Source organism: Megalops cyprinoides, chromosome 20 (assembly GCF_013368585.1).
Source record: "Megalops cyprinoides isolate fMegCyp1 chromosome 20, fMegCyp1.pri, whole genome shotgun sequence".
Lineage (NCBI taxonomy): Eukaryota > Metazoa > Chordata > Actinopteri > Elopiformes > Megalopidae > Megalops > Megalops cyprinoides.
The window spans coordinates 10733037-10805125 of record NC_050602.1 but is presented as its reverse complement, the minus strand read 5'-3'; the positions used below and the strand labels follow the sequence as shown (position 1 = coordinate 10805125).

Genomic DNA, 72089 nt, shown 5'->3' with positions numbered 1-72089 from the left:
TCATTCCTGCCTTGGCAGAAACCGCACCTCCAAATGTTCTCCCACCTATCTGTAATTCAGCCGTGCTTATTTCGCTGTCTGGCTAATTCAACCCTTCTCGATCTGACCCGCGTTCCAAACGTTAAAAGTCAGATCCCGGGTACATTTTTTGCTTCCAGGCGCTCTTCCTTGTCCTCCATCAGGCTCAGGCCCTGTGCCAGAGGTACGCCGTACATTTTGTTTGGAATGAAAAACTTCCTTCTGAACACAGCAGAGAATGTCAGGAAATCCAAGGAACAAGATAGTCTTTCCTCAGTTTAAAAGCGAGAGGGGGCCAGGGCATATTATAATTATCCTTTTTTCCATTTGACGGAGATCCAAGGCCCCCAAGTTCACCGTACAGAGGAAGAAGGAGACGCCCTTCACGAAAAAAAGTTTTTTAATATATCATAAATTTATGATATCGTAAGTATTATAAACACATCCAAATGTATAGCACATATTACAAACTAAACTCTACTACTGGCACACCTTATTTTCATGTGTAGTGCCATGAATATAGTTTTACAGTATATTCTTAACTTATATAATTGAGAGACTAAAATCCCAGGCCAGCATCAGAGACCCCCAGGAGAGCATGTAAAGATAAACACAGTGCTTAAGCTTTATCCGATAGCCTCTCCCACTCTCCGCATGCCAGGGGATCTATTTTCTCGACGGCCGGCCCAGCGGCGGAGCTCATCTTCCCTTTCTCCTCTCCGGCTGTTTGGTTATGAGGGTCGATACGCCCCTGGGTCACACGCAGGTATGAAGCTCCTGTGTCAACAGGATATCATAAACACAGACGAATTGATCTCGGAGCCAGACTCCATCTCGGGAACATCCCTCCCGCCTTGAGGCTGGGGGGGGAGACTCAGAAATACGCATCGACAGGACGACCCCCGGCTGCGGCCGAAATCGATGGCGGAGAAAGAGACGGCCATTGATTTTGGCCACCGTGACCTTTGGTCTGAAAGGTCACAGTGGGAACATGGGGGTAATCGCTTCAGTGACTTTTATCTCCTGGCTGAAAAGAACAACAGAAGTACATACACACACACACACGCGCGTGCACACACACACAAACTCACACACACTCACTCACGCATTTTTTGCAGTTTAATTGTGAAAGGCACTATATGGAACGCAGTTAGAAGGCTGCTCTGAGTTTTCTGAGGTAAAGTGTACGTCTGAACACGAGGCACAGCCATTTACAGAGAGCTTAAGACTGTCATTACATGCTGCAATTTCAAAGCGGTGCCATCAGCAGAAGCAGGCCTTTGGAATGGCACCTCGCGCGCATTCAAGAAAACGAGGCGAGGGAAGTGTGTTTTGCTTTTGAATTCCACCCAAGCCTCGATATGCCGGCAGGGAAATTTCAGCGATTTGCAATTAATTCTCACCGGGAGTTTTCACTCAATCAGCCCTCGCCGAGACGTACCGCGGCTCGGCATCGATTTGCAACATTTGGAAATCACGGAAATGATTTGGGCAGAGGGAAAAAAAACAATGCTGAAAGGTACTTAACAGAGCATTACGCATTTGATTCTCAGGTAATCACACTATGAAACAATATTCCCACTTTGCCGAGTGGCATTTGAATAATTTCGGAACAGCTCTGCATAGAAAACACCTTCTTTGCACGGGAGGCGTGTCGTCTGCGAGCGGGCCGGGCCCTGATTGCGGAGACTCGCTCTGTGTCTGCGTAATTTGGGCTCAGGGCTGCCGGTGCGGGGCTGGCGCGGTGTGTTATTGCTCAGGCGGTCCTGTAGCACGCCTCTCCTTGGCGGGGTGGGTGGGGGGGAGGGAGGGGGGGCTCTCGGGGCGAGCCAGCTGGCTCGCGCGGACCGGAGCCGCACTCATGACAGATTTGTCAGCCTGCGGGGAGAGAGAGGGAGAGGGGTGCTGGGAGCAAGGTGTGCTGGGGGGGGGAGGGAGAGGGAGGAGAGGAGAAGCGGGGTTGTAAAACGGGAGAGAAGGAGAGTGAGAAGAGAGAGAAGTGTTTTGGAAAAAAATGGGTAAAAAGTAAAAATGAAAGAGGGAGAGAGAGGAGAAAAGTGAGGAGGCAAAAAATTCTGTGAAAAAAGAGAGAATGAAGGGTGGCAGAAATTCTGTGAAAAGAAGGTCGAGGGAGAGAGAGAGAGAGACAGTGGAGAGGGGTGAGGCATTTTGGAAGAGAAGGCATCGAGTGACAAGCAGAGAAGGAGTGAGGGAGAGACACAACGATACAACGATAGAGAATCCTTGAACCTTTGACAGGTTTGTGAGACAGGAGAGAAACAGTGAGAGAGGGAAAGAAAGGAGAGAAAGATGAGAGAGAAAGAAGAGAGGAGAAAGGAGTTGGGGGGGGGGGGGGGGGGGTCAGCTCTCATTTCAGAGTTTAGCTGACGTCTGCACAACTGTTAGATGTCATTACTGGCCCTGCTGCACTCGGCCGGGGCCGCTCGTTCATCACTGGGGAGATGGGAACGAGACACCGTCCCGTCCCTCACATCACCGGCAGCGTGTTCATCTCGCGCATGTCATCACAGACCTGCTCAACATGTAAGCCCACGCCAGGACGCCCTCCCTCACACCTGGGGAAGTGTCACACATCTCGAATCGCACGTATCGCTTTCATCTCATACACACACACACACACACGCGCACGCACACACACACGCACACACAACATTACAGACGGGAAAAAACAGGAGAAAATTTAATGCGACGTGTGGATGTTCTCCAGAAGAGTAAGGAGAAACATTGGAAAATGTAGCGCAGCCCTCTCGACCTTTGACCCCATATCCAAACAAACTCGAGCGGGGGAAACATGCGGACATGGGTTTGTACTGCAGTGCGGAGTGTGGGGGGAGTCTTCAGTGAGGAAGCTCCTTGCAGGATACTGGAGCCCCTCTGTACTTCTATCCTTATGCCTGTATCATGCCCAAGATCTAGCCCTTTTCCTGCCTCATCTAGCAAGATTTCTGTTACCTGAATTAAGAGTGCTAAATAGATTAATAATTAGCTCCATTTTAAACAAACATTATAACGCAAAAGCTGTTCTCAGTCTATTTCATGTTGTTTCCTGAAGGGCTGGTGTCTGTCCGCTGGCTTCCGCGCTGGAGTTGCCCCCATGCTGTTTTGGGTGAAACGGGAGATAGGTACTAATATTGACTCGAAAGAGCGGCAGGGGAAATGAAAAGGATTTCTGCAGAGGTTCGCGGCGGGCCGCAGTGCGCAAATAAACACACGCCGCGCGGAGATTCCTGCGCTCGTGTGCCCGAGGCGAAATGGTGCGCAGATGCTGCAAAAGGAAGTGCACTCTGGGTAAACTCGTTCAGCGAGTCAGAATCAAACCGTAGAAATGAACGTAGGTGCTTTTATATAAATATCGTCTCCTCTGATGTTTGCACGAGAGAGCCCGTTGTTTGTGTTTTTAGGATGAAATGGACTTTGAAACATGAAAGAACATTTTCCTTTTTCCTTTACAGATGACTTCAATGGAAAAAACATGAGCAAGGGGTGTTAAAGTGAAGGTGAGGTGTAACAGTGCATTTAACAGGTTCATCATGAGACTAGTGGGAAAAAAAAATGGGATAAAAAAGTTCGAATTCATCTGGGATTTGTTATACACAAAATTAAGCTCTACATTTTTCTAAGAAAAAAAAAGGTTACGTAAATGAAGTGAAAGGAAAAGGGTGTGAGCTGCCGGCCTTATTGTGTGCGGGAGATTAAAGTTTTATTGTGAGAGCAGGGGGAAATGAATGGCTTTATGCGAGCAGCCATTACACTAGCTGTGTACATGTTTATAAATACCCTGTAAACCCCGGCTTTACCTTCTGCAGGGTTAAATCTGAAATGGACTTGTTGCTTATAGACACAGTAGTCTGTAAGGCACTGGCATCTGCATTGAACTGCATTTGAACAATTGTAGCTTTGTTTTCGGATAAAGGAACAGGGAGCAGGTGCAAAGTATACAGTCACGTACACCCTCCGGAGAACACAAGCCTTCTCAAAATGTGTTAAAATATAAATAATATGATATGAATAAAGAAATATATATTTATTTGTTATTTATTTATTACATATATAAGATAATAAAAAAAACACATGGGCTGGAAAAAAGAAAAAAAAAATCCTAAATAAAAGACCACCGCTTTTAGAAGACAAATTGATCAACTTTCAAACACAGAAGTGAAGAAACACAAAAAGAGAAAATGAAGAAAATAGTAATAATGCAATAAGTGAAAATAATAAAAAATAAATCAATTGGAAAACAATACATTAAAATTACAGTTCCATAAGAATGAAAAAAGAGAAAAGAGAAATAAAAGAAAAAATGAATGGTGTAAGCAAATAAATAAGTAGTCTTACAACAAAGTATGGAAAATATACAGAAATGTGGCTGGTTGTTCATTAAAAAATCTTTAAAATTTTTTAAATAAAGAAGAAGAAGAAGAAGAGCAGTTTACAGTTCAGTGTTCCATACTGATCCATATAAGAACACTTTGATATTTGAATGAATCTTGTCCAAGAATGGTTTTAAAGAGAATAAGGCCTAAAGGACTGCAATTTCTTGTAAAATGAGAATGAAACTGGGACCTGAAACCAAAATAACCTTGAAATATCTTTAATATTTGTCACACTATACTGAATTTGTCTTAAAAACACAAATTCTCGCCCCATTTATAGCCACACTTTATGTTATCAAAAGTACAGAAAAAAGCTGTAAAAGATATCGTACGGTGCCTATACGTCCACAGAGTCATGCAATAAAATTGTCAGTAGTAGATATATTTCCGTACTGAAATGCATAACTCACACTTTGAATTGTACATTTAATCACAGAATTAAATTAGCATAGCTATGCCTCCTGTCAGGCAGGGCTGAGCTCAGTAGCAATAAGATTATGTTATGGCCTCATTAAAAGGTCCGGATGTTTTATCGATGGGGTCATTTTGCTGCACTCCAGCACAGGAGACCATGATTCCGCTAGCATTAGAGTCTCACTCCACCCCTGCCAATGTCCACAATACCAACACATTTATTTTTCATGTGGGTGTGTTCTCCTGGCAGCGTATGCCAGCCAACTCGCCCATTAGCTTTAGCAGCTCAGTGGTGTCGCCAGAAACTGTGAAGCCCTGGTAAAGTGTAGGATTGGGGTATCCTGTGGCGGGACCTCAAACGGCAGAGGGAATTTAGGGGGGAATTTTGACGGGGGGGGGGAATCACCCTAACTAGCGTGAGGACCTAAACCCAATCCAGGGTCTGGCGCCAGGACTGCGGGCGCCACTCAGACCTCAACAAAACGACCAATGAAAGGGGCTGTTTCATAACATTCGCACCTCTGAGCACGTGGGACCGCGAAACCCACCGCACTGGAGAATGCTGTCCCGACAACGGCATTGCCTGCGTGTGCATTTCAGTGTAAATGCCCGCTGTGCAGTGCAATTGTCTTGCAGAAGGAAGACATTATCCTCTCATTTGGTTGAATGTTTTTTAAAATGTTCCAGTCTGTTAATACCACCATCAGCGCTACTGCATTCGAGGGCGGGGGAGGGGGGCTACGTTGTAGTTCCTTTCCACTTGCATACGTGGCCGCTCTGAAACTGCCATTTCCTCTGAAATACAGCTGTAGGTGAGGCCGGAGTTGAAAGCCGGTCACTCCAGACGCAGCTGGCCACCTAGCGCTCGTTGTGGCCGGGTGAAGCTGACACGCCGTTTGGCAGAAATAGGCGTGTTTATGGAACATGCAAAGGAGGGCGCTGACTGGCGCGGTGCTAAGCAAATCAGGCGACCTCCTGCAAATAGAACTGAGCTCATGTTCAAGTAAACACTGACCGCGTCCAGCCAGATGGGGTTGCCGTCCGCTGTGTGGGTGAAGGAAGAAGAACGTTTCCTCCCATTTTTTTTCACACCGCAAATACAAATAGCAAGAATGGGAAAAGAGAACTTCTAATTACAGCCTGAATGATGCAGAAGGACGCTCAGTTGTGTCGAGATGCGTGTTAAGTTGTGTCAAGGTCTAGTGATTGATTTATGGTTGTATACTTGGCTTTGCTTGTCAAGTCAGGTTGCACAAGTTAACTCGGGGTAGGGCTTGAATAGCGCCATGCTTACACTCACCGGTCCCGTCTGACACTGTTGCTCATTCAGCTTGAATGGATACACTTCTGTTCTTTTGTGCGGGAAGAACCTTTGGATAAAAACATCTGTTAAATGAATGTAATGTGATGTAAGTTGGACCATTCCACCCGCACAGGCACCATGAGTGAAACTGCAGTGGTGATGACACATTTTCTGAATGCAGGTCTCAGACCGTGCTCTCCGGGAGAGCCCTGTACCCCGGCGTGACCGGATTGGCCGGGCTACGTGGGCACGTTTGTCCACAGGCTGTCTGTAATCTCTCTATCAGTGCTGATTTCTCCATAACAGTATCATTTTTCAAGCAATGATGTGCAACTTACATGCTGAAAGCCAGTATCTGAGCCAGAGATTCCAAGTTTTTTCATATTGTTTCAAATGCTGAGGCGTAATTAGAAGCAGGTCGAAATGTTTTTCACATTGTAAATTGAGTGTTGTCAGGTTTTAATGAAAATAAGGTGCAGCTTGAGGCATAAGTGACCTCTGTAAATTTACAGTTTTCCGTCTGTCACTGTTGCGGGTATGACAAGCTTTATTGCTCCCGACGACATCATTACTCTGCTCAGATGAGCCCATCTTGTGTGTTACACTGTGATTTTGAATCCTTGCTGGAGACTTGTGCCTCACCAGCTAATGACCTCAGCTCTTTGTGGAGGCTGGCCATTAACTGTCCTTGCGAGAGTGTGTGTGTGTTGTCAAGCACTGCCAAGAGGATCGCAGTGCGCCAATGATCGTCACGGTGACAAGACATGTAACAGGCACCGAGCGCTGCAGTCTCAAGCAAACCTTGAGAGCGAGTCCATCTCCCACAGCACAGATGGGCAAATGAGCACACAGAGTCCTCTATACTGGGGTGTGACGACCTCGGAGAGCAATGCTTTCATCTCCAGAGTCAGAGTGCTCTCTCTCTCTCTCTCTCTCTCTCTCTCTCTCTCGCTTTTTCTCTCTCTCTGCCTCCCTCTCAGCACAGGAGAATGGATAATTACCCCCCTTTTCAAGTTCAGAAACCTTGAGGAAATATCAGAATAAACATGGCGGTCCGCATGCTCTCTGTCTCTGGGTTTCTCAGCCTCTCTCTCTCTCTCTCTCTGTCCGTGAGGAGGATAATTATATCTGTTTAAACTCCAGAAACCTTGAGGAAACATCAGAATTAACACAGCGCTCCGTGGAGCTGGACCCTTTTCCTCCTGTAATTTTCCACCTTTTTCTCCTTTTCTGAGGCGGTGTGTTTTTTCAGGGCCTGTTGGAGGAGTGTTCCCGTGAACACGGCTCACCGCATGCAGAGCCGCCCCAGAGTGCGCGCACGCACGCTGCGGCCCGCGCACCTGGCAGGCAACCCCCCGCCGCCTCCGTACCTCACGTCTCACGCTCAGGCCTCCGCTCCCCTGATCCTCCCTCAGCCCCGGATCATCTGCGCTCGCTTCGCGCCTGGTCCCACAGGGCGCGGCCACTCTGGAGCATTGCTGGGATTTGTGGGGGATTTTTCGGGCTGTATCCAATCCCCCACCCCGTTCTCGCAGGAGGTTCCTGGGAATGTTCGAAGGGAGGTTCCAGCTGGTCTGAAGCAAAGCTGCAGTAGTGGATCCCTGACCACCTTCCTCTCATTATTTTACCTTTTACTGTGTGTGTGTGTGTGTGTGTGTGTGTGTGTGTGTGTGTGTGTGAGAGAGAGAGAGAGAGAGCGAGAGTGGATGTGACTGTGTGACTGAGTGCAAGTATGTATGACTGTATGTGCATGTGCATGAGAGAGAGAGAGAAAGTGATGCTCTGTATGTGTGTGTGTGTGTGTGTGTGTGTGTGTGTGTGTGTGTGCGTGTGCATGTGCGGGTGTGCGTGTGCTCTGGTGTTTGTACGAGAGAGAGGAAATGTGGCCGGGGGCATGTAACCAAAGGCGCCGGCCCTGAAAATGCTCAAGATTTGCCAAGTAAGAACAGGCCCTGGTTCTCAGACGATTGTATGAAAACATAGCAAATTAAAAAAGAAATGTATAATTTGGCTGCAGACAAAATACAGTCCTGAATTTGCCCTTCAGCCTGTCAGATCTTGAAAAAGATAAGTGACAATATGTAAAATATCAAGCCTCTGTGCTCTTGTGGTGCTCCCTGATAGTGTATGTCATAAATGTTTTTGATGAAGAGCTGAAAGAATGTCAGCCTTGTGTATGTCAGACAGATGTAACAGTAGGCCTGTTTTTCTATCCTACAATCTTTAGATAAAATCAGATAGGTAGGTATATCTAGATCCTTGTCTGTACATTCAGGGCTGTGTGCTTGTTTGTGTGTGTGCATGTGTGTGTGTGTGTGTGTGTGTGTGTGTGTGTGTGCCCAAGAGGGATTATAATGTTGTTGTTTCCCAGTCGGTTTATATCTTCTTCAGCCCTGTAATTATCTCCGTGAAACGAAGGAACAGGGACCCCCCCGGGCCTCTGACTCCTCACTCCGGCACCCCCACGCTTCCACTCCTTCCTCACCAATGCCGCAACGCCGCCTCTGACAGCCTGATTTTACACGGCCACATACGGAACTGGAGCATACCCACATGCCAAGTGACCGCGTGTCATAATACCAGATCCAACACGCAGGGAGCATAGCTGAGGAAATGTCAAAATATACAGAATACATGGCACACATCTGACAACATATTAATCATTAGCACTTAATCACTGCTACAGATTGGTGTCATTTCAACGCACTGTGAAAAGAAGCCCTGTAATGAATGTGCATACAGTCTTAAAATGACTAATTGATTCTTTTTATGTATTCATTTTATTTAACATGTACGTTGACATTATGTATAGCATTATATTTATGTAAATTATCTATAATATTTAATAATTTACCTTAAAATGATATTACTTCTCCATAAAAGTGACCTCCGCAATCAATAAGAAAAAGCAAAAAAAAAAAAAAAACACTCCATAGATACAGATTTACATTTTTACATTAATTCATTTAACAGAATGATCTGGAAAGCCTGCACATCAAAAGGTTAGACGAACAGTAGTTTACATGCAAAAAATTAATATAACACAGCTCTAGCAAGTTGTCATTGTACTTAAACAACAGGCTATCCTCCTCTTGTTCCTCACCTCTCACTGGTCCCCAGTCCTGGCCTCTATGAACAGGGAAACATGGCCTCTCTGGTCATTAACTCCCCCCCAACCTGCTCTCCCCAAAGCCCTAACAGCCTGTTCACATTAGGACGGTAACCGTACTCTGCTTGTCCCTCACACAGGAAGCGTCACCATTTCGGACCGACGTCCTCTCGATTCCCCCTCGGCCAGCCTCACTGGGCCTCATGGACAAGGGCAGCCGCTAAACGAGGCCAAAACCTCTCTCACAGCAGCCGTGACAGACATTGCTGCTCCATCTTTTCCCCTTTTGGTGGTTTTCCCTGAAGCTCCCAAGACTAAACACATTAAAGGGGGTGCCAGCCCCAGTTTTCCTACCATGACCCCCTGTCACCAACTTTCCAGAACAAAAGTAGCCAAATAGCTCTCCAAGAGTTGCTTTCTGAAGACAACAGTCTCTTGGGGTAGGAATGGAGCTTATCCAAAGGGAAATTTAATTGAAATACGACCTTCTGGTGACATGGCATGAAGAGCATAAAGAAAATAAGTATTTTTTAATATTTCCTGAATGTTTCCTTAGATATTCAGCACACACATATGACAAACACATTAAATATATGACAATTTTTTGATTACTCAGTGAAGGAAAAAATTGTGGTGACCTCCATGTGCAAAAACCAATAGAATGCTGTGGAAAGATGTGGTTACAAAATCTTTGCATTGGAAACACTTTGATGACCCTCTCTGGAGCTTCAGATGTCTACTGTCCATCACTGATATTGGTCCCTCCATCCCTCAGATGATTGGTGATTGGTCATTAATTTCCAAGTCACTCTGTCATATTCACAATATTTTTTCTGTGGAACATTAACAGAACAGAATTGTGTCAATTAACCCTTTAGTTCAAATCTGGGGCAGATTGGCAACTGAGGCATGCTGTGGTGGACTCAGTCGGGCTGTAGGGGAGACCTGCTGTCCGACAGTGACCAGGGCAGGGAGGTCGTGTGTATTACTGCTCAGTGACGGTTCAGGCATCCTGTCTATTTATGCAAGGTAAATGGTAATCAGCAGGGGACGGGGCTGCAGGGGCACTTGTTCAGATGGCAGGAGGAACAGAGAGAGAGAGAGAGAGAGAGATTATAACAGTAGAGGTTATAACAGGAAGAGCAGACAATGTGGTGCACTGTGAAATGGGACAGTATAGCCTCAGCAGGATGGACTGTGGCCCTGAAGGTGATCTGAAACTGTCCCGCCCCATTCAGAACAGGAACCTGCTAAAAACACAGGGTGAGTTCTACTAGAAATGAGGCAACAGCAACGACAGTTCCACATGACAGATGGAAAAAAAAATCGAACACCCGTTTAAATTTGGAGTGGGGAATGGGAGAGAGAGAGAGATTAAGACTGAGAGTGCTTTTACTGCCAGGATGGACAGGAGGCAGGGAATCGGGTCCATTTTTGGTTTTAAAGCACACACTTTGCAACAAGAATATGACAGGGAGGGTAATTATGTTCAAACAGAGGACAGAGGCCTTGGAGGGTAAGATACCAAGATTCCTTTCCACAAGTATGTTTCACTCCTCAGCTCCTTAGAGGAGATATTGCACATTTAAATATCACTAAAGCTTTCAATGTCTTGTTTATTTGGTGCCCCCTAAAAAGAGAGGAAAGGAAGAGTGATTTTTTTTCTTTTGAAAAGATACTGACTTTTGACTGACTGCATTTTTTTTCCCTTAAATCCCACAGCGCTGTGGATTAGGGTTCTTAATTCTGACGACAGATCCAATGAAAAGAGTCTCAGCAAACGCGGCGGAGGGTTTAATGTGAGTTTAAGGAGCCAGTTGGGATGCTTGGAGGACACGGTTTATTAACTGAACGCGCACTTTACAGAGTTCGCAGCAGTGCGGGGCCTCTGGCACCTCTCGGTTTCCCATTGGGCCGGAGTCTCTGTGCTGTGGGTTTTAAAGGCCCAGTAAAGTTAATAGTCCTGACACCGGAGAGCTTAGCACACCCCTGCACGCTCTGCCAGTGGAGCAGAACAGACATTGTAGCCATCCTATACAGACAAAGCAGAGAGAAGGAGAGGGGCAGAGAGAGAGAATGAGAGGTAAACTGAGATAAAGACATGATGAAAGACAGAGTGACAGAGAGTGAGAGAAAAAGAGAGAGAGGAAAAGAAGGGAAGGGGGCAGAAAGAAAGAGCGTGCTTTCCGTGGAATATCACACTCTGGAGATGAAACCATTTCTCTGCGAGGTCATCGCACGCCAGCGAAGAGGGCTCGGCGCGCCCATTTGTCCATCTGTGCCGTGGATAATGGAGTCGCTCTTGAGGCTGCGGAGTGAGAGATGGGACGGGTCCAGGTCTACCCGATTGGTTCTGGTATCGGCTCGTCAGGCCTGCCTCTGGCTGGGGCCGATCGGCACATGTGGCGTCGCGCTGGTATTCTTCCTGACAGCTGTGGACAGCTGTGGCTTCATTCGATTTTTTTTTTCATTTTGGTTTTCGGCGCCGCCAGTTTTGATTCCTGGCCTTCAGCTGTGGAGAATTAATATGTCAGTGAGAGCCAGTAACCCAGTCTTACCGGTCCCAAATCACTCTCATAGAGCTGATTTATGCTCTTGGAGCGGTGACAGAATCTAAATTCTTCCTCGGGTCCTCTCTTTTTTTTTTTTGGGCTGGGGCCTGTTTCTCATTATTTGCCAGTTTTCGTTCTGCATGCTGAAAACAAGTTAGCTTGTTGTATTGTGTGCTTCGCATACTGTTTAAGGAGAATAAATTACTTTTCTTGCAGTACTAAGCGAAAGGTTGATTAGACATGGGAATACAGGAGAATTCAGCTGGATGAGTTACAGCTTCGTCCTCGGGAACAGGTATCAATAAAAATATTACAAGAGATATAACCCTTTTCCTCCAACTCTTTCATCAAATGCCAATTTTAACATTTTCTTCTTCCAATTTTCTGAATACTGAACAGCACAATTTATTCGTAGATGCTAGCCATTTCATTCCAGACATCCATAATTAAATTCTAATCATCCACAGTTCATTTGCATATATCCACAATGGCAATTTTAGATTTTGGATGGCAATGGGCAATGATATCTTCAGTTGAATGGCATATATCAGTTCTGAAGTACAGACACTTACAACTAAAATTGCTGTGGGAAGCAATTTGAGTTTTGAACAAGTTTTCTTGGTGTCATTATTCTATATTCTGTTCAGATATCACTTTAAGTCACAATGTACATAAAGTAAATGCACAATGACAGTTTCAGAAATCTGCAATTCAGCTGCAGAGGCTTTAGGCACAAGAGACTTGCCACAGTCTTTCTTCACTGGGACTCTGGGCCTAGCTGAATCCCTTAGATTTCATTAAATGCATTGTACGCCGCGGACAGCTTGAGCCCCCTCCCGCACCCTGTATCACAGAGGCCTGAGCCCTGTGCATTTAGCTTATCAGTGTACACGGACAGCAAAGGCACAACAGGGCCTCTTTCAAGTGCTTTTAACGGATAGCTCCATTTTCTGGGACCACAGAGGAGGAGACGGCGCGGGATCTGATATCTACCGAAATCCAGAGGAGAGCAATAACCCGGCTCGTTTCCCCGTCTTTCACAACTCTAATAAAAAAGGGAAGAGGAAGAATCGGACACAAAGTGCAGTTGAAGAAACGTCTTGGTCGTCTCGAAACAGACGCCGAGGACGGAGGTCCCTTTGTAGTCAGAGAGCGCAGGTGCTGGAGGAAGGAGCTGCATCGAGTCTTCATTAGCGCGGTGCCGTATTTCTGCCAGGCCGTCTCCCGTGCCTCGATGAAGCCGTCATGTTCCCGTCTCTCAGTTTATTACCTGGCCCTCAGCGTCGGCTTGAAACAAACCGCGCCAGCAGATTCGAATTCTCGACGCACTTCAAACGGCTTCAAAGGAAAAAGCGTGCCAGTTGTCTCTCGGGTCTTTAGTTTAGTAGGGGGAAGTTTTTTTTTTCCCCTCGCAGAGTCCTGGACTCTCGTTGCTTGATGTCGGGCATGAATAGCAGATGGCTCTCCTTCTTGCCAGTGGAAAAACAAGAACAGCACAACACACAGACACAACATGGTCTCCATCCTTCCTTCAGTTCAGGAGTTGCAGCTTCAATGGGCTGTTTCATCCACCATGGACGAGACACATGAAAACAATGAGATGTGCTTTAGCGTGGCTCACTCTGTTGCATCAAGGTGACACTGGTAAGGATCAAGGCTTGTAATCCAAGAGGTTGATGGTTCAGATCCCCACTGGGGCACTGCCTTTGTACCCTTGGCCACGGTACTTAACCCAACATTGCCTCAGTAAAGTATTCAGCTGTATAAATGGACCATATGTACAATTGTAACCTATGTAAGTCACTCTGGCTAAGAGCATCAGCTGAATGACAGCAATGTCAATGTAAACCTATACTACCCCCTTTTCCCTCTGCATTCTCAGAGAAGCAAGTATGGATGGCCATGTCAAGGACACCTGGTCCCCTGAATCTGCAAACCAGAGTCCAGAGCAACCCTTACAGCCCTGGCCCAGAGGCCACTGCATATGCTGGGTTTCCTCCTGCTGGGTTCTTAATTAGCTCGGTGTGATTAAACTGCTCTCTCCTGCTCTGAGTTTGGCTGCACCACTGTTAGTCATTACAGTAAATGTATGGCTATAAGGGCCATTGTACACCAAGGTGCAAGCAAATGTATTTCTTTTCCTCTTGTTTGTGTTAATTTGTACTCCTTAATTAAGTCATAAAAGTTGTTATCTGAGGTAACTGAGTAAGATTAGGCGGTCAGGTTATTAGTAGGGGCCTTGATGCTGGAAGGGGTGAGGCAGGAGTGCAAATGGCTGCTCACATGTTTTTTAATTTAATTTTTTTTTTTTTTTTGCTGCTTTCTAGACTTTCTGTTGTTACTCACAACATGGGAGGCTTTAGGACCTGGGGCAGCATTGGCCCTCACAGACAGGAACCCGCCCAGCCAAGGCTGATTACTAATCACCCCAGGTGTTGCTTGCTGCCTTCCTTGGGTCTGCTGTAAAGACAGCCAGCAGTGCCTCTGTGAGGGAGAGAGAATGTGGGGTGTGGGCTCCGTGTTGGGCTGGTTTCATATGTAGTTAAAATGTTACTGAGTAGAGTGTGTTTTTAGTTTAATTTGTGAAGTGAGTTTGTTTGTTTTCTTTACTTTTCGTTGCCCCAGAGCGGACAAAGTAAACACACTGTTGGCCAAAAGCACTGTCTGGAGCCTGTGCTCTCGTCCAATCGCTGCCTGGCAAGACAGTCACCCTGCCACAGGGTCTAGAGCAATTAATTCAACAACTAACAACTAATTCAGTGTTGTTGAGACAGCTGAGTGTGTATTTGTTTGAGGGGTAGCCATTAACCAAAGTTTGCTGAATAAACCCCTTGACTGTATCTTTTTAATTGCACAGAAACCACTCTAATACATGGCCTTTTTACATGAACTTTCAATGTTAACAGATCAGTATCTACCTCACGTTCAATACATTCACATTATTTAAAAGCATAACCCGGTTTAAGGTACCAGACATCCTCACCCATCTGCAGCTTTTTGAAGGGTTGTGTCTTCATTCGGTTTACTGCTATGAGTTATCCGTTCTCCATATATATATATATATATATATATATATACACACACACACATACACACACACACACACACACACACACACACACACACACACACTGCCCGGCTGTGCTTACATAAACAGCCTCAATGATGTTGAGAAAAGTTGAGAAGAAACAGAGGTTGTATGTAGTACACAGCATTTGTGAAATATGGTGTGGGGCAATCTGAGGTACATGCGTGGGTTGTGGGAGGTGCCTTTGGGGTCATCAGTTCTGGATGCGAAGCTACCCGGGTCTACATTAGCTCCACCTTTTGAAGGGCAGACAGGGGTCAGGAGAAGAGAGGTATGAGGGAGTCTGCCAGAGAGTGGAGGGAGGAGGGGGGGAATAACAGGAAGGGGTCTGATTCTTTTCAACTGGGTATCAGAATGAAGAATTTGCAGCAAGTTCCAATGATACAGGAGGGCCTGTGGGGTCCTGTGGTTCTGGTTTCTGATCTCGATTCCAACTTCCTGGATCCCCCTCCTCATTGCCACTCCATTTCTTCTCTTTTTCCTCAAGGGGCTGTGAGTGATTTGAGGTCCCCGTGAAGGTGCAGTAATTTGGGGAAGGGAGGGGTGGTGCAGGAGAGTCTTGGCCCTAGATGCTATCTAACTTGCAATTTGCTTGATCCTTTACCCTGAGCAGCAAATTTGAGGAAATGTTTGGTTTCTTCATAAGCTCCAGGACATTTCTTTGTTCCTGGACAGCAATTTTATGATTTCCTGTATGGAGAAAAAACATATGCTTGCTGAAATTAGCCGCTTGAAGTTTGGGACACTGTATATCTCACAGGCACATTAGACTCAATGCGAGTCTTAGGCTGCATATGTGGTCATTACACTCAAGGCAGGTAAACCCTACAAAGTCAAAAATGGTAGCCTGTTTTGGTGAAAATACAGTAATTCAAGGATAAATCAAAGCAGTGACATTTCTCAAGGTAACAACAGTTCAGAGAGTGTATCTTCTGTAAATTGGTTTTCTTTCTTTTTTTCTTTTCTTTCAGAGGAATAAAACTTTTCTGAATGTCTGAGTGTATGAAAACTTGGCTCCTTTGTTGTAGGTGATTCATATTTTTTTGTGATCCAGCCAAGGAGGTGACAGTGAGTACCTCTGTGTGCCTCCCCAACCAAAACCCCCAACCCTCTATCCCCCAGTGTAACCACTGGGTATACAAGCCGTTAATTGCATCATAATTCCTCTCAGATGTCAACTGTCCAGTGGCACAACAAGAAGATAAATCAAAATGGTTTTAATAAATGACCTCCATTAGTGTAGGGAACCCGGGTGGCCTGCCCAGACAAGGGGCGGGGGGTGGGGTCAGGAGCGTGGGACTCACCCTTTTGCAAACGGCTGTACCCATTACCTCTGGTAACCTTCATCATCATCATCCTCATTGTGACCCTGAGGGAGGTGTTGATTGGTGGGCAGGGAGCAGACAGTGGTGTGAATGACTAATGGACACTTCATGGTCACAGAACTTTACATAAGAGCCCTTCACACACTGCCAAATTCTCACCTAGACAAATTACCCACTGTATATAGAGCTTCCACCAGTGGCCGTCCGTGAGTTGGAATCGGGGGAGGCAGGTAGCTTGCCTTAAGACTGGGAATTGCCCTGAATCTTTGTTTCTTTCATAATTAACACGCCTGCCAATTTAAGTAAGGAAAACACATAGCAGATGCTAACTCTAATCTGTCTTGATTGTGTCAGATGTTGCAAAATTACAATACCTCTGTGGAGTAATTTTTATCAAAACAGAGATGAGGTTATTTTCACTCATTTGGATTTTGACAGAGGAAATTGGAAATCGGTTCCCATTTAAAACCAGTTGTTTTCTTCCAATTATGATTAAAATGGTTTCATATGGATGTACATTGATGACACTGGCACATATGCAATCAGGTAGGAAAGAATCTGCTACCAAGGGCTGTTCCTTATTTAAACCACCATGCCTGTTGATCATGCGGAACAATCGAAAGCAGATTGGGGATGGTAATCAGATAGAGTTCCCTGGCTCCTATTCGGCGCTCACCAGCCGCCCCTGGCTTCCATGCCCTGTTTGAATGTTACGTCTTTAAGGAAGGTATCAGCATGTTCGCTGATGAATGTAGACAGACATGTAAACAGCCTTGCAGGTTCTGGTTAACCATCCCTCTGCGCTTATCGTGCCGTGCGTTGAGGGATGCGATAAGATGTCAAGAAAGCGTGACACATGTTTTCCCCCCCTGGAGGAGAACGAAATCCCCCTCTTCCCCTTCCCCCTGGCACAGACCGTGTTCCCTGCACAGAATTCGACGCCAGTAAAATTCACATCTTATTTACTGATAAATACCGATTTCTTTCACGGGCCCGCAGGCTGTTTGTGATTGGGGATTAAGGATTAGCAGTGACATTGTTGCATCTGTCTGGTTGAGGCTCGCCGGCGATGAGAACGGGAGGCAAAAGATCTCGTTCCTGAGCGGGTCGTGCGGTCGGCCCCCGACGCCGCTGATAAAGGCCCTGCGAACCGGCACGGGTCCAAAAGAGGGGGCGGCGGGACCCCCGACCGCTCCAAGCCTCTCTGATTTATCGCCCACCGGCTGGGGACCTGACCCATCTCAGCACCGTAATTGCCTTTGAGCACAATGAGCCGTGGAGAATCGGAGAGAATCCGGCCTGCGGAGGAGATTACTTTTCTCCTTCAGAGACAGTGGGGGATACGCACCGCAATATGTACCACCATCACATTTCTCCTTTTTCATTTTTTTTCTTCCAAATCCCGCTCTCGTTCCTGGAGCTGTGCTTTCATCTCTTACATTTCATCAGACAGGGATGATGATCATGGCTTCAGACACCGAATTTAGCGCCGTTATAAATAGGATATGTGAGGTCGCATAAAATGTGGGAACCTTTAAAGCAGCAAACACAGGTCTGATACACAGGATGGGGTGCACGTCGGCTGCGACAACAGGAAGCAGCCTTGTAAAGTGTTATGTGCCTGTGTTATATGCTGACCTAACTCATTCTCTCTCACTGTCTAGTTTAATTTTCAGATGAAGGACTGTACATCCCGTAATGTGTACTTTGAGAACATCGTAAGTCTTTCTGTGAGAGATAAAAGAAGACTGTTCAAACACAGTGCCGTACACTACAAGGATGGCATGGGCATTTCTCTCCAAATCACTGTCTCCCCCTGCTTGGACAGTGTTACGATGGATGATTTATTTCGTGAGTGCCTCTGAATTGATTTATGGTACGGGCCCGGTAGGAACTGATGTTGAGCTCCCATTAGAGCGAAACAGCAAAGTGTCAGCGCGTAGCACTTTCAGTTTGGGTGCTAACTTTTCGGGAGGTTTTATTCGTGCTGAGTCAGAACTACAGAGACAATGTTGCGCAGCAATTCTCTGAGAGCGGCCTCAGCGATTCGGGATCAAGTCTCACGTCAGAATGATGCATGCAGGACGGCGGGGTGGAGAGGCAGAGCGGAACAGATGCTTAATCTTTTATTCAGGATGATCAAGCGCGAGGTTGCGTTTTCCACCATCACCTGCTGTCTCCGTGTGGGTTGTGCAGGGCGCTAACAGGAGGGTCAGGGCGTGGGCTGGGGAGAGCTGGGAGGCTGGGGAGAGCGCTCCAGGTGAGGTGGAGATAGTGAAAGGAAGAAGAATGCAAGTTCAAAGAGGGCGGGGCTGAGGAGCAAGGGAGTGTGGTACAGCTTAAGGAACAGGGAGCGTAGATTCAGTGTTGGTTTATTTAGGGTTTGCGTATGTGTGTGTGTGCATACGCATGTGTGCACATGTGTGTGTGTGTGTGTGTGCATGTGAGTGTGTGTGTGTGTGTGTGTGTTTCTGCGTGTATGTGTGTGTGTCTGTGTGAATGGGAGACAATGTTTGGGGGGAAAAGCATACATCGGCATTTCCTTCTCCAATGCTCCAAACCCACGTGTGCCCACTTCCAGCTTTTCAGTTCCAGCTTCTCAGTTCCTCCCAAATACACAGGTGTGGTGCTGCTCAAATATCAGCCCGTTCTGTCACATCAAAACTGCCTCCCACATCCTACCGGTGTTGTTTCCTGGCCGAAGACTCTGTCGTCTCATCCTTCACATTTGCCAGAGTGACACTGGTTTGAACCAATCAGGGTCCAGCTTCTGAGTCTCCTCCCTGGTGCCTGGTGGCCACCTGACAGTAACGATACTAAACCCAACATTGAAAAACACGCCGATAATAAAATCATCCATTTCAGCTGACTTTTATAATACACTTCCCCCCACCTCTTGATTGTTTAAAATGAGCACGGTGTAATGGGGTTTTAATGCTTGGCTGGCTGATGAACAAATAAGCACTGTGTTCCTTCTCTCCCTGTAATTTCTTCCATCCACGCAGAACTGAATTAAAAGTGAAATCATCGGAGCTGCGAGACGCCATTTACTGTGTGAAATTCATTGACAAAACCCGTAAACAATGACCACGCATGCATAGCTGAATGTTAATCAACCTTGCATTTTAGATGTACTATGTTCATTTTCAGAGAGGGGCAGTAATATAGACTTGTCATTTCATTAGCCTGTCCTTTTTTCCTCTGTCTTAGGGCAATGCTGGGCCTAGGATACGTATGCATTTATACATTTCTGTGATACTTTAAAGGTCACCTGAGAACTCTATAGGTACATGAAGGAGGACTAGTTGGCAGTTAACCTCAGCATTATCCTTTAGTATTATCCTAATATTATTTTGAAATGTATTTGACTATTTCAAGTACATACAAGGATAAATGTTTAGGTGAATGTATCACAAGTGGTTTTTTTTTTTGCCTCTTAAGGGAAATTCATCCTCCCACTTGAAAAGAACCATAGTCTGTGCTACAGATTTTATTTTGTGTTAAAAACCCGTGAGGTAATGCCAGTTTTTACCTCACCATCGGGGGAGCAGTTTCGCTCACACGCTTAAAAAACGTAACACTGGGATGTTAAACAGATCTGTCTGATCCGCACAGATCTGTTTAACTCCTTAATTCTGTATGTGTCAGAGAAGTCTGGCTTTCATTAGCTGAAACAGCATGACTTCACAGGATCAATTCAGGAGAGTGTGCTTCAGCAGACAGTACCCATACCACCCTGTAGTCTTCTTGCACAAAACAGATAAAGTTAGCATTAGATTAGCAGGGGTTTTTGGGGTAGAGGGGCGTAGTCACCTGTGCATTGTTGCATAAGGGGCTTAAAGGGCATCTCCATTTGGGAGGGTGCTAATTATTTTGAGAGGGGTGGTTTTTGACATATCTTTGTGTTCAGTGAGAGGTCATTTCAGTGAGCAGCATCCTGAAGTGACCAGTGAATGCAGAACACACAGACCTGTGTGTGAACGCTCATCCTGATACACGTGTGAACATACGCTGACTCACACACTTAACCTCATGTGCTAATATCTAACATAGCTAGATCACAGTGAAAGTTCCTGTTGGTAATGCTTCCCCGCTTTCCCCACTTTATGCCTGTCCTGGAGCCCCAGACTCTGCAGTGTCAGTGTCGGAGACACTGACGGCGCTCTGGCGATGACGACCCAGGAGGAGATAATCCAATCAGCCTGAATCATGTCACTCCACACTTTTGTCAAAGGCGATATGGCTCTTTTATCTGACCCCCCCGAGATTTCGGGGCGACAAAAAAATCTGTAAATAAAAGACGGAGTTGTCAGTTGGTGACTTCAAGAGGTGCAACTTTCATGTGGAGAGAAGTCCACAGGCAAACGAGGATCAACTCCACCTCTTCCCCAAATTTTTCCAGAGAAAGATGGAATAAAAAAAAAAATAGGGGGAGAAAAAATGAACTCCTAAACTCCAAAATCTGGGAATAATTGCATGTGTCGAACCGCCCACCCCCCCACCGAGAGGATCAGCTTGTCAGCCTCGTCAACAGCAAAACAAAGGAGCGTGAACCATCCTGCCGTGAGGTCATTGAGCTGTCAAAAGCTCAAACGAACCCAGCTGGGCCAAGAGACTCTCACAGACTGTCCCCACTCTGCAAGGATGGGTCCCTCTTTATTGCTGGGATTTTTTTCTTTCTTTTTTTTTTTTTGTTCGCACCGTGTACCTCTTGGCCTGAGGTTGCCATGGGAACACCTGCCGGAAAGGCCCTGGCTGGAGTGAGATGTATTTAAATGGAAATACATCCCAGAGTGAAACATTTCTAAGACCCTCTCTCCCCCTCCAACTCCCTTTTTTTCTCGTCACGACGCATTTGGGCACGCCTGGTTGCACTGTAAAGACACCCCCTCTGTTAGACCACAGAGAACAGTCTTAAAAGATTAAAGAACCAATTGCAGAAAGTAATCACTAAACGCAAAGGCAACAATGAAGCCCTAAGGAGAAAGAGATCGTAGAAGGCAGGGGGGTTGATTTAATGTCAATTCCTGCATTTATTGCCTAGGCAAATTATTTGATTTCATCTGCCTTCAAAGGTGAAAAATCATACATTAATAAATAGTCCACTGAATGAATAATATAGCTTTTTCAATATTCCATTAAATGTTAAGTGCTCTCGTTCTCTCTTTTCGCTTATTTCTGGATGTTTCTTATATGATATCATTAGTGTGGTGTCACAGCGGCGTTCAGGCAAAACTAAGTCGGACTCGGAATGTTGAATCGGCGGCTGGTAGGACCCTCCTGAGAATGGCAGCGTGATAAAAGAGACATTGTCAGGGTGTCACCAAGAGGAGAGAGCCGTGACTGAGGACTATGTCCGACGCGGCTAAACCGATTAACTCTTCAAAGTCACCGTTTCATCCCGTCGCCCGGAGGGTAGGCTTTGAGGCCCGCTCGCCAGCGGCGCCGCCGGCCGCGGCGTCGCCCGTACAGCCGTGCCCGTGTGTCTGCCCACGGCCGAGGTCACAGACACTATGTGCTGCAGACAGCCTGCGGGAAGAAAGCTGACTTTGACCTGCATCTTTATCCTACCAAAAATGTCTTCCATGTGGATAATTCCTCAAGTTGTCTGTGGTTGACAAATCTATCTGTTAATCCTGCACACAGATACAATTTCAGTAATTCAACAGGTCTATGGGACATGAGGACAGTTAAAATATGGAATCACTGTGTTTGCTGTTGACTGTACTGATAGTGTTCTGGCCGATGACAGCATCCAGTTTCAGCTAATGAAGGGAACCACTGTCACACTGTCACACTGTCACAGCAACATCGTGAGAATGTCACGCGTTAGCTGGGAATGAAACCTTCTGTACTTAACCACTCTGACTCACTGCACATGGATCAGAGACGGGCGGTGAAGGGTCTGTAGTGCCAAGGAAAACTCAGAGGACGAGGAGCAGAAAGACAACTGCACCGGACCTCCCTCCGAACCTCTCTGTTTCTGCTTACCGAAGGCTGTCCGGGAGGGCAGGAATACCCCCACTGCCTCCCAGAGGGAGGTCTGTGATACCAACCGTGTCCTCCTCATCGGCTCACGGGATAGTATCAGCTTCCTCAGTGGGGGGTCAGGGTGGGGGGGGGGGCGTGCAACCACATCCAAATTGTGCTGAGTGATCTTTGGCTGCTGAATGATTCACTTCATCAATGGCTATGTCTGCCAAAGGTTTTTCTACCTTTCACTCCACTCCTGCTCTTGCCTTTCTCCCTCTTTATTTCTCCTTTCTCTCTCTCATTCTCAATCAGCCTGAGGCACCATCGAGGACATATCACACTGTGTGTATACGCATGTGTGTGTCTGGTTTGTATCCCAGCGTATTTCCCCAGAGAACTCAAGTCTTCGCAGAGCTGCGTGTGTCAGTTTGTATGTTTTTATGAATAATTATCTCACAGCGGAGCGTTCGGAGCAGGGTGGAGGGGGACAGCCGGAATGTACAGCATTTGGTTTGGATCCGCGCTGAGTGCGACTGGGGCACTTGCGCAATGTCATGGCGTTGTAGCGTGTCATACAGAAGGACACCAGACATCAAGACATTCTAGACCGCAGACATTCTGGAACCCTGTCTCTGGCCTGATAATCCCGACTTAATCAACCCGCCGGTTAGACACATGAATGGCAGCTGGGCTTCCTCATCTTCTTCATCTCTGATGTCCCCCTGCTTCTTTTCTTCTTCTGTATCTTCTTTGAGCTCTTCGTCTTTCTCTTCCTCTTATTCAGCATCTCGCTCTTCTTCACATTTTGCCATCCACCTCGCTTTGATGTCTTCATCTCTGCCTGCTTATTTTTGAGAGATCCGTCTGGCAGGATGTGGGCCTGCCTTGTTGTATGTAACTATGCACCCTCTTGCCAGAAGGACACGCTCTAGCAGTTATCAAAGACATAATATGCTTAAGGCTGTGGCAGAGTTTATGGACTGGAATCAGAAAGAAAAATAAATATATTCTCCCCTGGATTCAATCCTCACTGCCAAACTGTCTTAAAGAAAAGTGTTATTCAATAAAAAAGACTCTTCCCAGATTAATCTAGCAAAGCATTACACTATAATGATCCCTGGATTCAATCAAAACCACAGGCCATCTTAATTATGGCCACTTTGTTGTAATAGTTTGCAAGATTAATTCATCTGGGAAAGTTTTCCTTTTTATTGAACAACTGTTTCCCTTGAAATAACTGGGCAGTTTTCATCTTGATTGAATCCAGAGGTCAGTGGGATCATTGATCTGTAATGAAATGTTGCACCATCAATAAATGCTGCCCAGTTTGTGGCATCCAGATAAGAGAGACAAATGTGGGAAAAAATGTAGCTGCTGCCAATGTGTTTTTTTTTCTTTCGCAATTTTAAACAGGCGGTCTGGACATTCTCAACACTGTGTTTGCCTGGTGCTGTCAGCAGCACAATCAGTATGGTCACCTGTAGCAACCGTCACAGACCAAACCATTCACATTTAACACCTGGGCTTCTGTTGGAGCTTTAAACCTCGGGAAGAGAGAAGGACAAGAGGCCACTTCAGGGTCGGCGTGATTCTATTTTCCATTTAGTTTTGCTGGGGGGGAGGGCTAAACTGTAATCCAGGTTGAGGTATTAATAATGGAAAAAATGGTGAACAAGGACTGTGAAGTTTTGAGCACAAACCAAGGTGTCATGGCGGTGATGCTGAAACAATGTCAGGGCTGCGACCCATGATGTCTGTCGTCATCCAGGGGACAGTGATAGCAGTTAGGTTTCACTTCAAGCATTATATGTGCCAAACTGTGGTACTAGTTGTACTGATTGCTTTTTGTGTTGATCTGTTGTTAATCTCTTGTCTCTGTGTTTTCCTCATTACTTGTCTATCTTCCTTTTTCCCCCTCTTACTTTCACTGACTCCGAAGGGAGAGCCTGAAGCGTTTGAGATTTGCTATATAGTATCACTGTAGAATATCAATTTGCTGTGTGACAGCCCAGGTAGGGCTCTGGTGTATTTCTGCCCTCTCTCTCCTCTGGCGAAATGCATATAGATGCAGCAGGAATGCAGCATCCACACATGAGTATGAGTGGAGGCGGGGGTTTGGTATTTCAGTCACACGCTCAACAAGATACAGGAGACACTGCTGTGTCCCTCTGCCATCACAACAGACACACACATATACACACATGTACACGCACACGCACACACACACACACACACACACACACACACACACACACTGAAATTCACGCATATACATATACATTTCCTGTTACTGCCTTTTAAGACAAACACATGCGTATGCGTACACACACACATACATACATGCATACACAAACACGCACACACTCACATATGCACACACACACTTACATACATGCACATGCACATGCACACATACACAGGGGCATATACACACACAGGCACACGCACACACACACACACACACATACACACACACTTGGGCACCAGGGTCCAGACCCTCCACTGCTGACCCCATGATAGATGTTCTGCTTGAGTAGTCGATCGACTAAAGCCTGTGTACAGCCAAGGTCAAACACTCGCCTGGCACACAGCCCAGAGATACACAGCCATAACTGCTTTGTTATGAAGCCCGCCGCTGCTGTTACCAATAACCCCACTCTATCACTTCCTTTTCCCTTTTTTTTCCCTCCACCAAAGGCTCTCTCTCCCAAGGTCAGATAAGCCCGTGGACGGTGTTTCATTAAGCCTGGCAGTGCTTGACTTTTATTTCCACCGTTCTGTGAGGGCTGGAGATATACGCCCATGTAAAAGTCGGCGGAAGACCGAGATTAACAGGGGGTGTTCCATCAAGCGTCTCCGTAAAGAAGACTTTTTTTTTTTCTTTGTATTAATTATAGCGCCCACACACCTACACCCTTCCTTTGTGTTTCCTGGCAGCGCATACACAGTACCTGTTTAACAAAGGGAAGCAAATTCAATCAGAGTGGAAACACAATGAGAACTTTTTTATGCTTCAAACATGGAAGCTATATATACATATATGTGTGTGTGTGCGTCTGTGTGTGTATGTGTGTATGTATGCAACACCCATATAACATATATAACCCACCTTTACATCTCTTCCTGCCTCCACTCATTAAAAAGCCGGAGAAAATGAAAGGAGAGGACGTTGAACTGGCCCATAAAATTGCGCTGATGTCAGTAAGTGGAAGGAGAGAAGCTCCATGGGAAATCTTCCTCGAAGGAACAACACCAGCTTGAATTCTTCAGCTTCAAAGCCCAGGTCCATCTGTACAGCTTGGCATTAATTAATGCATTGCATTCCTTTGCATTATGTATATTATATATATGTATATATATATATAGATCCTCCATATTTAAGGATATACAGGATATATATATATATATATATATATATATATATATATATATATATATATATATATATATATATATATACAGCATCATATGAACAGTGTATACAAAGTCTGTTTCTTTTAACAGTAACCATGCATCCTGAACTGGTATGTTCTGTGATGCTGCGATCTATGTTTATGCTCTTTTTTATGGTAGTGATAAACCCTTTATGAGCATGGCATGCAGCATGAATACAAATCAATATAGATTTCCTTTACCTAATACAAGTGAATGCTCATAAACAATGTTCTTTGCTTGTTCATGTATTTTTATGGTCGTTTTTGCTGCCTCTGCCTGACCGGTCTTCTCACTGATCTGTTGTGGAATAATTAAGCTGTAGCTCGCCAGCAGCTGATGTAAAGAAAAAGGCCACGGGTGTCTTATTGTTCTTGGCCTTTGTGTGGAAGTGAACTGATTGCTGTTGCTCTCGCTTGGAAAACTGTAGAGAGAGTTTGCTTATAAATAAATGAGCGAGGCCAATCGTGAGGGAAGTTTGCTCTCTGACCGACACTGTAGGAGGAAGTTCTGATGCTGTTGCTCTGGTTTGCTCTGTGTTGGAGAGACCACAACAAAAAAAAAAGACCAGAGCGAAAGAGTGCAATTATGTGCGGATCTGGTGTAGAGGACAGGATGTAAGTAACACTGATCTTCCTGTGTGATCTAACGCCAGTATACGCAGAGGGCTGTAATACCAAGGGACAAGGAGGTAAAGTCTCTGTCACTGTACAGAGTGAGCATTATTAAAGGCTTTTTTTTTTTCCTGGCCGAGACGTTTGACAGGATAAACATGCCTATTTCCATGAAGCTTGCCCTGGTTCAGGGTGAGCCTACCTGTCTTGTCTGGGGCTGGCTGACACGCTGTCGACCCGGGTCATTTTTTGGTAGAAACATTTCGGGCTCACCTCAGGTGAAGCCGGACTGCAGCCGAGGGCAGGAGGTCAGTGGAAACACAGCTTGAGACAGGAGAGGGAGTGCGTCTCTCCCTCGTCACTCACCAGACAGAACCAGAGGACCGCTTGAACAGTCCCTCAGAGGGGTGGAACCTCGGACTCATTATCAACGGCGTCTGGCTTTCAAAGAGAGGAAGAAATGAAATATGGGGAGAGGGAAGGGATGAAGCCGTCAAAGAACAGGGGAGCGAAACCTCATGACACTTATCTGCAGCGTACCATTTTTTGAATTTCGAACAGTCAAACCGAGGAGAAGGCAACCACTTCAACAATGCAGCGTATGACAGCTGAAGTCGCTATGCTAAATTGGACTGACACAGTAGTAAATCGCTGTCATCCTGTGGTAAATTGCCCTGTCCTATAGGAGCTTGTTGAAGGAGAGAGGGACTGCGCGGGATTTCCAGAACTCTGCATAATGGTTTCCAGTAATACACATGCCGTTGGACTGCGGCTGTTGGGCGTTCTCGCCGAAAAGTCAATCAATCATTTCAATTGCGTATGATACATAACGCCCTCCGCTACAAATTTCGACACGGCTCTTAACAGGAGACTACGCGTTACTGACATTACAGCTGCCTGATTGCCGTGCTTTTTTTTTCTTTCTTTTTTCTTTTTGCGAATCCCTTGTTGTTCTTGGCAAATCTGCTGACCGATATTTTCCCCCCCTCCTCTGTCCTTGGTGTCCCCTCTGGCCTCTTTGCAGTGTGAATTACTGTCAGATGTGTTCCGGAACACTGGCGAGGTAAATTACGCCGCTGATGAGAGAGGGAAGTGGTGAGATCAGGAATTTGCACTTCAGTGAAAATAAGTCAGAGGACAGTTAACACCAAGAAACTGACTCCCTCTCCCCGCTCTCTCTCTGCAAAAAAAAGAGAACGTTATGGCCTTACTTGCCCACTTAAGACTAAAACCTATGTTGAATCTAGCCAAGCCGACACTTTGTCCTTAATTATCCCTTTAAGTAAGCGTTCCATTTTTTTACTTGCGGAATATTTGTCATGAATTGCAGTGAGCGCCATCCTTGTAATGTTGTGTAAATATTAAAATGCAAAGATAGGCCATATTCATAGCACATAGTCATTTTTCAAAGCTGAAAACAAGGCACTACAGTGTTTGCGCTAGTGTTGAATCCGGGCTTTTCACATGAAGTAACTCTTGGAATGACCCTTTCACATAAGAGAAATATATTCTCTGATATTAAGAGTTGGGGCCCAATAAGTATTCTATAATTACACATGCACTCTGGGAGTTGCTACTAAACCTCTTCCACACACAGATATTTGGAAAATCCAGGTTCTACAGCCAGACCTTCAGGCAGTAGCCCTTTTGCGGCACTGGTATTTTGCAACGGGGTCGTCAACAGGGCTAGTATCAATTATCTGAGGAGGTAGAGAAAAAGCCTGGGGTACGGGTGAATGATTAAGCCAAGGAAGGCCTGCAGCGGGGGCAGCCTCCGCACCCCAGCTTATCTAAACACACCCCACGTCGTGCGAGCGGGACCCGCCTCCCACCGCAAGAGGGGGTGATTGATGATCTTATCAAAGAGCGTCACTAGTACATAAACAAAGACATTCTTTGCCTGACGGATTGTTATATTTCCATCATTGTCAAAATAGACCGGCAAAAAGAAAATCCATGTGCTACACAGTCGATTTTGGTGTTTTTCTTTCCCTCAGAAATGAAACATCTATGGTCATGTGGCCAAGTCTGAGTGGGAGCACGCAGTGGGGTGGGGATGAAGGCTTGATTCGTCTGCTAAAGCTATTTTGTTCTCGGGCATTTTTAAGGCTACTTCAGCAATGGCTCACTAGCCCGCCTGACCCTGAGTGATAAAGGGATTTTGTGTCAAAAGGAAGTCTTTTTTCTCTGCTTTTCCTGTCTCTGAAACCAGAGGAATGAAGCGCTGCCTCACGTTAGGTGGTTGCGTGGTGCAGTGGTTAAAAAGATGATCTTCGGCATAATCCCAGGCTTGCAGGTTTGCCTCTCAGTGAGGGCACTGCCCTTGAACCTTGAACAAGGTGCTTCTCTTGAGCTGTTTCAGTAGATACACAGCTGTATAAATGTAGGATGTGTGAGATGTACACTTTGAAAGTTGCCCCAGATAAGACTTTCGGATAAGTAAATCACTAAGGCAAATAACATAGGGATTATCTTCTGATTCATCTCAAACTTGTTGTTCCTCGGGCCTCACTAATCATGCCCTTCTGACCTCAGGTCAACTTTATCAACCCATTTAAAGCTTTCAGCTATTTTACGACACCCCTCAACCAAAAAAGAGACCTGCCCTCAACTTTCACTTGTGAGCAGAAGGGGCAGGACAATGGTATAGGCAAAAATCAATGTATCTGTAGTTGTTTGGGGGGGGGGGGTGTGAAGTTGAGGGCAAGACAGGATGAGTTACCGAGGCCAGACATTGTCCCTCTATTGCTTTTGTGGGTTACACTCCCCACCTCCAATGTGGAACTCAGACGAATCTGGCCTACAGTTTAGAGCAAGCTGAGCTATAGCCTGTTGCTGGCTCTGTGTCTTTATGTTTTCTTTAACAGTGGAGTACCTCACTCACTGACTGTATGCATAGCTCCCCGGAAGCAAAAAGATTCTTAGCTTAAACACTAGAAAGCAAAAAGTAAAAATAAACTCTTCTGTGTGGAAGCTCTGAAATATTCAGACAAGAAACTGCATCAGCAAGCACTGGTGGTGTTGTTCCATTAGTGATAATTCATTACTGACATCCAATGAGATCATTCACTGAGAATTTTTTGGGGTGAGAAATATCTAAATGTGTGCTTAAATCAAAGGACCCGGCCCTGTCATGTCCTGACTATGTCCATTGATGTTCAGTTGATATGTGGTGAGTGCTCTGGTGTAAATTTGCTTGTGCAACATGTGGTGATAGTGGTTGAGGTGAGTCATTCCCATTACTGTAAAGTCCTTTGAGATCCATGAAAGGCATTATACATTGTGGCTATCTTCGTGTACCCTTTGACACTCTGGTGTTCTTGCAGTTTTGTGGCTTTACTGACAAATTTTGCGTGGCATGACACTACTTATCCAGTTATGTCTTCCTCTGAAACATACAGAACCAATTAAGCTTCCTTCTTCTGCGATCATACAGACACATTCCATAATTTAAATATTAATCACAGAGTTTCAAAACTTAAAGGCTTTTGGTGGATTGTAAATTAAAAGATTAGCTTTCATTATCCTACCCACCTAAAGAAACAGCTCTTTTGGAATCTGCTTCTCACTCAACATTAAGCTGCATGTTGTGCTGTTTAACAATTCATGCGTGCCAATCTTTTTATTCCTCTTCACAGCTGAGAGGCACTCGCATTTATACACAATTGAGTTTACCCATGCTTTCTAAGTATGCATTCCTCATTAACGTGATTGTTACAAGAAAGCTTTGTGTGCCTCTTGCAACATTCGCTGTGCTTCTAAAATTACCTTTGCCTCATTTTTTTATATCAAAGGCCTGGGCAATCGGTGTTTATCTTTGTTGGAATGACTGTTGGAAACAGATGTTTGCTGATTAAACATGCGCCCGATCTAAGAGCCAGAGCAGCCCCGTTCGGGCCCTAGAAGCGGCCGGTTTGCGCGGGACGGAAATCGAACAGAGCACGGGCGGGCCTCGGAGCCTCAGATTTGGCGGACCCCTGCCCCGGAGAGTGCGTAATTCCATTTGATCACGGGGCTGTCGTCTGAGGTATTGTTTTCACGTATCGGTTTTCCCTGCCGAGCCTGGTTTACTCACAATCAGCGCTGAGGTTTACACAAACGCTGGATCAAAGACCGGGGTGGGCGGTGGGGTGGTGGGGGGATTACTCGAAGGGAGGGAGTGTGTTTCTCACTTTGGGAACGATCCCTGCCCCAAAGGCACGTCCACCCTTCAAAACGCCACGTGTGTTTACACTCCTCACTGGAAGAACACATAAATGAGGGCCGGTTTCGGTCTGAAGCCAGCGCAGATGTAAACCAAGCGCCAACTTTCGGCTCTCATCTGCGCGGCGCAAGACATCACAGGATTCAGAGAACCCACGGCAAGAGTGATGGAGGGGTAGCGAGAGGGAGAGGGAGGGAGGAAGAGAAATGGAGTAAAGGAGAAAAGGTTGGAGACCTTCGCTGAAGCAAACTTACCTCTGCAAAACACATCTGCTACCAAGGGGTGCCTAAGCATGACATAGTAGCAATTTATTTTAACAAGTATTTTTCCACATTTGTGTCAAATAATATCTCAAATTCTCTAATTATATATTTATGATGAATAAGCATTGAAGTTAAATGTTTCACCATTGTTGAACATTTAGTAAATGTCAAACACAACACATTTAACCAGACATTTCATAAAATGTTTCATGGATTAAATGTTTTATAAATCAAACACTAAAAAGTGTTTGATTTACTTAGTGTCATATATTTATCAAAATGCTTGAAAAAATTGTATTAATATTTTACATATTTCATATATTCACATAAGTAAACCATTTTGTTTAAATATATTTTCTTAAATGTATAATCAACATCATATTACATATTTTGAGTTATTTAAATAGCTTTACCTTCATAAACGTGGAAAAATTGCCATATTTGTTGTTAAATGCATTAAAAATATATATTTGGTTAAAATATCCTCAATAAATGCTTTTGGCACTCTTGCTACCCCCTACACTAGTCCTCCATGAAGAAAAGGAAATCATTTTCAGAATTAAATCTTTTCATATAGGTAACTCTTCATATAGCTAAAATAAAAGGAATGGTGCTCAGGTCATATGTTGACAGGTGTCAGAGTATACCACTGCAGCTGTTTAAACATTCTGAGACATGCATTTATGAATGGGTAGTTTTTAATCACGGCAAAGTGTCAGGTTTTTTTTGTTCTTTTATGCGTCTTGAAACCGTAAGTGAACTGAAAAAGCACTTGAGAGAATTCATATTTTTACATGAAAAAGAATACACTTGAAAGTCCTTTATTTCTTCATTTTTGCTATTTTACAATTTACAAACTAGATATAAAAGACCATAAATAAATGACATAATTTACATGTACCTAAATTCATGGAAAAACAAGGACAGTAAAGTTAGAAATAAGAAAAACTGTTAATCTTTCTGACTGGATCATATGGCACCTGGATTCAAACAACAAAAATAAATCTTGTTTTGTTAAGCTTTTTTATATTTTTATAATAAACTGTACTGTACATTCTGCTTCACTGTCCTCTCTGACAGTCCATGCATATAGCAAACACGTTCATAAAGTCTAAAATAATTGTTTAAGAGCATATTGAATTGGCTTTGAAATGTGTGACCACCACAGAAATACAAAAAGAACAGACCTTAAAACCAAAACAGGCAACACACATGTGGCTGACAGTGTTCCCTTTATGAAAACACTCCTGCAATAAATTTAACTTTAAGTACATATGTGACACTGAATAAATCACCCTGGAAGTCCTACATCCAGGAACTCTGACGAACGGCCCCATGATTCTACATCTTACTGTCTGGACAGAGCACCTCAGAAGCTGTAAAGATCTCTGGTTCAGGTGGCAGCAATGGCCGCCCTCCTATTCCCCGGATGGGGGTAAGGGGACTTGGGCTTCCCTAAATCTAATCCCTGGAGAGAGACTAGGTACACAGAGAGTCAAACAGAATCCCCTGCTATCTCATTTATGTTGCCATGAAGGGGTGGAGGGGGGGGGGGATTAAATGTCACTTTGAGTTTCTATTCTTAACAGTTTCTTTTAGTCTCTGTTGCCACTGCTTGATGCATCAATAAATTCAGAGCAATGTACCTTATTGTTTTTAAAGAACCAACAATCCAGGTCCTTTTTTATATGTCATTTTTTTAACATCAGTCTACATTAGAAAAAGAGAGCATGACTGGGTTCTGCACTCTAGACATTCCATGACATCACGCACACACACGCACACACGCACACACGCACACACACACACTGTGCTCCTGTGTTATGTAAACATAATACACGTAAAACAAAAAACACCCCCGGAAAAAAATCTGCAGGAGCTGTGTCCTTCTATACATTTATAAGACTTATTAATATCAAGACATGTTCTGACAAACAAGCCGTGGAAATGACTCATTTCGTCTCTTCCCTTTTGCTTCGTTTTCTCTCTGCATGGACACTGTGGCATCATGGGAAATCCTCGGAATGGCTGTTAATTGGTCCGGAATTGATCTCGTGAGGCTGCGAGTGACGGCGGGATTTTCTCCTACTCCGCGGGAGACAGATGAGCAAACGTGGCCGCGGTGCTGACGGACTCCGGCCGCTGCTCCGGCCGCTGGGGAGGGAAGACAGGAAACAGATGAGAGGACGCCATTTACAGCGATGCCCCACCTGCAGAGGCTGAGAGGCTTCACAGAGGTTCCATTCTGAGGACAGGCACATTACCATTGCTTCCAGGGGCAACGGGCTCAGCCCAATGGCCTCAGCAACTAATGTCCATCTGTACATTGTGTTAGTAGATAATGTGTACAATGTAAGTGAAGCCTTGGTCACCAGCCTTATGTACCTCTGGTATGCCTACTTGACACAAGTACATTACAGACAGCTTGTGGCTGCAGAGGGCAGCATGGCCTCTTACCCACCTTCCCCTAATTTTCTCAACCAATCAGATAATCTTTGATTTTTAATGAGAAACAGCTCCTGCACTCTGATTGAGCATGTGAATCGCCCCTTTCTTTTGATCGCAGGGCCTTTGCGAACACACTACCTCAGTTTCAAGCATGGCTTTCTCTAAACATCTGGCCTGGCCTGCTAGCTACAGGACAAGCATCACCCCAGCCTTGCATTATGCTAATAATTTTATAGTCCTGCCTTTGCTGCCTAGTTTCACAGATGGGAAAAGGTACTTTGGCATGAAACACAAGCTGGATATTCACAATATCCTGCTCACAAAAGAAATCCATTAGCTGCTATACTGTTTACCAGTAGCTGTTACATCACATACACAGTCACACATATTTTTGTTCATATCATCATTAATACTGGTGCTTACAGGGTGAAAGAAGGTATAGCAACACTTCTCTGCATACCTGCCTGGTGTCTTTAAATATGTTTAAGGAGAATATCAATGCTGACATTATAATCTGTGGTCACACTGATAACCAGAGGAAATTCATAGCTAAAATATCAAGAGCAAAGGTCTGACAACAAAATAATATGCTTGCAAACACAAGGATAGAGAAAATAATACAGATACAGATATATCTACTATCAAATATCTGAAATTTCACACAGTGTTGGTCCTGTATTAAAAGCATTTGGTTATTTCCTTAGCTTTTCTCATTTTTGGAAGCACCTCAACTCTCAGGGCTTCAGAGGATTTCTCTGGATTGAAAGTTTTGTTGCTTCAGGTCCTGCTGGCTTTGTGCAAAGACTGCTGCCACACGCAAACCCACGCTGTCTCTGCACAAGCTTATTATTCTTATACAACTGCAAATGCCAATGATTTCCCACAGTCACACAAACAAAAATATGTATGTGTATGCACGCGAGCGGGCTTACTCACATACACGCACATGCGTACTCACTCAAAGATAAAAAGCTTCTTCAGAAATGCTTACCTTTAACCAATGATGAGCTTCACAACGATGGTGGTTGGTTTCCCAACAAACAAGCTCTGTTTAGTTTCAGTGATTATTCAGAGGTGATTCAGAGACCCAAGCTGTGCCGCCATTTTCTCAGAGTTCTGAAACAGCCCGCAAGGACATCCACCCAGGTGAATCGTCGAGACAAGTTCCAGGGTGAAGATGCACATTCCAGTTCGAAGGCTGGTGATGGCAGAAAGCTTCTGCTCAAAGACTTGTCCAGCTCTGAGGAAGAAATGTTGTCTCATAGCGCAATGCAACAGGGGGAAGCAACAAGCCACATGAGCCAAAAAAAGCAAAAAACAAAATGAGGCCTATTTGAATCTCGGACCACAGCTCCTTTCCTGTGACTGTAAGGTGACCTGGATCCGCTGAAGGTCACTCAGTGTAATATGGCACAATTTACAAAGTACAACATATGCTGATGTCCGAATCCAACTGAAAGCAATTGTCCGGGTATGTTGTCCAGGAAAAAGTCCAAGGGCAAATCTGTCAAGAGGCAAAAATCCTTCCCTATTTCCACTGAAATGCTGTGGGCAGACTGATTTGGCCTTCCAGATATTTTTTCATTCCATCAATATCTCAGATCTACCCCAGAGTCAAAGAATGAATGGATTAAGGTGTACAAAAGTGCTGTTTTTCGCTTACTTTCCCTTTTCTTTTCTCTTTTTTACATTTTCTTTTTTTTTATTTAAAGTGCATGGATGAGGTAAACTGTTCCCATTAATTCATGTCTTTTTTTTCCTTTAAAATAGTTTTGAGTTGTGGCTCAAACTGGAACCATTCTGTCTTGTATCTGTTGCATTTGGGACAGCATTCCCTGGATGCTGGTCAGGATTTGGTCCTGGTGCACCGCTGAAGAGATTCCTATTCTGGCCACGTCCCTGTTCACATGAGAAAATATATGGCATTGTTACAAAAATAATTTGTGCATTCATACACAATCAAATATTTCTATTAAAGAAACATACAGACAGGTTTTTGGTCATCAGCCTTTTCCTTTTAAAGCTAAACAATGAATGCAGTAACTAGTGTATAGTTATGTATTATAGATAGCAGTTATCTCTGTTGCACCTAGAGTGTTTGCAGTTTGAATTTTGTGTTAATTTTGGCTTTGTTTTTCACACTGCAAAGTGTTCAGCCCCCTTTTCGTTACCCACACCCACCACATCCCAACCCACACAAGTAAATTCTGTATCTCCATAGTGATGGAACATTCTAAAAAGCTTAAGTAAGGACTCTCTCCTGGAGGTGTTGGAGTAAGATTGGAGTACTCACTCCCGTGTCATGTGCACCACAGCCCCCAGGGTGGTGTAGCCTGCGGCGGTGAAGTTGTCCTGATAGCCCTGCATCTGGATGGCCTGGAGCCACCCGGACACCGTCCCGAGACTGCAGGGGAACTCAGGGCTGCTGGGATCCAGCAGGGTGGTGTTGGGTCTGAGGACGGATGGGACAGGTACATGGTCAGGAGGATGCTCATCAAGTTTCACATCCAGTTTGCCACTGTCATCACCTACAGCTGTGTGTTTGCATGTCTGTGTGTGTTAGTGTGACTGTGTCCTCGTGTGTGCATCTGTCTCCATATGTATCTGTGTGTCTTGCTGTGTGCCTATTGTGTGTGTGTGTGTGTCTATGAATGTGTGAGTCCATGTGCGTATGTGATATAAGGACGCAGAGCCGGGCCCCTCACCGGCTGGTCTCCCCTCCCGTCCTCTTCAGGCTGTTGGGGTTGCGGATCAGCTTGTCCAGCATGTTGACGATCTGGCAGAACTTGGGCCTCTCGCTCCGCTCCTTCTGCCAGCAGTCCAGCATGAGCTGGTGCAGAGCCACGGGGCAGTCCATGGGCGGGGGCAGCCGGTACCCCTCCTCAATAGCCTTGATCACCTGGAGTAGGAGGAGGGACAGAGAAGAGGCGTGAGGGGTGGAGTTCTGGAGGTTGGGGATAAGGTGTCTCAGATTGCTTGGCATCTGGCTTAAATATAATACATCAGCTTGAGGAAAAGAAGATTTTATCTGCTTAAAAACTTCTAAAAGTTTCTTCCCGCTCTGTCTGTTTTCTGTGATGTCTCTCTCTTTCATCATGAATTATAAAAACTCAGCACTGCGTCCAGCCTAATCATAGTGTAACACTATGTTACAGAGAGAGAGGTGGGCTGAACACTCACGTCCTGGTTGCTCATGTCCCAGTATGGCCGTTCTCCGTATGACATCACCTCCCACATGACGATGCCGTAGCTCCACACGTCGCTGGCAGAGGTGAACTTCCTGTAGGCGATGGCCTCGGGGGCCGTCCACCTGATTGGGATCTTCCCTCCCTGTGATTGATAGGTTCCTGTTACAACCTTTTAAGACACAAACACATGTGCATGCACACACACACACACACACACACTTAATACAGACAAGTCCTCTAAAATACACACACACCATGCCCCCCAAGCCAGCAATCAGTCTTACTCCCAGTAAGATTCTAATTAGTAATTCTAAATCCTAATTAGTAACTAATACACCAAGTAATACAAGCAAGGTCTGAACACTGCACTTTAGCTTAACAACAACTGTACCATTTTAACTCTCCCCCCCAACCCGTCCCCATTCCCCCTGATGTACGCAGGCGGTATCTGGGGCTCACCCTGGTCGTGTAGGCCGCCTCGGGGTCGTCCTCCAGCACCCGCGACATGCCGAAGTCGGACACTTTGCACACCAGGTTGCTGTTGACCAGGATGTTGCGGGCGGCCAGGTCGCGGTGCACGTAGCTCATGTCGGACAGGTACTTCATCCCCGAGGCGATGCCCCTCAGCATGCCCACCAGCTGGATCACCGTGAAGCGCCCGTCGTTCTTCTGGGAAAAGGGCGGTGGGGGGGGGGGGGGGGGGGTTGGGGGGTCAGAGAGTGAATGGAGAGGGGAAAATGGGGAGCCCAGCTGCTACTGGTTCTGTGCAACTGGCTCTGCAGAATATACAGCCGCTGCTGTTACTCTCAGTTTATCTCCTCTATACTCATGTTCACGTCTGCCTGAGGGAAAATCTTTTCACCCCATTCATATTCAGTAGCGAACAGTATAGAGTAAATAGAGCCCTATTTTCATCATTCTAGAACAGTACTGCTTGTTACTACACTCAAACATTCAGCATAGTTCATTTGAGATATAGTTTACATTGCAGTAAAGGATTGAATAAAGATGGTGCCACTGCTGCCAGCTTGACTGTGAGAGTATATTTAGGCAGAATAAAAGTCAACAGTCAGGGACATTATATTTAGTCTTAAAAATGTCAGCAAGGATGACAACCACCAGCTGCAGTGGAATGAGAGCAATGGTCAAAATAATCATCTTAAATTTAAATCATCTTTAATTTAAAAATAAATAATAAAATAATAATGATCACCGCGGTAGTGACTGCCATGACCCTAGCATTCTGCAGTGTGGTTTCGCGATGCACGACTTACCCTAAGGAATGCGTCCAGAGAGCCGTTCTCCATGTATTCTGTGATAATCATCACAGGTTTACCTGCAGGGGAACAAAGAATCATGTATTAACAACTGGTACAGCAGACACCTTTATGCACATCATTCAGGATAAGTGGTGCTAAAGCAACATTTCAGCCATGTTTTGACCCTGAAAACCTCTGATCCCCTTTCCCCTCATGCTAAGGCACAGCACCGGTGTCAGTGCTGTCTGATGACACTGTGCCAGTGAGACTTGCATCACGTGGTCTGGCCTGCCCCTCTGATCTCATTAAAGGTGTCAAACGTCTGCGTTCCTGCCAGTTATTCCCTTTCACACTCGATAAATACCTGCCTGAGCTCTTCGGAGAATAAGCAAACCCAAAGCCTCTACATCCTATCAAAACACACTTTCCATCAGAAGGAGACCACTGCTTTGAAGGCTGGAGTTGATCTTGTCGTTTCACTAAATACCACTCCTTATTAGTAAAGTGACAGTGCTTTAGTGAGTTGCATGCGCTCTAATAAGGCAATTCACATGGGGAAGAGTCTAGCAAAGCGCAGCCAACTGCATGAAGCTCTCCGTGGCCCTGAACTTGCTTGAGTGACAGTTCCGAATCAAGTCTGGAGAACGCCTGCCCTCTGACCCGTCCCCTCCACCCCGCCCTCAATCTTATTTACATGTCTTTTTTTTGTTTATTGAACACATCCAGCCTGCCGGGGGCCCCCCGAGTTCCCGAGCGACCTGCCAATCACCGCAGCGCTATGGCAACGCTGACCCGGCCTGTTCTGAGCAGGTCAGCCCGCTAAGAGCCGGCACAATGCCGCGCGGCGGGGCGGCCCGGCCGGCCGCCGCAAATTGAAAGGATCGTTTTAATTTAGCGGTGGCGGCGGCATTATGCAAACGAAGGTGTCCATTCATTACGCTCGCGGGAGGAAGACAGCGCCAACGCCGCCGGCCGTTTAATTTGATTTTTCTCCGGGGATTGGGGGTTGGGGGGGGGGGGGGGGGGAGGGGGGGATATGACAGCCTCTCTTCTCTCTGGAGTGCGCCGTTTTGTGTTTATTTATTCGGCGCATGTTAAAACATTATCAGCCGCTTCAACTGCTCCTCCAAACCTGCTGAGGAGAAACGGAGGGAGGAAGGAGCAGCTCCAAGGGAGAAAAAAGACCTTTTCAACGAAGCAGAGGGTCTGTTACAATGATGTGGCATTTGTTACAGCCAAGCGACTCCACCATCATGCACATTATGAAGGGCTGACCAGTGCTAGAAATGGCACTGCAGTCATCTAAACAGAATTAAAGGTAATAGCAAGGTATTAGCAAATAGAGCGCTGCTTCGGCATGAGAGAGCTCCGCTGTTTCTCTCTCCCCTGCTCCTCCTGGCTTCTTTTCCTCTCCCTCCATCTGTACATCTGCTGGCGCTGCCTCCCGCAATCCATCACGCTGACTGCTGCCGGGTGGTTGTGGTGTCGAGGCCCGGGACACAAGCGCGCCCGCGCGCCTCCGGGCATCATCCGCGGAGCTGTCAGGAGCGGGAATCCTTCCAGGTTCCTCTCTGATAAACCCCACAGCTCTCCGCCCCCTCTCATCTGCTCTCTCCCTCTCTCCCCACCCCCCCTCCCCCTCCGCTGCGGAGATAAGCCATCGGGGCGGCGGCGCTCGGAGCCCGTCACTCCGCGGCGCTGACAGCTGAGTGACAGGGCCGCGCCGCTTATCGCGGGACAGCGGGGACGCGGAGCTGGGGGTCTGTCACAACACATTACGCGTCTGACCGAGGACCCTGCCGCTCAGCAGCCCTAAGCACGCGGACTTATGCGTACAAACGTACACATGCACACACACATACACACACATGCACACATGCTTTCCACCCCATAAACACACACAAATACACACACACACACACATACACACACATGCACACATGCTTTCCACCCCATAAACACACACAAATACACACACACACACACACACACACACGCTTTCCAATATGCGCACGCACACACACATACAGAGCCAGGCAGTCTCAAATGCGCATGCACGTACACATATATACACATACACGCGCTAAAACAAACATTTACGTGCCAGTGGACCATCACGTATCAATTTCCTCTGCAAAAAAAAGTCTAAACAAAATTAAAGCCCTGACAACTCAAGGGCAGACCTGCGCTGCAGATAGTGTATCGCCCCACGCCCTGAAATTAACTCCGCGCTGACATCATGATTAATGACCCTTTCATCGGGCATTAGCCAGGAGACTGACCTTTTCCATCTGTGGCATCCCACTGAGGACAAAACTGTGGGTAGGGCACTGAGCCGACAGAATTGGCCCTTCTGGGTACATTACTAGACTGAAAAATGTAGGATAACCCTGTTCTGACCTTTTGGGACAGTTCCAGTCTCCGAGGGACACATTCCTATAGGTCACTAAGGCACATATCAATCGATTTGGACCTGGTCAGACCTGGTCAGCTGATTCCCTATTCAGATCATGACTTTAATCAAAAAGAGGCTGGAACCAGCGCCCCCTGCAGCTTGTCAGCGGTAGTGCTGGACCACATCCGCTTTAAAATGGCAGGTGAATGCTGCTGGAAAATTGGGAACTCGACAGACAGAACACCACATGCAGGGCTGGCACTAGAAGCTCCACCAGCAAATGAATTTAGTGTTACTGGTACAATTGGATAGCAATGGACCGGGACTTGGAAACACCGCCAGTCAAAGCAGTTTGCATGATGGTGTTAATGTGAGACATTTCGGCAAGCAGCCCGAGCTTACATTTGGTGACCACTCCCTCCAGGCGGATGACGTTGGGGTGGTCGAACTGGCCCATGATGCTGGCCTCACTCAGGAAGTCCCGCCTCTGCTGGTCGGTGTAGCCCACCTTCAGGGTCTTGATGGCCACGCAGATCTCCCGTTTGCCCGGCAGCTTCAGGCGGCCACTGCACACCTCCCCAAACTCACCTGTCCGGGACAGCAGAGGGGGGGTGGAGGTAAGAGCCAAGCCTTTGCACAGAGGGTGGGGAGTTTGATGTAACAGCCATGCAACTACACAGCAGAGGGTTCGTGCTACGTTCAGTTCATTCACCAACTCCTAGAGAAGCGTTTTTTTGCTGATGCATGGTTTGTCCTTTACTCCTGTTTTCTTGTCCTGGTTTTGTTTATTTTTCATAGAAAGGTTCTCGTTCTACAGATAACACTTTATACATCCCTGACGTAACTTTGACAGGGTCAGCGCGGGTGTCCGCTTTCCCTGGGTCAGGGTGTAGCTGAAACAATATGTAACAATACACCGATGATGACGTAACTGACTTGGCTGACTTAGAAAAAAAAAAAAAAAACAACCAAATCCCCGGAGCCAAGAAACACAGGGCGGCCTCCTCACCGATACCGATGACCTTCTCGATCTTGATGCAGGAGGCGTCGATCTCCTTGGCGAACTCGCGGATGGCTTGGTTGGGGTCCTCGTACGTGAAGGGGTCCACGTATATCCGCACGCCTGCGGACAGAGAGGAGGGGCGGTTCACGTTCCCCGCCCGCCTGCTGGCTCCCCTGCGCCTTTACCAACATTCAGCGCCCCCCACAACCTCCCCACCATAAATCCATTTCCTGTACTGCCTCTCTCTGTATTTAACTGGACGGCAGGAGGCCTCCATTTTTTTTACCTGGGTGTAACTGTTTCTCCTCATCCGCGTCCTGCTTGGCTTTGCTGTACTTGCTCCTCCTGTGAATAATAATAAAAAGAAAAAAAAGAAAAACTAATTATCCCTGCAAAAAAAAAGGCACACCGCTGAGCCCAGAGCCATTTCCCGCATCCCTTCAATTCGTGCTAAAAGACAAACAGTGCCTGCTCACACAGAGCAGCCCAATATGGTCCCCTGTGTTATTATTACAACAGACATCACATCAATGCCATTATGACACACAATATGTCTTGCGGGGTTATATTTTGATACAGTAACAAAATTTCACAATGTGGCAAAAGTCAATGGGGAATGAAACACTCTTTTGACTGATACACAGCTCTTCCCGGACTACCAGCACAAAGCCTCGTGTATCCGTGACTGGTCCTGTTTCAGAGAATTAGGAATTTTTTTTTGAGGGTTACGCCATACATTTGAGATGAAACATAAACAGCGCATGATCTGATGAACTCGTTCCAAGCAGGGCAAGACTGTCTAATTTGGCCATCGCCACGGTAACTTTAATCTCCTTACGGGATCAGAGGGAGGGACAATGGAATGAATGGAAAAGAGAGGCACAGAGGGAGGCGCTGGATACAGGGCCAGGAAGGGACCCCCTGCTCAGCCGAAAAAAGGCAACACACAAGATAACTATCCAAACATTACCTTATTTTTTCCCCTCTTCTGCACCTCCCTCTGCCCCTTCCCCTCCCATAACCTGTTGAATCTAAGCGGGCCCTGAGGCAGCTCAGTGCAGAGAAGCAAGGGATTCTGGGATTGCCTTCACAACGGGGAACCCAGGGCACACGTGATCCAATTGGAAGACCCTGATGGGGTGGAGCTTATCTATCCACAGGGGGTAATTCACCTGTCTCTGGCCCTGACAGATCCTTTTAAGTATGCAGGGAGGGGGAGGGGTCACTTGTTGCACATCCTGTCGGTAATGTGGGGTTGTGAGAATAGCTGGAATGTCATGGGCGGGTCTCCGCAGGTGGGACGGAAAGAGGTATGCGTCGGAATGCAGAGAGAAACCCCAGAGGGACCCGACACTGCTGTGTCTTCATATTGAGATACCAGTGAAGGGGGAAGGGAGGACAGTGGCGCTGTTGTTCCGGGCTTTACCGCCTCATTGAACTGAAGTGGAATTATCAGGTATACTCTCGGGGGCGTCCCCGCTTTGTAATCCCCCTCAAATCCCCCTTTCCTTATTCCCTGCCCTCGGAAAAAAGAGAACAGGAAAAGGTGTGAGGCTCCAGCGCAGAATGGTAAGCCTGTGACTAGGGCTTAAAGGAAACAAAGGGCCAATTAATAAGCTACTGTTTGTTCGTTTCATCCCCAAGGAGACGGGTTAGCCGCGGAAAAGCCGGCCTCGCATTTAACACAATGGAGCGCGCTATCATTACAGCTTTACAGCCAGCCACGACAACAGCCACAATCATGGGAATAATGACATGTCTGTATCTAGAATGGACTCAATTGATTCCGACTGGTTCCCTGCCCGACACTGGGCCGAATGGAGAACTCACTTGCTGATTTAGCAACGATGCAGGTCTGTGAAAAATTCATCGAAACGGAGACCTGGGCAGAGAAACGCTTCCTTTGTTCGTTTATCTCGTTTTTGTGAAGCCACCTGGTGCTTCGCAACACGGCGCACAGAGCGGACGTGATAACTGTGTCTGATGAGACGGAGAGATAAATGAAGAGAGAGAGAGAGAGAGAGAGAGAGAGAGAGAGCTCCTGCGCTGTGGCGAGATCCAGTTTTTGCCTGAAATAATGAGTGGCATAAGCCACAAGGATCAGGGCAGTTTGTCAGCGGCCCGATACACAGCTCTGGCTGTAACTCAGGATCACCCTGTCACAGCATTCCCTCTCTCAGTTTCTGGACAAGCTTGAGGTGCATTTCATTCATATGCGAGTTTTCAAAGTTCAAAAGTTCAAAGTTCAAAGTTTATTGTCATGTGCACAGTAAAGAAACAAGTTCCCTGTACAATGAAATTCTTCCTTTGCCTTCCACTTATGAATGCCGTTAAGAGTAAGAAGTACAATTAGGTAAGAAAACACAAGAATTTAAGAAAGAAAATATATAAAAAGGTCCGAGAGTGTAAGAAAAATAAATAAAGGATATATACATTAAATGTGCAAAAAGGACATCAGTGTAGGATGTGCGATGTTGATGCAATGTCAGTTCCATTCCATTGCATAGTTGGTTGCGGTGTGGGTGTGTATGTGTGAATGTATGCATGGGCTAGGCCGGGGAGGTTTGTATTTGTGTATTTGACCCATTCAAGAGTCTGATGGCTGTTGGATAGAAGCTGTTCCTTAGTCTGGATGTTCTGCATTTCACACTTCTGTACCTTTGATTCCTCTACTGTCATAATCACGATTCCCGATCGTGGACAATCTTACAGTCGATGTGCTGGGAATTTGTGTCGTAACAATGCAGGACAGATCTGCATTGCATTTTAGGCAGTTGTATGCTGCAGGTTATACTGCATTCACTCTGTGCCATAACGCTAATCCTGCTGTGGATAAGTATCTGTCAAATAAAAAAATGCATCAATAAATAAACTGCTACAGCTACTGCTGTTACCACTACTATTGCAACTAATAACAATGATAATCAGCTCTGCATGCTCTCGTGTGTCTCTATTCTTCTGAAAGCATGGACCCAGCCGAACCTTTCCCACAGCGGGCTACCAGTCTGTCAAATAAGCCCCAGCAGAGACAAGCTGTCAGCTTCCGCCAAAACACAGCATGCCTACGGCCATCTCAGCGGGGCTCGGGGGGAGGGGGGGGGGTGCTAGAGGGAGAGAGGAGGGGAGATACAAGACAAGGGATTGTGAAGAGGAGGGAAGGAAAAGGGGAGAGATGGATGAAAGAGAGGGAGGGACGGAGAGAGAGGGAGGGAGGGACGTGGACAAGGGAGAGGGGGAAGGAGAACGAGAGAGAGAGAGAGAACCCGGTGGGAAGGAGACAGAAGGAGGGAGAGGGAAGCAGCAGGAGAAATAAATGAGGTGAAATGGAGTGCGGTGAGACGTGGGAGAGAGAGAGAGAGAAATGGGGGAGGCCGCCACGGGGCATGCGACTCTCACCTCCTACTGATGACGAAGGCAGCGATGACGAAGAGGAGCAGGACCACGCCCCCGATGACAGACACCAGCAGCACGGTGGAGTTGGCTCCGTCGCCGATGATCGGAGAGGGAACTGGGAAGTGAGAAAACATGACATGTTACTAACTGTGAGAACGTCCTCATTTGTGAACTCCAGTCTGTGGTGAAAACCTACTCTAGAGCTCCAAAACTCCATGAGTCCTGCAGTCTATCTACTGCTATGCACTGTTTTCATTCACACACACACACACATACACACACACACACACACAATCACAGATCAAGCAATGAGCCACCAGAGCCAGCTCAATAGCCATTTCCTCTCTGCCTCCTCCTCCTTTCTCTTTTTCTCTTTTTTGCTGTATTTTTCTGGAAACAATGGGCTCCAGTATTTGTCTCTGTCTGTCTGTATGTCTGTCTGTCTGTCTCAGTGCAATAGTCTCCTGTTACCACTAGAGGCTGAGCTCCCATCAAAGGAGTGAGAGTTATTGATCTCTGATTGCACTTGTTAACCTTTAAATCTGGATAAAGCCTTTGCACTCTCTTTAACACACCAAAGGACACATCAAATCAACATTCCCGGTGCTTTAAACCTAAGATTTGGACCACTGAACTCCATTAGAACTGCAGAGAGCAGGAGCAGCCATTTCATTAGTAATAAAAGCCCTAGGTCTAAAGGCCGATATGTCAGGTTTAAGGTTAATTGTCCGAGTGCGCCGCGGTGTGACGTCGGCATGGAAGCAGGCCGTACCGGACGTGGTGGTGAACTCGAAGGGGGCGCTGAAGTCCCCGTACCCCGCGGCCGTGCGGGCGCGCACGTGGAACACGTAGGAGGTGAGCGGGTTCAGGCCCTTGATGTCGGCGCTCCGGGACGAGGTCTTGACGATGCGGTAGCTGCGCTCGTTCTGGTTCTGGCCGGGAGGACAGAGGGAGAGGAAGCGGCTTGTCAGTGAGCGCCGACAGGCCCCCCTTCCTGAATGGCTTTGTCAGGAAGGTGACGAGTTCAACCTGGACATAAATCTGCCACGCACGTGTATACATTCCTCACCTTTCCCCTGCTCAGGGAGGACGTGTTGCCAAAAATATTAGTTTCCACATTATTTCTCACTTAAAAACAGCACCTTTTTCTGCCATTACGGTGACAGTCTGACAGTGAGAACCTGATCTGGAAGATTTGTAGTTTACTAAAATAATCGTACTCTCCAAATCCCTTAAGATGCCATCGATCATTGCTGAAGTTTGTTTCAAGAAAGCAGTATGACTTGATGCAACGTAAATATTTTATCTAAAATAACGTTCATACATTCTGTCACTTGATGGATTCAGAATGACTTGTTTGAGAAAGCAAACTAGCTTCAGACAGATTGATTTGGGATTATGCCGATTTATAACATTAGATCTTCTTTCATGGAAATCCTTCATGCATGTTACACAGAAACTGCTGCTGCATGATAATTACTCATCACATGCTTTGGTCTGGAGATTCAAGGACTGATATATAAAAAAATTCAAGAATATCCTCAAAGGGAAACACACCCTATGCATCTATAGTGGTGGTGTGAACCTTTAAACTCTTTTTGACTCCATGTGCTGCTTTCTATGGAAATCTTAGGCCCTCAAGAGAGAGTTTCAAATACATTAGATCTGTAGTTTGAAAACAGCAGGGGAAATATGTGAAATGTATCTTCAGCAGGGGAAATATGTGAAATGTATCTTCCCCTGTTCTTGCTGTGGTCACTGCCACAAGACTGTGTTTCTCTAGTTTCGCCCCCCCTTCCCCCTCTATTCTGAAACTGTGTCCAGTTTCCTGCATGTGGGACTGAAGGACAGCCAAGATGGACTGATTTCCACAGAGAACTACATTTCCCAGCAGGCCTCTCACCTTCTCATAGTATTTGACCTCGTACTCCAGGATGACTCCATTGGGTCTCTCGGGCTGCTGCCAGGCCAGCGACACAGAGTGCCTGGTTATGTCATTGGCTTGGAGGGAGGTGACCGGAGAGGGAGCTAGAGGAGATACATAAACAAAGCCATGATTACTCAGTGCTGCCATGACATCTGCAGCTTATCATTCCTCTCAGAGTTTATCTTACAGTATACTGTGGTGAGAAACATTTTTTTGCCTCATGTTATTTCACAAGAGCTGAGGGAGGTTAATGTCACTCAGGTCAACTTAACAATGTTCAATCATTGTTTTGGCTGTATGACCTTTTCCGGCATGCTTTCGATTGTGTCTATAGTAGCTGTGAGGAATAGAACTCAGGATTTGTGGGGTGCGAGCTTGAATCCAGAATGAGAAACTTCTGTTGTACCCCTTAGCAAAGTGGTCTACCTCATTTTCTCCTCTTCTCAGAAAACCTCAGCTTTGCAAGTGCCTCACAGTATGGGTATGCTCTACCTCTATAAATTCCTAATGTGTAAATGGGAGATAATGTAAAAACATCACCATAGTTTGGCATTGTTCACGGTGATCACAGCAACAGTTCTGTTCTCTAAGGCACAACGTCATTTGATGCAATGCACATCCCAAAATGGCACTATCAGTAATTTATATATCTTTATCAGCCCTTCCGTGCTGTCTCTAAGGTGAGCTTTAAAACCCACTCTTGAAATAAACCGGTTGCCTTTTCCAGCCCATGCATCAAACACCTCCCGTCTTTCTCTCTTTTATTGGAGGCTGTAAAAGCTAAATGCCAGAGTGAGGCTGGGCGCACCGGAGGACAGACTCACACAATCCACCCAGCAACTGCAGGCACCGCTGACTCACTGAATGACCCCTTTGGTCTTAACCGCTCCAATGCCTCCACACGAGGACTATGAAACCGCACAGCAGTTATGAAACAAGCCTAAAGATAAGTGAATGAATGAATCAAGCAATCAGTATTATTATACTTCATAATTACTGCACTTTGACTCATTGTCGAAGGTTTGATTAATGTAACCCTTATATCACACTATTGTCATTTAAGAGACGTCCTTCTCCAGAGCGACTTTATATAGGTTGCAGTTTTTCCATGTTATCCATTCATACAGCTGGATATTTACTGAGGCAAATCTGGGGTAAGTACCTTGCCCAAGGGTACAGCAGCAGTACCACAGTGGGGAATCAAACCAGCAACCTTTTGGATACAAGCTCTCCTTACCACTGTGCTACACTGTATCCCCTAGTTAGTACACAGGACCAGTTCCTGTAGCACCGTGTGGCGTTGGCGGCTCGGCGCCCGGCCCAATCCCACTGCCCGGCCCAATCCTGCCGCTCAGCCCCTTCCCGCCGCAGACTCACCAGCCTGGTTGGTGGTGACGGTGACGGACACGGCCTGCTCCCGCCCAGGGCTCTGCTTGGACACGCCGTTGACGGCCCACACCTCGAAGGTGTAGTTGGTGTGGGCCTGCAGGTCGTTGATGGAGACGCGCGTGCCACGCAGGCTGAGCTGCTGCGGGTGGAAGTGCACGCTGCCGCCGCAGGGCTGGCACGCCACCGACTCCGCCCCCCCGCCGCACCGCTTGCACACCACGTTGTAGCTCAGGTCCTGCCGGCCGCCCGTCGACGCCGGCGGGCTCCACTCCAGGTTCACCGACGTCTCATTCACATTGGAGATGAGGTGCTGAGGGGCTGAGGGGGGTCCTGGGATGGGGGAAGAGGCGGGGGGGGGGGGGGTGAGAGGAGGCCAGGAGGGAGGGGAAAAGGGAGAGAAAAGGATGGAGCAGGGAAGGTGGAGGAGAGGGGGAGGCAGAGGAGAGGGAGAATGGAGAGCAGTTAGAGTGAGACGCCCACAACATTTCGCCTCTCAGCAAGACCGACGCTGAGCAAGGGCTTCAGCCGCACGCAGAGAGGATGGCATTTATTGCTGTACACTTTGGCCACATTTACCAACACGCTCCCTACCAATAAAGCATTTTGAATTTGAATTTATGACATAACTGCGCATTTGCACATCAGACACATGCAGAGAAGGTATTCAAACATCACGGAAACAGCGAGTTAATGTACCCTCTTTCATTACTCTCGGCTGAGATACGGTACAGACAATGAGGTGACTGACGGGCCAGGTGGGCGTGACACATTCCTAACGCACCGGCACCGGAGTGGAGCTGCTGTTTAGCACTGAAGCGCTAATGGGGTGAATTAATGAGGGGCAGGGGAGCGGCAGGGACATGGGGACAGCCTGCCCACCAATGAGAGGAGCTGGTGCTGTGCGTCTGTGCTGACTGCTGCTCTGCAATGGAGGGGGTCAGAGAGAGACAGCTGCAGACAGCGCCCGCTCCCCTCAGAGTCAAAAGGGGGTGATTAGCACGTACGGGAGGACAGAGGGGGAAAGAGGGAGAGACAGAGGGAAAGAGCGAGAGAACGGGAGGAAAAGAAAGAGAGGTGAAGAGAGGAAAGAGGAGGGGAGCTGGCTGGTGGAGAAACACACTGGCAGTGAGAGAGGGAAAGAGAGGGGAGGATAGAAGGAGAGAAAAGAAAAGGGGGCAGGACAAACTAGAATGGAAAGAATACTAGAGCGCACGCAGCCACACCGCAAGAAAGAGAGAGAGACAAGAGAGACAGAAGAGACGATGACAGATGTCGGCTGACGAGGTTAGGCACACATCCCCTCTTGGCCTTTTGGTGGAGATCAAGTGTCACGCACACAGGAACACACACACACACACGTCGTGAGGGGCTCAGAGGCCGGGCAGATGGGGGCGTTTACCAAACGATCTCATCAGGACACCCAGCACCCTCAAATCCATTTCCTCTCCAAATGAAAGAGCCATTATGTAGCCTCATTAGGCCGTGCGGCAACGGCACTCTCATTCACCGACTGAACGCAGCATCTAATTTGAGGTGATAGGGGAATCTTCAACATAACGTTCCCTTATTTTAGCCTTTATTGGCTTTCAGCTCATGAATACAAATCCTGCCCAATGGCCCAATTAATGTTTTATACTGAGTAAAGTTTTTAGCTCATCATTATCATGTAATTTGAGTTTATATATAGGCTATATTCTTGGATGTAATAGCTCATTCAAGTCACATGCAGGTTGTATTTCTTTTTCAAGTAGAAATTTATGTAACAGACCCACAGGGCTTTAAACTGTACTTTTCCTTATTTTATGACTAATTTTTTATGGCGGACAGAAGGCATACATTCCAAGAGCACCCTCACTGTGACCATGTTCCACTCCCATCAGCACCCCCCCCAAACAGCCTGAGAACTCCCATCGCGGGACAGGCGGGCGGTTGCTTGGATACAGGGAAGGAAGGACAGCAAAGTCATTCTCATCGCATTCTTTTCACCAAAACAGGTTGTTGCTAAGCCTGGTCATTACTGCACTACTGTACTGGGGGGGTGGCGGGTGGGGGGAAATCACAGGCTCTATTACATTGCAGCTGAATCAAAATAACTGTTAATGGGGAGGGAAAAAATACACAGTGGAAAAAATAAAGATAATCATTTCTTCACTGAGATTTAATCATCAGCCTGAGGGGAAAGACACTTTGTTCTTCTGGGGGGGGGCAATTTCAGCGTTTGAGTGCGATGATGTATAAATAAGCACTGCATTTCATGCTTAATTCAGTCCAGTGTAATTCAAATTCAAATAAGCTTTATTAGCATGACAAAGCCTGCTTTGCTAAAGCAATTGAACACAATGCATTTTACATTAGGTACAGGTACTGCATGTATTGTAGCTGTATAACTGAACAAATCTCTCTCTCTCTGTCTCTCTTTCGTTTAGTTAGTGAGGCAGAGTGGTGCGGAGTGGTGCAGAGTCAATGGGTAGAGATAATGCACAGGGAGTCTCTGAGTGACAGACATGCTTAACCCTTCGTTGTCCCTGCCAGCTGAACCTGGGAATCCCAGGAAAAACATCAGGGAGCTCACGTGCCAGAGGTCAAGGGGTGAGAACCAAGCTAAGGGGGTAAAGTACACTCCAGCACGCAACCGTGTTGGGGGGGGGGGGTGACAGGCGAGCGGACATGACTCAGAGTGTTATCACTGCAGGGGGAAGAGCACCCTTATTTCGGTTAGCGTGGAAACGTGTTGTTGCTTCCATTTTGCCCTGACTCACGCGATGACTTTGTGTCTGTTCTTCCTGCTCGGTTTCTTTGTTCGCTGTGAGAAAAAGAAACGACGGGAGCGTGGAATATTCCGGAACACACCTCTGGCCCTCGCTGGCCTCTGGCTCCCAAACGTGCCAGTTGCCTCCTGATGATCTTTGAAACATTTATTGAGATAATGAAAACAGGAACCGTGGTGGCTAGATGCAACTAAATGGTGTTCTGTTTGTCGAGATTCACAGAAATTAATTTATTCAATCATGTACACCACACCCCTCCTCACCCTTTCTGCCCCTACTTCCACTAACACAACAGTGGCTTGTCTGAACACATTCATCTTAGCACATGTTTGGTCTCAAAGCTGATTTTCCAACCAGAGAACTCAATGTTTGTTGTATGTTTCAGGCCTTCATTGGTATGCTGACACACTGACAGAATGCTGACTGTGAGCAGGGATTGGGAATTTAGCCATTAATCAGAGACTGCTGTGCACGCACACACACACACACACACACAGAAACACACACACCCTGTGCTAGTTGGGTGTATGAGCACTTACGGGTGCAAGGCATGGAGGCGGGGTCGGTCTCGGAGCGGAAGTAGCCCTTGTCACAGGTGCAGGAGGTGGAGCCCTCTCGGACAGAGTAGCTGTGAAGGGGGCACTTACTGCAGCTGCCGTCCGTCGCTAAGGCCCTGAAGTGACCCACCTTACAGGCTGAAAGAGAGAGAAAGAGAAAAACGTCATTCAATATGTTTTATTCAAGAGGACTGGATGGTGCAGTGTTCACAGCTCCTTATGTTTGTGGGGGGTGGGATGAAGGGGATACAATACTAGCACTTTTTTTTTTTTCAAAATAAATATATCAGTTACAATCTGGTTCTAAGACTGACAGTGTGACCCAGCCTTTATGGGATGTGAACACACTAAAAGCACAACACTGACACCCTGCATGCAGAATTCTACAGAAATATACAGAGGAAAAAAACAATACTTTAACCAGCACAGAATTTGGCCACATCCACAAGCATGTGATAAGATTCTGGATGTAGTTTAGAACATCTGAAATCCAAGAGCAGTCCCCTGAAATGTGCCACCCTCTAGAAGGTACCGAAGCTGACTAAATTGCTGATTCAAACGAACACACACCAGGCGCAGACCAGCACTCTAAGTAAGTCAGAATAATTCGAATTAGTGTAGTGGTAAGGAGGAAGGCGGCTCATAACCCTGATTGTTGGTTTGTTTCCCAGGAGGCTCAAATGCTTTTGTATCCATAGGAAAGGAGCTTAACCTGAATTGCCTCAGAAAATATTCAGCTCTATTAACAGATCACGTGTAAAACTGTATCTAATATCTGCTAAGCAGATGTAACGCAATATAAATGGATCATTGTGACAATGAAACTACAACACAGGACAACTCTCACTCGTTAACTAGCTCTAAAACAGAAAACCACATTTGCATCTTCTCACACGTGCCACAGTGTCCAAGCAGAGACAGATACAGGTCAGCACAACAGTCCCAGCAACCATATCAAAGGCCACTTAGAAAGGCAGACACAAGCAAGCCTGCTTAGCCAGGGAGGACAGGATCTGTGGTTACTGTGGGAGAGGAGAGCTTGAGAGAGACGCACTCTCTCCAACAGTGCAACAGATCCTCTGAAACAAAGGGAACATTCAGCTCCTTCCCCCCGTTTCACACACATGAGCGCCACAGAAAAGCTGACAGCCTTGCCGGGCGAAGGCCCTACAGGTCATCTATTGGCCCATTATGAAGCTGCCTGCTGCGATCTGAGGGACAGACAGGTGCCCCATACAGTGAGGTAAAGGGGGACTCAGAACAGTCAGAGTTCTCATTTTGATGATGTCTTGTTGTTTATTTATTAGTATTATTGGATTCTGTGATCTAGTGACTGATGTATGGTAATATACTTGGCTTCCCTAGTTTAGTGAGGTTGCTCAAGTTAACTTAGGGTAGGGCTTGAATAGTGTTACGCTCACACTCACTGCTCTGGGAGTGTTGTTGGTCTGGTCTGACACTGTTGCCCATCCAACTTGAATGGATACACTTCTGTTCTTTTGCGCTGGAAGTCGCTCTGGATAAGAACGCCCGCTAAATGACCGTGATGTAATGTAATGTCACTGTTGTTGATCCTATGATTTTTTTTTGTTGCTGTTATTATTCAACTCGCGCTTTGCATGAATATCGTTTAGTATCCTGGCCTGCACTGGGTAACACCTCGTTTTAATTTCTTGCAGATAATGTGCCTTTGAGTGAGCCAGAAAAGAGAGACAGACAGACAGACAGATGGAGAGGAAGGAGACAGAGCTAGGATGAATGGCTGGGTGTGTTTAAAGCTTGCAGAGCCACATTGTGACTGAACTTTAAGTGGGCAGGAGGGTGGGTAGGAGCTCATGGAACAGATTATTCAAATCACATGCACACACGCAAGCACCTACCCACACAGACACGCATTCCCACGGACTCACACGCAAACACCTACACGCAAACACACGGGCACACAAATATACATGCACGCCCACAAACACATGCACAGCACCTACCCACACGCACAGGCAAGCACACAAACACGCGCGCAAGCATTTCCACACACAAACACATGCAGACACACATGCAAGCACCCACACACACACAGACCTACACGCATACAAACACACAAACGCAAGCACCCGCACACAAACATACACATACACACAGGCACCTCCAAACACAAACACACGCAGACACACAAAGACATGCAAGCACCTACATGCACAAAAACAGACATATATGCACGCACATACACAACCCCCCCCCACCCACACCCATTCTCCTGCACATCCGTTGCAGTTCCTTTTCAGTTGTCTGCCTCTCTCATCCTTCAGTGTGCGCAGCTAATAAATAACAGAGCGACTGCTACTTCTTCCTTTTTTCTCAGTCACAAAAGGAATGTCTGAATGAGAGAGCACTGAATGGCCACATTATTTTTATGACCGTAATTATGTGCGCTGGTTATATCTGTGGAATGCAGCACACCCAAGTTCTGAACAACCAGACGGCTGGATGTGCCGATTCTCCTTCCCTGGAATGAGGACAAAGGGTTTCAGAGCTTTTTCATCTTGCATTTATAGCACTATCAATACTTCCTCCCGACACAGAAAGCATATCCACGTGTAAAATAATGGACTGTTTAGTTCTTTCTACAGCCTGACCATAAACCTAATCTTCCTTTTTACAATCACTTTACACAGGGCGAGGTCCTGTGTGTTCAGTTTCATAGTAATCCAGGAAACGTCAGCTCGATTTCTCAACTCTCAAAGTATGTCTGTAGGTGTGTGTGTGTGTGTGTGTGTGTGTGTGTGTGTTTGTGCACGCGTGTGCCTGTGTTTGTGTTTTAATAGGTACTGGAGTCAGCAATGGATACATTACACCCATAACCGTGACACAAAAAGATCGTCTGTCAATATTAATGATGTCCAGGACTTGACGACAGCAGCACGGTGAAGTGGGTGTATCAACACCACCGGGAAACAACCCCATCCTAGCAACATGACTAGCCATATTATAAGCTGTAAAACATATCCACTTGGAACCATTTCTTCCAAAGGTCTGTTTAAAATGGACCAGAATCCGCTGCAAACGCCCCAGTTTTGCAGCAGCCCTGCAAAGGAGTTCTGAACCTTTCAGAGTGAACTCTCATTGGAAGGAACACTTCCATTCTTCCTCATCCTGCTAAGGACTGTGACCTCATGTACGACTCAACATTCAGCCAACTCTTTCATGTTTACACTTAAAGAAAAAAAAAATCCAGCAGAAAAGTACTCTCGTGGCCAAATAAGATCTAAAGAGGTCTGGACTGTGACTCTGGTTGATGTGCTTTTGCACAGGGTTGGGAGAAAGAGGAAGAGAGAGAGAGGATGATTGGAATAAGACCTTCACAAGGCTGTGAGGTTCTGAATCTTCAGATCTCCTTCAGTTCTAAACCCCCAGGGGGAGGGGCCCGTCCTAACCTCCAGCAGTGGAGAGAAGAGAGATTATCCCGAGTCCTCTTTTTTTTTTGTCTCAGCAAAAAAAAAAACACCGATCGGAAATGAGGGACAGAAAGAAAAGCGGAGGCGGTTATTCTCGAGGGTGACGTCGAGGTCGGCGGGCCCTTTTACAAATGGCAGCTTTTATCGATGTGCGCTGGAGAGAGAGAGAGAACAGAGGGGCTCCCGCTGATCGGCACTGGTGCCCTTTGATAGAGGGTTGCAGGGAGTCAATTGCAGGAGTCCCACTCCGGGCCCTTTGAGTGAGACGGAGACCCCTTTATCTGCTCTCCCCTGGGTTATCTGATGAGCCCACCTGCTCCGGGGCCCTCTGCGCTCACTCAGGCACAGTGAGGTGGCCCAGCTGTCCCCGCTGCTCTGACACCGCTGACCTGGAATTCCTGTCCTCCCAGCAGCGCCTGTTGTGACAAATACAATAGGCTCCCCAGATAACCCTCGGACCCCCCCACGAAGGGCAATACCTAGCGTTCTTTCATGGGCCGGCGACCACAGGGGGAGGATAAACGCTAGTTTATTGGTGCGGCTCGTACGGGGACTGAACTGATGAGTTATTTTGCCCTTTCATAATGACGCAGTAATTACCGGCCTCTGCCCTGTTATTCAGGGTCATTACTCCCTCCCCCCCCCTCTGTCCCAAACGGGAACAATGTGTTCTTTTAAAAGGAAAAAAATGCTTTGAAAGCTTTAACGGGTTTAAGCATTCGCTTACCTATTTTCTGTGCTGTGTGAAAAAAAAAAACAAGCTAGGGTGGAGATATGGGAAACAAAGGATTCTGGGTACATTGTGTGTTGAGAGAATAGAAGGCATACAGGTATAAATGTGTCGGTTATGTACAGAAATCTTCCCAGAAAACAAAAAGAAAAGAGGAAGAAAACAGAGACGAAAGTCTGAGAGTTCAGTTCCAGAAAAATCCAGTACAGTTTAGTGTGTCTTGGCTGGGAAAGAGAGAGAGAGCGAGAGAGAGAGAGAGAAATGGAGAGAGAGACTGACTTTTCAGTCAACTTTACTTTATCAACTTGGACAAAACAAAAAAAAGAACATACAAACACAATGAAAAAGTAAGTAAACAATCAAGCATACTAAATTAAAAACACATCCAACAAAAACACAAAGAAAAAGCAAAAAACATGCAATGAAAACTGCAGAAAAAAATACAGAAAAACAGAACATGAACCTTGCCCTTTCACAAACAAGCACATATACACAAACACACAAACATGCACGCATAAGCACACATGTGCGCATGAACACAGAGAAGAGAGGGGTCTGAGGGACAACCGTATCACCCCCAACCCCCCCCCCCCCCCGGCCAAACCCACACACACACACATACACACACACACACGTTTTCTCTCTCCTCCGTTCCCCGGTCTGAAACTCTCCTTCTCTCAGAAGAAAAGAGTTCCTCAGGTGTCGGAGCCCTGCTGCCCTGGGATCAAAGCCAGACAAAGATGGCGCTGAATTACTGTTCCCTCTGGAACCTCTCAAACAACACTTCCTCACGGTTTCGTATTATATACATACATATGTCCTTTCTGATACTCAATCTCTCTATATATAGCCTTCCCTCCACTCTTTGTCACTCCCTTTTCTCCTCTCCCTCTCTCCCTCTCTCCCTCTTGCTTTTGTGTCCTGTCACGTGAGCGGAGCACTTTTCAGGGGAACGTCAAGGATCTTGGTGAAACGCTCGCAGTAAAATGGCTTGTTTCTCATATGTTTAGGAAAACCTGTCTCCCTCTATCCACAAGCAAAGAGACAAAACAGCACATTTTAAACCGAGTGCCACACAATCCACACTCAGACACAGCTCAGGGCCTGTTTAAGAGCCGGGCTGGGCCTCTCCCTGTCCAAACAACCATCTCTCCCCCTTAGAAGTGAATGGCTATGCATAATGTCGCTTGTTCTTTCAAAGCCCTTACAGTGGCTTTGATAAGTTTTTGTTTGCCATAAAACACAGTTAATGTAGTTCTCTTATGGTGGTGCTTCCCAGTGAGTCCAGATTAGGGTTTTATATTCCAGGTGGCTGAAGGTCAAAAAGTACTACAGAAGGAGTATGTCTGCTGAGACCATAAAATTGCTAGGGGGCAAAACACACAATAACACAATGCTAACGTACAAAATAACTACAAGAGGGAAGAGGAGATGTTACAAAAGTGAATCAAGTATGTGCTCTGATGTCGCTGTGCTCAGAGGGGCCACATTAGACCCCAGCACCAACAAGACCAGCGTCATGTGACCCAAACCCCGCCTCCACAAATGGCTGGGGAGACACCAGAGGAGTAACACACAGAGAACACCACAGGTTACAGAGGGCAAAAAAATCTGGCAGGCACACAGCGCAACAGCAGGAACCTGGAGGTAAACAAACTCAGAAACACTGTCCATTGTCTTTCTAAATTTCCTCAGAAAGCCCTAGAGACTGCCATTGACCAAATTAAGCCAGGCAGGAGGGGGGTTGGTTGCTGGAATAGGGTGGGGGCTTATTTTCCTGAATATGTGTGCTTGAAGGTCAGGGGGTCACATAAAACCTTAAAGTGAGTTATAGCTGCTTTGGGGAAACAATTAGGAGAGGAAATTACTCATCTCTCGGTTGGGGGGGGGGGTGCCGGATTCGCCAATCCCCCTCCCTGATGTTTGTACCAAACATCCTGCCGAGCATCTTACACCCAATGGGAAAAACAGATGGATTTACACCTCTGTGAGCAGCTTAGCCAGCCTTCGCGTAGCTGCTGTGTATCACACCTGAGGGGTGACACTATACTTCAGCAGAGGACATGAAAGAAAAATCACTTCTCTCTCCCCATCACAGACTCTAAGAGTTGCACTTCTTCAAAGGTGCATCCATACCCTGCCCTCTTACCATTACTCTAACTGAAATTCTATTACCTGATGGAGTTATACAAAGTGAATACTCCATTTAGGTAAGACGCTCTGCTTTGAATTGGTTGTTGAAAACAGACACATTTTAACCCTCATGCCGAATTCTTGAAGCGTCGTTTACAGTGTACGGCTTGAAAGACCATAATGTCTTGGAAATAGAGATGACAGCCCTGGCGGAAATTCTTCCAGCTGCCTTTGTGGGCCCACAGTCATTAACCCTGGAGGCCGGCCCCCTTGAACCGGCTGCCGTGGGCGCAATGTGATATGCGGGTTAATGGCTGTGGGGTCATAGCGGGTTAGCCGGCTAATGCATTGTCTCGCGTTAAACACAGACACAAGAAGGTGCGCTGACAGACAGAGCCGGGAGCTAATGACCCAGGGTCCCGCAAGGGGACCCAAACCTGTAGACGCCCCACGTCGATAAGGGACCGACTGGAGGCTGCCAGGAATGGATGCGAAACAGGCCTCATTCACCAGGGACTGAAGGACTGATGCATTCAGACCTGCTTTATGGACACAGGCAGTCTTCCTAATGGATTTTAGGGCATGGACATGTTTTTCAGGGCTCGAGCATATGAGGCTAACCCTTACGCCCCTCCATCTCTCAGAGACATAAAGACAGAAGAGCATAAACAGAGAGAGTGAGAGAGACAAAGAGAGAGCGAGAGAGTGAAAAGAGAGTGTGATAGCGTGTGCATGTTCAGCAGGTATTGCGCGTGCGTTGGGAGAATACTAAGAAGTGCTTAGTTGCGCAGGGTAGAGTGATATTGATTTCTCCTTACAGGGCTTGGGACCTACCAGTCAATGGCTGTTTAAAGACAGCACCAGGTTTGTAGCCCCCCCCCCCCCCCCCCCCCCTTTCCCTTTCGGGTAGTTTCAGCCAGTTCACTCTTCAAATTACCCCCCCCCCCCCCAGGCAACATCCGCCACAAGACGGAGAGAAAAATGTGTGTGTGCTAGACCTTCCACTCCCTGGCTTTAAGGCATGGGTCTGAGATACATAGGTGTAGATCAGCGGGGCATATTTGTAGAGGAGAGATCAAGGTGTTTATGGGTTGTCAGTGTACAGGGCCCCGTGCCTGTAACCGGTCTGATGAGGTATATAATATTTCTCTGCTCAGTCTACGCCAACTCAGGCTACCAGTTCAGCCAGCAATTCCTTCCTCTCAGCGTAGACGAATGGGACCACTCCCCAGCCTGGCGGGATTTAGTCAGCTTTAGAACAAAACCAGAGCCATGAGACAGACACTTTTCAAGGTGTTTGTGTGTAATTGCCAGCCGGAGGGAAGTGAAGGAGGGGGGATAAAGACCTGTCACGCAAGTGTCCTATTAGTATTTAGGTTAGCGCTCGCTAGGGTTAAAGAATATACGGCAAAGTGAAAATGGCTTCTGAATGTAACAGTTTAGGGAGGCGCAGAGATTCGCATTAGAGAGATAAGATCCATGATAAATGGGTCTACCGGAGCTGTAGGTGAAGAGAAGGTCAAGTTAAAAGCACAGGAAAAAGCTGTGCAGTACTCCAAATGACAGCATTAGCACAAGAAACAAATATGAAACCCCTCTCTCTCTCTCACTCACATTCTCTCTCCTCTCTCTGTCTTCACCCCTATGGCTCCTGTATCTCCCTCTCTCCTTTCTCTCTTTGCCCGTTTCTCTCCTGTATCTCTCTTTCCCCCTCTCTCACACGAAATAATGAATGAGTACACTTTCCCCCCAAAACAATCGGCTCAATAAGCCGTGCGATGACCCCCTCCATTGTGACCCCCCCTCCCCTTTTTCCGTCTTTCAGTGCTCCCCCTTTCCTCTGCTTCCCAAACGTGCTCCCCTGACCTGTGGATTAGCACTACGAACACGGAACCCCTCCCCGGACCCCCTTTCTCTGCCCGTCGGCCCAGCTGTCAGGGCCTGCCCGGGTTCCCCCCCCCCCCCAAAAAAAAGAGCACAGAGAGAAAAGAGGGGTTCTCCTGCCCCCGGCATTGGGGGGCAGGGGTATTGATTCAGGGGGGGCTTTTGACATGCTAATGCGCTCGGCGATGGTTTTCCTCCTCCTCTTTTCCCAGCCAGGTCTTCAAAGGCAGCCTGATTCTCAAGGGGGGCTGGGGGGGTGCGGTGCAGTTTACTAAACAGCCCCCCCCCCCCTCCCAAACCCAACCCCCACCAACACCAACACCTCCCAAAACGAAGAGCAGGAGAAGACACCACACAGGCAGACACAACAACGCAGGCTACTGCACAGCAAAGGGAAGACCCAATCTGCAGAGGAGAAGGGGAAACAGCCTGCTGCAGTACACACCTACTTAGCAGACCTCCTTACACAGACCGACTGACAGTGCTTGCATTCTCATATGTTTACCGTTTGACACATCTGGATGTTTGCTGCAGTGTATTTCCTTTCTCAAGGGCAAAAACTGTAGTGACCCACTGGGAGACTGAACTTGCGACCTTCCGTTTACAAGCCTTAATTGCTTCTGCTGCATCCCTCTCTCTGCCTGAAGGAAGGAGAGCGGGGCCCGCAGAGGCTTGTGTGTCAAAGTGTTGTCCGTCCTGAGCAGAAAGTAAAGCATGCGTCCAATCTGAAATATATACCGTGATGGAGAAATAAACCTACAATGCAAAACTAAAGGCGAATAAAGGAGAACGACTTAACTCTTCACTAATTCCGAAACCAGGAAGACTGAGTTAGCCTGCTGCCCCTGGGCTAATTCGTTTCAGCGGGACGTTGGGGGTGATGTGTCGGGGGCGTGGGGAGGGAGGTGTTCATTTCAGTCACACTTCTAAAACCGCATGTTTCTGCCGTGAATTAGCCGTGTTCGGGAGCAGGTGATGAGAGGGCAGAGGAAAAGTGCAGCGCAGTGATTTATGCCCGGGCGGAAACCGCGTGAACACCACGATAATGATAACCGGGTCCTGGGCGCACACTGCGAGGGGGATTTCTGCTAATGCCTTGAGGAAGACCAGACGCACTCAAAAGATATCTCACTCAGCTCTTTAAATTACCTGAACAGCGCTGCATCGATGTCAAAGTAACAGCCATTATTAAATCCAACTCACTGACTGCCTCAGGGAAAATATAAAAACCTATTTTCTTTTTTGTCTATAATTTCCCAAACGTCATACTCCACTGAGGGCACCAGTGCTTTTTACAAAACAAATACACAATCAGAGAAGTCTGCAGCGATTAGGGAACAATGCTTTTGACCAGAAGGTTGCAGGTTTGAAATTTGGAACGGGTCAATGCTGCTGTGTACTTAACGTTCTTAACCGCTTTAGTGAATATCCACAATCTGTCATGGACAAATGGTTTTGCTCTGAAAATAAATAATATAATGAAATAAAGGGGTACACACTCTGTATGTCTGTGTGCCAGCACCCACCAGGAAGAATGCTTGCTGCTGGTCTGTAGTGAACACCTCCCATTTCAGTAGCGCTCCAAATAGACTGTTGAAGCAGCACAACAGCCTTTCAACCTAATTGTCAGTTATTAATGATCATTACTGAAACAACACCAACAATCTGATTTTGATGCACTTCTCCTGACACTTGTGATTAAGCGAGAAGCGCTAATTGACAAGCGGTGGCCCCGCCCTCCACAGCCGGATCTCGAAACCGTTTAGCAAAAGCCTCACATCTCACTCCAGCGGCATGCCGGCCTGTTTTTGTTTCCTGGGGTGACGATGGTCAAGTTTAACGCGGCCTCAACGAGACACAAAAGAGGGTTGACAGCTTGTGGGACCGAAACCCCACCCTCCCCCCAACACCCCTATTGCCCTGGACTTCTGCCCCAGAGCCCCCCTCTGGTTACCCGGGTGACCCCTCTGGGAAGAAGCCAGACAAAGCCCAAATACGGGCTCGAAATGAGAGGGGGAGCCAAGCGTTAACCAGCAAGGCAAGCGCGCGGAGGTCGGGGGGTAGCTGCTTAAACCGCTATTAGCCACTACATTGGACAGCTCTGTAGCAAAGGTGCCAACAGGAACGTAAAAGAGCACAGGCAGGGGGTGACGAGGCAGAGGGGCTGACATGAGCAGTGTGGTATCAAAGCGCTGAAGAGAAAAGACCTCCCGTTTTACAAGGGTCTCCCTTTGTTTCGCATCACGTAGAGTGCTGCTAAAGTTAGCCGGTAATTATACGCAATTTAAGCTGTTAACGTTATCCCCCTGCTGCATGTAGGCAGACAGATATTGCATCTGGCTGATCATCTGCAGCTACTGCAGTGAAATGCACCGGCTCAGATGAAGGGGGGCGGCTATCTGCACCTCTGCGAGTACGCATGGACATGCATGTCCAGATGGGCGCTCTGGTTACACTGAAAATGGTGGAGCCCCCGTGTTCCTCCGATAGCCCTGCCTGTTAGAGGGGATCATTCCACTTCTCCCGTCGATCACTTGCAGGCGGCTGACGGGAGCTGTCAGGGCCACACTGACACCACAGGGGGCAGAGATGGTGGGCAGGTCAGGGTCAAGGGGAGAAGCACACAGGCATGCACATGCTCGCACATAGACACATGCACATAAGCACACAACTCTCACACATACACACACAGAAGCACTTTTACAGGGAGGAAACTGAGAGTATGCTAGACTACAGGGATGCAGACAGAAATGGGCAGGTTCGCAAAACATGTCCAGAGTTAGCATTGGCTGACTTCGTACTCCTTGGATTCAAACTGTGAATCAGTGAGCAGAAGGAGGAGGGGGTTCTGCTGCTGGGGAGGGAAGCTGTGGTCACTGTGCCGGGGGACACAGGCGTACCGTGCATTTCAGTGGCACATAAAGTATGCAAATGAGGACCCTGCTAGCCACCAACCAAAGGACAGAACACTTCTTTGCCTTTTGTTCATCCTCTCTCTCTCCCTCTTTTATTTCCCTTTGGGCAAACAAACCCAACCATTCAGAAATCACAGACAGCAGATCAGTACAATGATGCTGTTGCCGTTTCAAGAGTGTTGTTGCAATTTGGGTTTAAGGGAGCCAAGGTTTTGAATGTTTGTAATGTGTGATGAATTGCGGCCGTCTTTTGAAATATTTTGCATTCAGTGGATGTGTAGTATAATACAGGTCTTTATTTACAGTTGTTTCAATAAGGGACTTAGCAGTAAAAGCTTCTCTCTCCCTTTCTCTATCTCTCCCTTTGTCTCTCTTCTTTCTCAGACAGCTGATGATTCTTTCACAAGCTGAGAGGAAAGGATAGGGGAGGAGTCACGACTAGTGTCAAGAGAAGACTGTGACAGGAAGCAACATGTGTACTCCCTATTAATCCCATAAGCATAAGCAGGACTTGAATATTCACAGCAGGGCCAAGAGACAGCCACACAGTCTCTGGCTCGGAGACAGTCATTGTCTGACAGGACAAAAAAAGGGAAGAAAACAGCACTCTCAGCAGAGCATGAGGAGATGTACACCTGCTAAACACAGGCAAATACAAACTAGCCTCACACTGACCGGACACAAACCTGCTCAGACTGAGCGGACACACACCTGCTCAAACTGACCGGACATACAACTGTTCAACTGACCGGACACGCACCAGCTCAAATTTACCGGATACACACCTGCTCAAAATGACCAGACACACATACCAGCTCAAAATTACCGGATACACACTTGCTCAAAGTGACCAGACACACCTTTTCAAAATGACCGGATACACACCTGCTGAAAATGCCCAGATACACGCCTGACTAAAGTAACTATTCTCCACAGTCAGCAGAAAAGCAGTGTTTAACATTGTTTCAGCTGATGGCAGGAACTTGGGATGAACCTGGCTTTTGGATCTCGCTCAGCATTTTCCAGTATAATCCGCTCCCACTCTCTCCAGAGGGAGCTTTAGAGCATGTTAGGGTTGTTCAGTGTTGTAGCTTATCTTTTATCGTCGGTGAAACAGGGTAAGTCTCTTGGGACCTGGCCATTACCCAGCTGAGGTGGAGAACGGAGTCTGCCTCCTGTAGAGGCCTGACGCTGCGCTACAGCCTGGCCACAAGACCAAGGGGTACTTCCTGAGCCAAAATCACTCTGAGCGCCACCGACACCACACTCCAACAGATGATATCCACCAATAAGACAAAAACGAACAAAAAAAGCCCCTTTCTCTCCCTCTTCCCATGTCTGTCTCCCCCCTTTCAGAAGCTAAACATGCCTGAATAATTATTCGAAAGACTTAAAACATAAGTGGGTAGTGTGTGATGTTAATGAGGAGGGCATTCTTGGTTTGACATGCTCGCTATATTTGTCTGCGCGGTTTTCTTCTCTTTGCGGTTTTTTTGTGGTTCTCCTTTTTGTTTTACGATTTTCTTGTCCTCCTTTTTCCGTTTTTTCCTGTTTATCTATGCTCTTTTTGACAGCTGCTAAATAAAGAGCCTTTAAAAAGTAAAGTCCTGGCAGGAGCCCCAGCTGTCAGTTTTGACATCTTCATCGCTCGCGACCCCTGACCCCTCGTCTGACGAGCGGGGAGGACGGTGACAAGGCGGGGCACCTCTGACCTCCTGTAGTGTTTGTCCCGTCGTGGCTCCTCCCTCCCGCCCCCGCCCCCCCGTCGCCCGCATAATGGGGGCATGGGCGCCGCTCGGGGCCCTGGAACACCCCACGGAGCCCCCTGCCCTGCTACCCCTCACATTGACAGTGAACCTCTCTATTAATCCCCACTCCAGCTGTCAGCTTACGGAAATATTAAATAGATCATCTCTGCTTTTCAAGGCTGGGAGAGCAAACAGCCTTTTAACCTCTCCCAACAGAGGAGGAGCTGGCCTCAGTCTCCGTCTCCTCTGGGCTAGGACCACGCTCTCATCTGCCCTCGAGAACACATCACAGTCTGCATATTTATATGTGCTAGTCACGCTCAGACATCTGCTATATCACAGACCCACATACACCCATACTACTGAAACCAGCCTTATCGCAGACTTGTACTGCACATTACTGACATCTGTCATATCACAGACCTGCATGCACTCATACTACTGAAAACAGTCATGTCACAGACCCATGCACACCCATTATACTAAAACAAGCCATATCACAGACCTGCCCACACCACACCACACCACTGACATCTGCTATATCACTGATCCGCATACACCCTTATTACTGAACGCAGCCATATCACAAACCCGCATACACCCATCCTACTGACATCTGCTAGATCTCAGACCCAGATACAATGATGTACATGATGGTATATGATATTACATGAATGTGAAATGTTTGAGCAAAATGGAGCCTGACTCTGAATCCAATATGCTTTTATCATGGTATGTTTTTCCTACTGATTACCCAGTCCAATTTAATGGTCATTTAACCAACATTAGGACATGAACCAACGCCATAAAATGTGGCAAAGGAAAATTCCCATGCTTCACAGAGGCCCTTTGAGAAGGCAAAGTGAAACACCCAATTAAAGTAAGTCGTGTGAAATCTCCATGTGAAAAGCAGCCGTGGTCCACGGTGAGTTACGGCCTCTCTTTTACACCCCGCAGACGCCCTGGTCCTTCCCACTCAGGGCAAAGAAACACGGTGGCATTCCTGAGAATCCCACCCTGTGCTGACCCCCGCCATCTGTGACCACCCCCCGCCACAACCGGGACTCCCACTTCCACCCATGAAAACCACAGCCCCTTAAATCACTGGCCGTATTTGTCATGCTGTTAGCCTCCTGACACTGCGCTCCCCCGTAATTGCAGGAAAGTGGAGCGGCCTGCCTGCTGTTTATCTCCCTCTTCAGGCACAGATGCCCTCCAGGACAGGCCCACTATTTCTTTTGGGGTGAGTTCACATGAACCGTAAAAGCACCTGGGAGACACTCACATCTCACACTCCACTGGGTGTCAGTCTCAGTGGTGCTGAATATTAATGATGATCCAATATCACAGACATATCAGAGACCTTCAAGGACTGGATACTGTTACCCATTTCTCTATATCTATCTGCCTTTTCCTTCTTTTTGTGTTCTTCAGGGCCAGTTACATACCTTATTTGAAAAAGAAAATGCCTGTCCAAGTGCTAATTGTAATGAATTCTGCTAATAAATAAAGAAAGCAATTTAAATCTGCTCTATGAAAACTAACACTCGACACCAACGTTTGTTTTCCTGAACTGATCCCTTGGGAGCTGTTTTAAATTGCAGAGAACAGCAATCAAATTCAGTCCTTTTTACAAACAGCGCTGCCTCTAGAGCACTTCCCCTCCCTTCCCTCGCCAAAAACCCCTTTCTCATTTCAGTAGGCTGTTACTGGATATGGACGTTCCTGTAAATGATGGACTGATAAAGAAAACCCAATGAGGCAGCAAAAAAGCAGACACGCTGACAGAACCGCCTCTGTTCTGCGGCTCTCGGACCCATTGCAAAACCAGACAGAGAGCTTCTCCCACACCACTAACGCAGTTTAAGAAAATCATTACCAGAAGAAAAAAAGCTGAAGAACTCTGCAGACACAGAAAATACAGTGAAGGCTACCTACTGGGACTCTCAAGCAATTTTTCCCCTTTTTATTGAAATAAATCAGGGAAGTAGCCTTAGGTAGTGGTTGTTCTCTGCAGTGCAAAGCTTCCCCTGTAGCAAGGCATTGTATCACAATAATGTTGCTGCCAGAGCCAATTATGTGACTATGACGTCTGCTTAGCTAATATGGAATATGAGTGGGGATTGCCTTCATCACATTCACTGACACAGACTGTTACATACCCAAATGTAGAAATATACAGTGAAAGTTAAAAGTTTGGACACACCTGATTAAGATTCTGGGAAACATGTCCTCAACGACATTTTGATCTAAAGACTTATGCTTAAATGCTTGAAATTTGTTTCTTAGGCAGAAATAAATATTGAATTTGATGTCTATGTATGAATTTCTTTCCAAAAAATATTTTAAAAAATAGTACTTTGAAGAATCAAAAATATAACACTTTTTGGCCACTGCATAATACCATTTGTGTTATTTCATAGTTTTGATGTTTTTACTATTATTCTAAAATCTGGAAAACAGTGAAGACAAAGAAATAAAAGTGTTTCCAAACTTCTAGCTGGTACTGTATACAGTGGAGGGGGGAAGCAAATGAGGTGAAGGGAGTTCTGGTTTTCGGGGAGGGAGGGATGCAGGATGTTACCTTGGCAAGCTCCCCCGCGCTCCTCGAACCCGGGGCTGCACAGGCAGCTCCCGATGGGCACCAGCCACTCGCCGTCCGCCCCGCAGTACATCTTGGGCACCTCCCTCTCCTCGGAGTTGTCGACGCACGAGCCGCGCACCTCCACGAGGGAGGAGGTGTCCGCCCCTGTCACCGTGTCCGGGAACTGCGCCAGGTTGCGCACCGTCAGCGGGCACCGCTTGTGGAACACCCGCACCGACACCAGGGCGATGCAGGCGCCCACGTCCTGGAAGGCCAGGTAGAAGCCCTTGCGGGTGAGCGCCCCCACGTCCCGCACCTCCGTGTTCAGCTTCATGATGCGGTCCCCGATGTCCACCTGGGTGAAGCTCTCGTCGGCGGCGACCGTGTCGATCTTGGAGAAGAGGCTCTCGCGGACGTAGCGCTCCTTGTCGTTGTTGGACTCGTAGTAGTAGAGGTTGAAGGTCTCCTTGCAGGTGCCCATGACGCCGGGCAGGCTGTTGCAGTCCCGCAGAGTGAACTTGATCTCGATGAAGACGCGCTGCGCGCCTCCCCGGGGGATCCAGTCAGTCCGCAGCCAGTTGTTCTGGCTGGGCTCCATCACGTTGCACACCTGGTAGGTGCGGATGGGCGTGTTCTTCTCGTCCATAATACTCACCTCCTCCCACTGCGGGAGACACACACCGTTTTATTGTAATTACTAGCAGTGGTAGTAGTAGCTGTATTTCTTTCACCAAGACCACAGACTCACGACATACAAAAAGTGAGTGAAAAACTACGTTTGGATCCGTTAGATGACGAAGCTGCCAAGGATTAGTGTGAAGTCTGTGAACGCTCATGTGTCCTCGGCATCCGTCCTGCTATAACTTGAGACTGGAAAGCCTTTGGTACGGTTGCGCAACTCAAAATCTTAAAGACGACTTTAAGGCAAGATGACTGTTTTGCTTTGTAGCACTTTTTCACGGCCCAAAACCCTGTTTCGATACCTTGCGAAGACCGAAATTATAGATCGTGAGCCCTGTAGGAATACAGTCAACAATGGGATTCAGCGTATATGGGACAGTTCGTATTCTCCTCTTTTATTCTCCAAACCGAATCGAAAATCCAGCTTTAGCTGGGATAAAGCTGCACCTTTCCCCGATAGTGAGAGGAAAAAAACGGCCAATTCCAGTCATGAGCTGTATGCGCGTTTGTCGTCGCTGCCAGCGCCCTGTCAATCATTCCGAGGCGATAATGCAGCCGGCACCGAGCAGCCCAGCACCGCACCAAACCGCAGCGACGGGCCAAGTTTACGGATCAGCCAAAAAAAAGGGGTGGGTCGAGAATAAAAGTAACAATGTTCTCTTTTCCCATGTTTTACTGAAGGCAAGAATTATATTTTAGCTTTCCTTTCCATATGAGCTATTTCTGTACGCAGCCTGGATAGTGTAGGCCTATGTTAAAAATTACGGCGTAATTTGGTTACACTTACAAAGTTACACGTGGAAATAATGATTAGACGGAATGAATGCCATAGGCATGGCATATTGTCGTTCAATACGCCAGTACACCGAATTCTCAAGAACCAGAAGATTGTCCGCTTAAATTTACTTCAAAAATGTAGCTTAACGCAAGCTTTGGTTATCAACTTTGGTCATGAACGTGAATTGAGCAGCGAATTTTGTATCTTAGTAACACTTTTTTGCACACCACTTGTTACACTTAATTAAAAGGTAAAAAACAGATGCACTGTGGCCCTAGACATACCAATCAAACTTCCGGCAATCGCTGTATTCATCCAAAAGGCGTGACATTGTTATAATCATTCCAGGTGGGAATAATTTAAACCTCTTTTCACACCGCTACTGGGGGTTTTCTTCATTACCACGTTACCTTGCACCATTCAGGCGAAGGGATATAATGTTGCTCCACAAAAACATACTCGATCTACCCTCAATTCAGGAAATATGATGCCCATACACACTATCTACCTAGCATCTGACCGTTGCCGAGGGAGAAAGAACATAAAGGACTTTCTCTACTTTTTTTCCCATAGTGCAGTTTCTTTTTATGTTCGGGGGAAATACTTACCCCTCCTTCTGTTGGACTCGCAACCCATTTTAATTCCCCCTGAACTGTTCTGGAATCCAGCAACGTTACTGAAAAATAAAGGGGGACAGGTATGCCGTGTTAGAATCTGTATTTTTAGGCAAGCACAAGAGGTAACCGTTTAGTCACAATCACAACGAGCTCTTTGCTTACGAGTCCTTAGTATGCGTTTACATCATTATTGTTATCAGTTGAAGACCTGGGTATTATTATTATTATTATTATTATTATTATTATTATTATTATTTATTATTATTATTATTATTATTGTACTGTAATATAATACAAATGTAATTATGGACGGTGAGAAAAATATACTGAACTTGTTAAAGGTAAACGTTTAGGCTGTCAGTTTTAAACACTGGCGTCGTCGTCGTCGTCCCCATGAAATATACTGACAGATGACATGTTTAATCTCATCGAATGTGTTCTGAGGTAGCACGCACGACATATAAATAAATAAATACACAAATAATGTGTACACTTATTAATAAACAGGTGTGTACACATTACATTTATTTGAATGTCCTATTTGCTGCACATATCCAGCTGTCATTAGTAATGAATATTAAATTGTCACGTCCTTATCGGGATAAACCAAAACATGACAAATGGGCGCTGAGGGAACATAATCCGTTACGAGATGCCTATGAACTTCACTTAGAGACTCAGAAAGGTATCGTGTCAAAAACTCTTCGGGGGTGCTGGACGCTAGCCAGTCCTCTCCATTTGATCCTCGGAATGTGGCATTTGTCGCCAACAGATTTGAGTTTTACGTTTGTTTGTGAAACCATACTGTGTACACGCCGATTGTTGTATGAGCCACCGAATTTAATACTGAACGCGTACTGTGTGAGCGAGATATGAAAAAGCGCAGAACTGTAAACGAGATCTGAATCTAGAATGAATTAGTCTATCGCTCCTTGTTCGACACAATCTGACATCGGCTAAATTATGTTCGTGACAACTGTATATAGTTAAGATCTTAACCAGTTTGTGCTCTGGGCAAGGCGTCCTTCGCGCGTTTGATGTGTCTCAAGATCGATTCTTAGAATACGCAACAAATACACTGTGATTTCAAGAATTTGATGTGCACTATAGGAGACGTAAAATATGTGGCCCCTCTCTCAGTATTTCAGCAGAAGAGGTATTATCTTTGAAGAAATCACTATGATCCAGGCATCATCTCGACTAATGAAGCAAGTTAGATTCGTTATAAGCTAATTTTAAAACACCCATTACGCAACAATTAAATGGCAAATAAGATCTGACGCGCTACTATTTTATTGTGCATGCATATTGAACGTTATGCTGAGAATTTGGTTCCATTTTTTTTTTTTTTTTTTTTGCAAAAAGCCTAATCAGAAGTTTAAAACTGCACTTTAAAACTGTCTCGCAAAATAAATCCTGTTGATCAATTCTGCACATTAAAAAACTCTATGGTAATGAGAAATTGTGCATTTTAAGGCTGAAGTTTATTTTGAGACTTGTCTCGTGCTATAGACAAGAGTATGAGCGATTCCTGGTTCTCACAATCGACCCTCATAGTAACCTGCTCTGGAAAGCGGAAACCGTCTCTGGTCCAGCGTGAAAGTACATTACTTCCATCAAATGTTCCAGCTCCTGGTAAAACCCACAAAATAAAATAAATACAGGATACCATATTTACTTTAATCCCCGAAAAAGTGGTACTCTTTTCAAGCGCGGTTGAGGAATTTGGACCCGTACCCCACAGAATCGGGGAGAGCAATGTATCATATATGCTACTTAAGAAGAAATCAAAACAAAATTAAACAAAAACTCCAGAGAGATCCCGCTTCGTTTTCATCTCCTTACCTTCATTCGGAGGATAAATCCGTGCCGTGGAAACAAACGTAGAAATCCAAAACAAAATAGAAGCCACGGCGTTGCACACAGTTAAAGCCATTTGTGTCGTCGGTGTCTGTCCTTTCGCTCTGTGCGGCACGGTTGCTGTCTGCCCTGTCCTTGCTCAAAAGAGTATTTGAGGTAGAAGTGCGGAGCTCCGTACAAACTGCCAAACCGAGGGGCGTTTCTTTCCTCTCTGACGCAGCTGTCAATCCCAAAACGAAAAGAGGCTGCAAAGTAACTCTACATCTCTGTTACCTAACCCACCCATTATCCGCTGTCAGTGAGATCTGTTAGCGTGCGATAAAATGTAATTGTAAAAATGATCATACGATGCCTTTTCAACGACGTTCGTCCAAACTTTAGTGCGGTTATTTTAGTTATAAATTTTTACATCCAAATATAATTTCGTGTAATCTGTCTTTGTCAACCTGCCGCTTGGTTAAATGCTGTCATCAGCATTCTATCATATGTTAATATGATGAGGACTGTGTTACTATTGAATGTTCTTCACACAATATTGTATTTGATGATATCGTACTTTTTCCGCAACTGGCTCTTTAGTGTGACACGTTTAATTTACTCCGTAAACCTTTCTTCAATAAACGTATTACAGACAGGGGCAAATCAGAACCCAGGGCAAAAAGTGTAATATAAAGACTTAACGTGCAAAGAACAATGGTACCTCGGAGACAGTCCTGTGAAAATCACTTTTATGTGCATTGTATGATGTCATGTCACATTTCATCAAATGAAATTGAGCGTATTTCTCTTTCTCTAGCTGTGCATTTTGGAATGGCTCAAATGAAATGGTCAGAGAAAAGTCTTGACACAAGGCCGCCATCTAGTGGCTGTATACTCACGCAGGTGCAAATGCAATCGGAGGTGCAGCGTCGACCTTTTCGCTGTGCATTTGGTTGCATTCGAGAATCAATGAACGATCTCAAAATGCAACGTCCGTATTGGTGACATTAGCGTCTCAAGAAAATCTTCAGTTGAGACACTGAGAGAATTTGTCATTGTACGTGAAAAAAATCATTTCTTTGATTGTTGTTTTCACTTCTTGGAAGTATTGTTTTTCAAGGATGCCAGTTAAAAGTGCGTTAAAAAAACGGGCAAAGAAGACCTTACGTTTCCATGTTTTCTCTTCTTTTAATAGATTTTAGAGTTTTGATTGTGTTGATAACCTGGGGTGAGAATACTACTACATAACGCATACTGCAGCGTACTTTAATAATTATGCACTTGTTCATGTACATTTTTGCTGAAATTGTTCTAATTTTAGCTCATAAAATCATTCTGGTGAAAAGGTCCGTTTTGCGTCTTAGACGAAATGCAGAATGCTTATATTCAGTAGTCAATCAGTATTTTATTTTTAATTTATTTACCTTTTCTATCAGAAAGCTTTTAGAAACCTGTGTGAAGCACACGGACAAAACAGCTGGGTTACGAAAAGTAGCACGCTTTTCAGAAAGTAAAATGCTCTTTTATTATTTATTTACTTACATTCTTTTCTTTAAACGTAAAAAAGAAGTGAAAACCTGGAACAAAAGGGGCCTTCGTTTTGGAAGCTGACAACTGCAACTTTGTTTCTGCCTGTCAATGCACTTCTGTGAGGATTTCTTCTTTTTTCCACGTACACCTACGCAAGACTTGTCAATTTCCCGTGGTAGACG

The 72089-nt window shown here is 46.4% G+C and overlaps 1 protein-coding gene and 1 long non-coding RNA gene across 3 annotated transcripts; both read right to left on the bottom strand.

The window, feature by feature from the left end:
- Positions 1-32369: 32369 nt before the first annotated feature.
- LOC118795974 lies at positions 32370-34655 on the bottom strand. Its single transcript, XR_005005834.1, has 2 exons — positions 34129-34655; positions 32370-32843 (listed from the first exon to the last, which is right to left on the bottom strand). It is a non-coding gene; the product is annotated as an uncharacterized LOC118795974 (long non-coding RNA).
- Positions 34656-34811: 156 nt separating this feature from the next.
- LOC118795349 (ephrin type-A receptor 4-like) lies at positions 34812-70562 on the bottom strand. Of its 2 annotated transcripts, none has more exons than XM_036553777.1 (17): positions 70384-70562; positions 68530-68597; positions 66463-67126; positions 50999-51154; positions 47680-48021; positions 46279-46403; positions 45148-45307; positions 44379-44490; positions 41269-41327; positions 40989-41102; positions 40382-40567; positions 37600-37661; positions 36785-36994; positions 36318-36494; positions 35843-36036; positions 35431-35589; positions 34812-35036 (listed from the first exon to the last, which is right to left on the bottom strand). In XM_036553777.1, the coding sequence occupies exons 1-17, from the start codon at positions 70472-70474 to the stop codon at positions 34922-34924; spliced, it is 2994 nt and encodes a 997-aa protein (XP_036409670.1). In that variant the 5' UTR covers positions 70475-70562; the 3' UTR covers positions 34812-34921. The 2 variants fall into 2 exon arrangements, with proteins under 2 accessions (XP_036409670.1, XP_036409671.1); XM_036553778.1 differs by having other exon boundaries at positions 36318-36467.
- Positions 70563-72089: the final 1527 nt, after the last annotated feature.

Excerpts from the sequence above, each read along its gene's own strand:
- LOC118795349 (XM_036553777.1), bottom strand. The coding sequence starts at position 70,474 with ATGGCTTTAACTGTGTGCAACGCCGTGGCTTCTATTTTGTTTTGGATT. Across the intron at positions 48,022-50,998 it reads CGCCTCCATGCCTTGCACCC|GACCCCCCTCAGCCCCTCAG; the intron begins GTAAGTGCTCAT and ends CCCCCATCCCAG. Across the intron at positions 36,995-37,599 it reads CTCTGGACGCATTCCTTAGG|AAGAACGACGGGCGCTTCAC; the intron begins GTAAGTCGTGCA and ends CCCTTTTCCCAG.